At 49.9% G+C, this 71,728-nt stretch overlaps 2 long non-coding RNA genes across 2 annotated transcripts; one reads left to right on the forward strand and one right to left on the reverse strand.

The window, feature by feature from the left end:
* The first annotated feature begins 30,018 nt into the window (after nucleotides 1-30,018).
* LOC133239568 (uncharacterized) lies at nucleotides 30,019-36,941 on the forward strand. Its single transcript, XR_009733888.1, has 3 exons — nucleotides 30,019-30,959; nucleotides 36,012-36,135; nucleotides 36,724-36,941. It is a non-coding gene; the product is annotated as an uncharacterized LOC133239568 (long non-coding RNA).
* Nucleotides 36,942-58,046: 21,105 nt separating this feature from the next.
* On the reverse strand, nucleotides 58,047-63,553 carry LOC133239569 (uncharacterized). The gene is made up of 3 exons (XR_009733889.1): nucleotides 63,404-63,553; nucleotides 60,708-60,821; nucleotides 58,047-58,538 (listed from the first exon to the last, which is right to left on the reverse strand). It is a non-coding gene; the product is annotated as an uncharacterized LOC133239569 (long non-coding RNA).
* Between the last annotated feature and the right edge of the window lie 8,175 nt (nucleotides 63,554-71,728).

A 71,728-nucleotide genomic window follows, 5' to 3' on the forward strand; every position in this document is an offset into this window, starting at 1 on the left:
CTGCAAAATGCGAAACCCCAGACTCAGAGCCTCTGCCTCTTCGTGACACTCTGGTTGGGAAAGCTGAGCCTGCCCAGGGCACCTGGTGTTTCCCCACCTCCCCTGGGCTACAGGGAGGCTGTACTTGTGTCCGGCTCTGTCTTCTGCTGAGAAGGAGATTGGCAGGGTCAAAGACTTCAGTCACGTGGTAGGAGGTGCATTTTTGTTTCTTAGAGCATGACACCCTACATTTTCTTTTTCTGAACACAGGACACTTGCTTATGAGAAAAGTCTAGATCTTCAAGACCTATAGCCTGACCTTCAAATATTAGCTGTACTACATGTTGTATGCGAGGCCTCGACTGGTACAGAGCAAACATTCTAAGAGATGTTTCCATTCTTCCATCTCGAAAAAAGGGGAGACACCTTTTTTCAAAGGTATGATAATTAAATCCACCCCAAGTTGTGGTCAGGTTTTCTGACTTTTATTGGAATTACAAATGCATGCTCAATATTAGTAAGAAATTATTCAGTTAGCTAGACAGATACTTCTATCAACAATGAAACACACAAGTCAGACGGGGGACATTTTCCCTGAACACATAAGGTAAATAATACAAAGTTCTGTCACTTCTGGACTTCAAGTCTGTCTCAGCTTGGTAGACAACCATTTAACAACCCCAAAATTACACAGTAGTTTGCTTAATTAATATTTGCTTGAAATGAATATACATTAACTTGGGCATATTTAAGTTTGCTCGCCATGAACATAATAATATCTATTATCAAATGAATGGATTCATGTTCCTTCACATACTAGCCATTCTTCTGTTTGTTTTCTTTCTATAGAATCTGATTACACCAAGTCTCTGCAGAGGGTCGAATGCAAGGATGGTGCAGGAAGGCTCTGGCAAAACAGGGTTTCAGTTGGTGCTGACTTGCATCACTGGCTCCAGTTGCTCAGCTGCCCTGTATCTTTGACTTGAGGTTCAACGGGGTGACCCCCAGCCAGCCCTTGGGTGTGGAGGACATAGTGAATGGTTGATGTTTGAAGCCCTAGCAAGGAGAGTGTGCACTAGAGGCTTCCCCCCAACCCCGATCTGGGCTTGGCAGGAGGTGAAAGGACCGGCACCCACAGAAGCACTGGGTCTGGTGATGCTGGGCTTCCTTCTCCGTTGACTCCCTGCCCACCTCCTGGGACCCGCGGAGCCCCCCAGCCTGGGGTGGCCCCGACTTGTGTCAAACCACACATCAGTCTGGGGCAGTACTTTTCTTCTTCAAGATCCTGCTTCTCTCAACCAGCACGTTCTTCTGTATAAGGGAAGGGGGGAGGTGGGAACACAAATTATTTATATATCAATTCTACTTTTTCATTTAAAAATATCATCTCCATTGTTCTGAAAGTGCAAAAATTGAAGGTCTGGGACTTTGCCAGAGAAATGCAGGAAGGAGTCAGGAAGGGGAAACACCCCGACTGCCCTGCAACCGCATTACTGTAGGAGAGAGGCTTCTCCTACAGGCCTCTGGACCCCTCCCTTGGTTTCCAGGAAGTTGAGATGCAGAGTTTACCTAATCCAGAGGCTCCGACCGAGACCAGACAGAGACCAGAGGGCAGGCACTCCACACACACTCAATTCTTTTGCCTTCAGGGTTTTCCATGTGAATAGGTCTCCGTGTTTATGAACTCACTGAGTTTGCACAGAAATGGCCTGACCTGCAGGGTTTGGTTTGGCTTGTGCTTCACTTAGTGGTTCTTTCCCCTGGGGCCAGCAACCTGCAGCGGAGAAGCCACAGCCCTTGCGTGGAGCCTGACCCCTGACCCCCTCTCCCGCTTCAGCCATTTCCCTCAGGCTTTCTTCTTCCTCCCCATGTTCCTTTTTACTTCTGATCGAATCCTGTCTCCTGACACACTGGCTCTGCAAGGCAGGCCCCTCCTCTGGTCTCTGTTCCCACCAGGCCTGCACCCATTCCCGCCTCCAGCACCCTGGAGAGCGCTCCAGTTACCTCCTTTAAGGCCACCTCCGGGGGCATCTGCGCCTCGCTAGCATGTCATGCGATGGTGAAGCACCGGGTGCGGGACCACCGGAGGCAGGGGCCCACACTGAGGGGGCCGGGGCGCAGGACCACTCACGCGCAAGGGCTGTCCACCCAACCCCTAGTGTGGGCGTGTTTGCTCTTGCACACAAGACCTCTGAACCCGTGGAGTCAGCCGCTGCCGTAGACAAAGCCTGGGGTGGCAGGAGCAGTAGATTCTGATTTGAGCAGGATGGTGGTAAATCTGAAATTTAACTTTGGGGAATTAATGATCACTTGTCTGTGTTGGATGATGAGGGCATTTGTGACTTCAAGACTAGGTTGTGAGGATTTCGCCAGTCAGATGGCACTCCAACTCTTGACCATGGTCAGACTGTGCAGATGTAGGAGGAACGGGGGGAGCCCCTGGGGGCCATGGTCTGACATGGGGGTGAAGAATAATAAAGAACTGCCCAATTTTCCCTCCCACGTGGGTACCAAGACAAGATATACAAAAACAAGACCCAAATTGTCAAGATACCTCAAGTGTTTCTTTTCCATTTGTTATTTTTACACCATTCTTTCCACTTTTTTCCCAAACGAATTATTGCCAATTTGTCCCAGAATTTTTGCTTATCTAAGGAAGACATCGACCCCAACTGCAATTTGTCATATTTCTGTGAGTGTTTCTTATTATTTTTCTCTGACTTCACATAAAGAAATTATTTATTTAAACATAAGGGATGTGATCTTTTCCTGAAGAAGGAAAGTGTTAGAAGAACTAAAGCAGTCGGGAGACGCTTGACAGGCAAACGTCAGGAAGTCTGCAGAGGCTCACCTTTGTCACAGCTGTGGTCCCAGCGGGATTCTTCCTCTGAGCCACTCACGTGGGTCTCACCCAGCAGCCGCCTCCTGCGTGGGGGGTCCTTCCCCACGATGCATTCAACAGGCATCAGCTAAACACAGTAAGAGCCCAGAAAGCTGCTAAAAGGAGACCATTAAATGATATTTTCAAATTTGAAATAAAATCACAGGTGGACACCAAACCTCCAAGCTGGAAACAAAGCGCTTGTCTGGTGATATCACAGCACATACGGACACATGGACACACACACACAGCAGCACACACAGCTACACCCACAACACACACACTCACACACGGGCACATGGGCACCCAGACGTGGACACACACGCACAGCAGCACACACAGCTACACCCACGGACACACACGTTCACACATGTTTAAACATAATTGAGGTGACATTATACAACAGTTCCAAGCTCCAAATGTCCTGCTACCTGTTGCTGTTCTCACGTGTGTCCTGGACGGCCCGCCTGCCCCTCTGCAGACTCCCGAGTCTCCCAGGCTTTTCCTGCGGTCCTTCTTTGATTGGTCATCTGCATTTCTTGATAAATATGTCCCCAAACACTTGCTATTGTTCTCAGTTTCTCACTTGTGTCTGAATCTTCGCAACCCCAGGGAGTGTAGCTCACCAGGCTCTTCTGTCCATAGAATTTTCCAGACAAGAATCCTAGAACGGGCAGCTATTCCCTTCTCCAGGGGATCTCCCCCACCCAGGAATCAAACCTGGGTCTCCTGAATTATAGGCAGATTCTTTACTGTCTGAGTCACCAGGGAAGCCCCATAACCATTTGTTATTACCATTATAAATAAATTTCAATATATTTGAAATGTTTTCAAATACATTTGTTATTGGCATTTAGACAATTTTTGTAAATTTGTTTTTAACCAGCCAGCGATCAGACTTCCTTAGCCATCCAAGTAATGTTTATTTTAGTAGCTTGGATTTCTGAATAGACTGCTCAAAAGATGTTGTGATATTTTGTCTCTTCTCATACCAGGACATCTTACTCTTTGTGATTTAATTATAACTTAGAATGACAATACTAATATCGAATAATTGTGGCAGGAACCATACTCCTCTGTTTCAAACTTTCACAAAACCCTGCGATCCTTACTGTGACTGCTCATATTGCCTGGAAGCATTGATATGAATTCTTTTTCTTGTTAAAAAAAAAAAATTCTTCCTAAGAATCAATATAGTGAAAGTGAGTATACTACCCAAAGCAATTTATAGATTCAATGCAATCCCTATCAAGCTACCAACAGTATTCTTCACAGAGCTAGAACAAATAATTTCACAATTTGTATGGAAATACAAAAAACCTCGAATAGCCAAAGCGATCTTGAGAAAGAAGAATGGAACTGGAGGAATCAACCTACCTGACTTCAGGCTCTATTACAAAGCCACAGTTATCAAGACAGTATGGTACTGGCACAAAGACAGAAATATTGATCAATGGAACAAAATAGAAAGCCCAGAGATAAATCCACGCACATATGGACACCTTATCTTTGACAAAGGAGGCAAGAATATACAATGGATTAAAGACAATCTCTTTAACAAGTGGTGCTGGGAAAACTGGTCAACCACTTGTAAAAGAATGAAACTAGAACACTTTCTAACACCTTACACAAAAATAAACTCAAAATGGATTAAAGATCTAAACATAAGACCAGAAACTATAAAACTCCTAGAGGAGAACACAGGCAAAACACTCTCTGACATACATCACAGCAGGATCCTGTATGACCCACCTCCCAGAATATTGGAAATAAAAGCAAAAATAAACAAATGGGACCTAATTAAACTTAAAAGCTTCTGCACAACAAAGGAAACTATTAGCAAGGTGAAAAGACAGCCTTCAGAATGGGAGAAAATAATAGCAAATGAGGCAACTGACAAACAACTAATCTCAAAAATATACAAGCAACACCTACAGCTCAACTCCAGAAAAATAAATGACCCAATCAAAAAATGGGCCAAAGAACTAAATAGACATTTCTCCAAAGAAGACATACAGATGGCTAACAAATACATGAAAAGATGCTCAACATCACTCATTATCAGAAAAATGCAAATCAAAACCACTATGAGGTACCATTTCACGCCAGTCAGAATGGCTGCGATCCAAAAGTCTACAAGCAATAAATGCTGGAGAGGGTGTGGACAAAAGGGAACCCTCTTACACTGTTGGTGGGAATGCAAACTAGTACAGCCACTATGGAGAACAGTGTGGAGATTCCTTAAAAAACTGGAAATAGAACTGCCTTATGATCCAGCAATCCCACTGCTGGGCATACACACTGAGGAAACCAGAATTGAAAAAGATACATGTACCCCAATGTTCATCACAGCACTGTTTATAATAGCCAGGACATGGAAGCAACCTAGATGCCCATCAGCAGATGAATGGATAAGAAAGCTGTGGTACATATACACAATGGAGTATTACTCAGCCATTAAAAAGAATACATTTGAATCAGTTCTAATGAGGTGGATGAAACTGGAACCTATTATACAGAGTGAAGTAAGCCAGAAAGAAAAACACCAATACAGTATACTAACGCATATATATGGAATTTAGAAAGATGGTAACAAAAACCCTGTGTACGAGACAGCAAAAGAGACACTGATGTATAGATCAGTCTTGTGGACTCTGTGGGAGAGGGAGAGGGTGGGGAGATTTGGGAGAATGGCATTGAAACATGTGTAATATCATGTATGAGATGAGTCACCAGTCCAGGTTCGATGCACGATGCTGGATGTTTGGGGCTGGTGCACTGGGACCGCCCAGAGGGAGGGTTTGGGGAGGGAGGAGGGAGGAGGGGTCAGGATGGGGAGCACGGGTATACCTGTGGCAGATTCATTTCGATGTTGGGCAAAACTAATACAATATTGTAAAGTTTAAAAATAAAATTAAATTAAAAAAAAAGAAAAAGAACAAAAAAATTCTTCCTAGGTTAGGAACTGAATGAATCTTTGTTAGGAGCCATACATGTCAAATTTATGAAATGTCCCTTCCGTTTTTGTTGACATCACCAAACAGTGCTTTTTCATTAACTCCAAAACCATCTGACCGTCCAGAGCACATGGAAATACTTTCTAACGTCAAAGTAAATGTGAAAGTCGCTCAGTTGTATCCGACTCTTTTCTCCAGGCCAGAACACTGGAGTGGGCAGCCTTTCCCTTCCCCAGGGGATCTTCCCAACCCAGAGATCAAACCCAGGTCTTCCACACCACAGGTGGATTCTTTGCCAGCTGAGCCACAAGGGAAGCCCCTCCTAACATCAGAGTACCCTCATATTCACTGAAAATTCTCTCACACGCATTCCAATGACTCATAATAGGATCTACCGAGTTCCCTAGTACTGGGCTCAGGATATTTGTCAGTGCTTATAATTGCCGTTGCTTTTTAGGCTTTTATGTTTATATTTGTCAAGTTTTCTGACTTTAGATTTTATGATAGTTAGTGAGAATACATATACATCATAATGTAAAAATTGATAAGATTAAACATATCCCAATGAAAAGTGCCTACATTACTCATGTGAAAAACCCAATTTTATTTATTAAATGCTGCGTACAAATAAATGCGGGCTTTCCAGGTGACTCTGGTGGTAAAGAACCTACTGCCAATGCAGGAGACAGAAGAGACGCAGATGCCATCCCTGGGTCAGGAAGAGGCAGGCGTGGCAGCCCACCCCAGCATTCTTGCCTGGAGAATCCAATGGGCATCGGAGCCTGGCAGGCGACAGTCCACGGGGTCATAGAGAGCCAGACACGACCGGAGTGACTGAGCACACAGGCACACACACATACAAAAGCTTATTCAATAAGACTTCACAAGTGCTTTCCTGATTATCAACGTCCTGCCAGGTGACAACCGTTAATAAAGTCATTGCACCAAATGCACACATGCATACCCATGTAGGCAGACGTGCAGTCATGACTTCATGCATTTCTTACTTCATCAAGTCCTTATTAAGTGGACACTGTGAGCCAAGCACTGTTCAAATGTGCTGGCAATTAAAGATTGAGAAAAGGTAAGGCAAGTTCTTCATTTACAGACAAGTGTTCACTCCATTAACGTGGAGACAAAATACCAAAGCTAAACTGAGATAAAGTATCAGGTGACATAATCAATTCCTTCAAGGTAGAGTTATTGGAGGTCTACTCCAGGCGGGCACAGAGCTTGGTGCTGAAAAATATGCCTGTGTGTATGTCTGTGTGTCTAGTTCAAATTTACATTTTGAAAACAATAGACACGTGACCGGAACTAATAGAATATCCCTGCCAGTTGAAATGGGATAGTCAGAATAATCATACACAATACGAGGGCAGCATGAATAGAAAACGAAATGCTATTAACATGTCCACTGGACTCCCTGGGCCTCTGGAGGGATGGACAGATGTTGACCAGGGACAGGAAAAGTGGCGTCAGCACCCGCTCACCCCTCCCCAGGGGCGACGCTGATCCTGGATCAACCAAAAGCTGCTTCTTGCTAACGAGCCCTAAGTGTAAAGAACTCTACCTTCACAGATGCCAGTGGAGACTTGGCCGAGTGCCCACAGCTGCCACGAGGGGAAGCCAGGCCTGTGAAGCAGGAAGGCTCTGGAAATGCAGTGTGCTCCCTATCACGGCCTGATCATCGCCTGTGTCACAGGACGTCTTGACGCTAAAGAAGAATTAACCCTACACAGAGGTAAACACCCTTCCTTTGAATCACCAGGAGTGATTTTTTTAAAAGGCAGGAGGAGAAGGGGATGACAGAGGATGAGGTGCTGGGATGGCATCTCTGGTTCGATGGACATGAATTTGAGCAAGCTCCAGGGGTTGGTGATGGACAGGGAGGCCTGACGTGTTACAGTCCATGGGGTCGCAAAGAGTCAGACATGACTGACTCAACTGAACTGAACTGAACAGACAGATTTAGAAGCTCTGTGGCATGAAGTATGTTGAAGAACTCTTGCTCTCATCAATCTGATTTTTAAAATATCCTTAACCGAATACAGAATTCAGATAATCCAAAGGAAAGAGTAAGTGGGCTATGACTTCAGCTCAACTCAAGGAGAATTTTCTGTGGTGAGCACCCAGCTTGGCTGCTTGAGAAGTTCTGGTAAAGATTAAAATCTCTGTGGTCTAAAGAGTCTGATTCATCCTTCCCCATGCAGGTCTCACTGGGCATCGACTGTGCCTAAGCCCTGTGCAAGCAACTCTAGACATTCCACTGCTGACCAGGGGCGGTGACGAACAAATGCCTAATCCCCAGGCACTGAGAGAGGGTGTAGAGGCAGGCGCCTGGGCCGGGTGGGCAGATGTACTTCAACCAGCGTGGACAGGAGAGGCCTCACTGTGCAAATGCCAGAGAGCCGAGCCCAGGAGCAGGGCGTGACCTTCCACAGAAAGACTAGGGTATACCTGAGGAAGAACGGAGGAATGCTGGGCGGCCAAAGGCTAGTTCGTTTGTTTCCATAAGACGGATCCGAAAGCACTTAGCTATGTTCAACTTCATTCGAAACAGTTTTGTTAGACTGCCTCGTGACATCTGTCATATCAGTGTGCATTTAAAAAAGAGAAACTTATCAAAATTTGTGAATTTTTGTGTAGCTATTTCAATACTGAAAATGGAAGGAAAAAGTCATTTTTGGTGTAATAAAAATTTATGATTTATTTTCAGGCAGATTAAAACACTCCTGAAACACACAAAAAAAGCAGTGGTGTATGGAAAAGGTGCTGTGACGCTGAATGCGTCAGGAGTGGCTTGTGTGTTTCATGTGCTTTGTGAAGTTTCGTGAGGGGTCCTTCTTGCTGGACAGTGTTCCATGGTCAGGTAGACCAGTTGAAGTTGATAGCGACCAAATGGAGACACTGAGAACAATCAATGTTTATCTATATGGAGAGACAGATGTACGTATATACATATGTCTAACTGATTCACTCTACTGTATCCCCAAGTGTCTGAGAACCTGTGGCTCCGATAAGGCCCGGGGCTGACCGAGCTCAGCTGCTCCCTGGATCGCACAGCCTTGGTTCCTGTTGGCCCCATGACCGCTGGGCTGAGGCCCCACAGGTGGAAGGGGAGCTGATGGTTCTTTGAGGGGAAGTGTTTCCAGGAACCAGAGCTCCATGGGTGCACGCGTTCAGAGCATCCCCGGGCCCCTCTCTGTGCCTGCATCTCCAAGGGAGGGCGTCCAGGCCAGGTTTCCTGACCAACCTACAGACAGAAAACATTGCCTGTGAGGGGGCGAGACGCTCACAGAGCAGGCGTGTTTCCTGGGGGACTTGTAAGGACTCCAAAATGCGACGATGATGGAAAGAAATGTCTCCTCTACCTGGGAAGCTGAATGCAGATGATTCAGCAGGATGAATCTATTTAGATAAAAAATCAAGGGAGTTTGGGAACTTAGTATAAAATCACTGTTTAATTCTTCAGTTTTGATCACACTGGGGAAAAAAAAAAAAAACAACTGTATTTTAAATTTCAAGGAATAAAGGGCCTGCATCTGCTGAGCAAACAGCAAATACTTTGACAATCACTTAACTCAGTGATCTTGTCAACCGTGTTGTGAAATCCAGTTTCAAGTAAGAATCTCCACCACCGCACAGGGTTTTGTTCCGAACTGTCTGACCTCTGTTTTTAATTTCGTGTGTATTACAAGGGATTTCGAGAAGATTGGTAAAAGCAGATTTTCTCGTAAGAAAAGAGACAGTGACAGGACTTGTTAGAGGCTCTTGACTATAGACTGCTTGAAGATTAGTTACTAAATGCTTCGGGGCTGGTGGAAAGTTTGGGTGGAGTGAAGCACAGACCTGAGAAGTCACTGAGGCTCCAGCATCACTGGGACCCTGGGGGGAGCCTGAGGGGCTGGGTAGACCCAGCAACCACGGAATATCACTTTTCCACATCAGTCAGCAAGATGAGAAGAAACTCAGGCAACCGGGCCCTCTCCCAGGAACGTAACAGTAAATAGGGCGACAGGGGAGGCTGTTTCTGCAGGTCTGAGGTTTCTCTTTTAATATATTAATGTATATATTTTAAGTCCACCTCTTACACAAGGTGAACAATAAATGTCCCCTAAACCCAGGAACTGTACTAAATGTAACGGGTTAGATTGCTAGCCGCTGCTGTTTTGCTTGTTTTAAAGGAAGAGACCTTCTGACAGTGTGAGAACGGCCATGGTTACTGAGTTGAACTCGGGTCTGCTCGCTTGCCCGCAGTAAAGCCAGTCTGCCGCCCAGGCTGTGGGAAAGGAAGTGCAGAGTTTATTGCAGGCCCCAGGCAAGAAGTCCAGGCAGCTTGTGCTCAGAAGACCTGAACTCCCAGAAGGCTTCAGGGGAAAGGCTTTTAAACAGAACGAGGGAGGGGGTCTGTGGGAGTGTGGTCAGCCCATAGACCCTCCTCTGATTGGCTGGTGGTGAGGTCATTGGGAGTCACCATCATCAACTTTCTGGTTCCAGCTGTTCTGGGGTCTACTGCTGGGGGGCAGCATGCAGTCAGCTTCTCCCACCTGGTGGGGGTTTCCGTATCTGAAAAGCAGCTGACAGGACATGGCTCAGAGTACTATTTATAATACCATATGATAATAGTATACTATAATACTATAGCCCTTGAAGGAGATGCAAAGGCCCTTGACTTGTTAAACGGCTAAACTCATTATTTTGTCTTGCTTGACTGTTTTCCTTTGTTTCTGCATTTTCTCATTTCTCTGATTGAACTTTCTCTTTCAGGGAAGGCCGAGGGGGCTGAAGTTTTTCTATTAACAAGAGGCAGGGAGGACGTGGGGTGGGGGGACTCTGTCCTGGGAAGGCCCCGACAGGATGCCGCTTGGTTTCTCCGTCACAGAGCAGCCTCTGTGCACACATCCTCCTGTGTGTCCTGCAGCAGCACAACAGGGAGAGAGGCTCAGATGTATTTTGAGGCCGCAGAGACTGAGAAGCCCTGATGCCAGGTGCCCACCCATCAGACTGGTGTCTCCCCACCTGCCCACACATCACTCGCTTTGGAAAAGTGCACATGGCTGGAGGAAAGAGGCTGTGGCTCCACGGGGGGGGAGGGGGGGGGGGCCTGCCCTGCCTGCAAGGTGAAGGTCCGTCGAGGCCCTGGGCTCCTCCGAAGCCTTCTCACAGGGGCCACAGACAGCCTTGGACCTGGGGCTGGAGCCCAGGAGCTGCTGATTCTGAACTCAAGCCCTGCACATTTGGAGGCTGCTAAGCACCTGTGTCTTAATCAACAATAACAAAAATGTTAGTCATGGTTTTCTTCCAGAAACTGCCTTTCTTGAAAAGGCAAGGCGTCTGCTAGTGAGGGAACAGTGCTAAAACCTCTGTTTCTAAACATAAAAAATCAAAGCAGAGGGCTCAGAGGCGGCTTCTGTGGAGGCGAAGACCCCACCCTGTGCCTGCCCGGATCCATCACAGGAGGCTAATGAATAGGGGCTTATGAATAAAAGAAGGAGCCGGCTTCCCAGGCGTGCGAGGGGGGTGCCCATGGTCTCCAGGTTCTCAGCAGCCTTTAAAGCAAAGCCACGGTCCTTAATGACTGTAATGATTTTTTCCTCCTCTGCCATGTACCATCCTTTTAGCTTTAGGAACTATCAGGGCATACTTGTTAGGGAGGGACGTCTTTGAAACCCATCCAGCTCTGCTTCACATCTGAGCCATTTATAATGGAAGACTGATTAATGTTTGAGGCAGACCCAGTGAAAAAGAGCTCGGGCTGAAATGCCTACCCAACTTTCAATTTTTAACCTGCACATCTGGCTGAGTATGCTAATTCTGAATACGTGATGAGGATGAGGAGACAGCTCTGAGGGGTAAGGGACTCAGACGTGATCCATCAGATGACACCCTCGCATTGCGCGGGAGCCCCGGGAATGTCTGTCATCTGAGGCTCCTTTCTAACTACTTGATTTATTTCCATTGTGAAGAGCAATTTCGCAGAACACTAAAATTGCCATCATTTTTAAGTTGTGGCATTACAGCTATCTCCATCAAAAAACCATTGTAAGTATTATAACACTTATACTATAAGTGATATAAATTTGGAAATTTCTCAGAGGAAGAATGACCGGGAATTGGGAGAGCTGGTGGATTCAGGGAAACAGAAAACCCGGAGCGCCCCACCACCCACCTCTACCCCAGTCCTTCACATCCTAGCTCTAGCGCCGTCTCAGCCCTGCCCACGTGGAAAATAAGAAAGAGGAAAGTGATCAGAAGCACCAACTGAGCAGCCCAGCCTCTCCCTGGACCTGCCCACGCTGGGCATCCACAGGAGGTCTCCTGGGCCTCACGTCCTGCGGGCCTGCCCGTCACCCGCTGAGACCCACAGCCTCCAGGGCCCATGAGCCTGCAGTGGACTCCGGGCACGTGGAGAGCTCCGTGGTGAAGAAGCTTCAGACCTGAGCTTTCCCTTCTCGGGTCTGTGACCGGACCATCCCAGTGCTTCCCAAGCCTGTTCCCCAAGAGAACAAAATGGTCCCCACTCTGCCCACAGCCCTCCGTGGTCCCTTGTCCTTCAGGGATGCCCAGGACGGGGGCACTTCAGAGCCACGCGGGTTGGAGCCCCTCTGCGGGGCTGGGGCCTCACTCCCCAGGCAGCCCCTCCTCTCCAGTGAAGCCTGGGAGCAGAACCTCCCCGCCTGCTAGTGAACAGGGCTCCCCCTGAATCCACCCCCAGGGATGTATTTGGGTCTTGCTTCACAGGGAAGGCGGGGGCCCGCCCGGATGTCGGGGGGCGGGGGTTGACACAGCCTGCACCTGCCCCGCCTGTCTTCCCCAGGGACCCGTCAGAGATGTGGCTGCAGTCACAGCGCCCTGCCCAGGGAGGTGGCTGGGCTCGCTGTCCGTGTTTGGACATACAGTCACCGCAGGGCATCGTCTGCAGGACATGAGGACCCTGGTTTCTCCTGCAGGGGTTTCTGGCCGCTGCCCTCCAAGCTGCAAGGAGAAGCAGAGGTCGGGGGCAGAGCCGAGATGCAGACACCCCACCCCGTCCCCTGGGCTCAGCCTGCTCCCCTTCGTCTCTCCTGCCCTCTCCCCTCTGGCTCCCTTTCGCCCCCTCCTGCCCTCCTGTCCTCCTCCGGCTCCTTCTCATTTCTGTCCTCTGTCTCTTTCTCTTTTACTTGTACTGATGCCTCTATTTACCCACGGAGTCAATCAGACTTCTATACTTTCTTTCATTCATTCTTCTACCTGTTTATTACTCGTCGAAATACTCAGCCTCCTCTGTAATATTAACAAGTCTGTGCCCGAGCAGATACTGGGGACGCCCGCTGGGCTCAGGGCCTGGTGTCCCCCCCAGTGACTCTGTACTGGACCACCGGGGGGCCACAGTGCACCTCCCAGAGCCCCGGATTCACTGGCTCCTGTGGGCAGTTTCCAGACCCACTTATCCTCCGTGACTTAGGTGTTTGGCATGGGCATTCCTACACAAACCCCTTTCCCAGCAAGGTGGTGACTCTCCTGCTTCTGGCTGGGATCTGCTGGGCTTGATGCCTTTGCAGCCTGAGCTCCCGAGCCCCCTGCCCAGGGCCAGGCTCCGCCTCCCAACGCCTCCTGCCTCTCTCCAGTCCCCACCAGGCCAGGGTGCAGCCCATCCCTTCACCTGCCTCCAGATACTTCTTGCAGCAGATTCCTCGGGTTTGGCGTGCGGCGCAGGAAAGACCAGCTTGCCAGGGAGGGCATGGACCCTCCTGGTGGGGGGACCCTGGCCCAACTGCCCTTCATTCAGCCCCCACGGGCCCTTGTGAGAACTGAAACAGACCCGGTGCACCTGCTCCCCAGGCTTGGAACTTACATTTGTACTTAACTGCAAATTCAAATGAAGGGCACTGCAATTACTTCATGTTCTAAATTAGGGTTTTATTAAGTATTTATAAAAAGCTTACAATGGCAAGGCCCCACAGCCCAGCCCCTTTTTCGCTTAATTTCAAAATACACATTTCTTTGATGGTGGACACAGTCCCCAGCCTGGGTGGCTTCCTTCTTGGGATGTCTCAGGCCTGGGTGAGGAAGCAGACAAGCTCCCAGTGGGAGGATGCCCCCTGCCGGAGCCCATATGGGGACCGGGTCTGGATACAGCAGGAGGACGCTGCCTGCTACCTGGCTGTGGTGTCCAGCGCAGTGGTCAGCGGGACCAGCTCCCTAGAACCCTCACTGGGGTGAACTCGGGCTCTACTACCATCTACCTGCACCTGCCTCCTCTCTTTATAAGCCTTAACCCCAAATTACAATGTAAAACAGCAAACATTTACAAAACTGGAAACATTTAGTCTAAGAGGAAGACCCAGATGTTCACCTCTGTCCCATGGCTGTTCAATCAGTGTCATCAGAGCAAGCCATGAACCACCAACCACCATCCTCCCAAAGGGCCAAAACCCCTCCATCCCTTTGGAATCATATCTTATTTATAAAAGTAGCAGGCAAGCGGCCCCATATTTTATGCTGTTATATAAGACACAAGCAAAGCTCCCCTCTTTTATGATCTGAGCCATTGAAGTTACCAACAGTGTTTTCTCTGGGACCTTAAAAATATGTTGCAACTCTCTTGATCTATGACTTCACCAGAGTGAAATGCTAACAAGGTATTTTTAATCAAAAATCAGCTTTAAAACGCTGTAAATTTCAAAATGGAAAAATGACAGTTCCTGTAGAATTGCTTTCAGAGAACGCTGTGGACATAACTAAGTGTGAATTACATGTAAACGTGCACGCTGCTTCACCCTAAAAATTCAGCCCTTAAAGGAGAGCTTTGCAGAACTCCGTGGTCAAGGGCATAGTGGCTCTGGAGGCTGGGTCCACACGCCCCCAGACCCAGAGGAGGGTCTCAGAGGAGCCCCTCCGGGTCAGCTACGGCTCCACACGAGAGATGCTGGCAGTGGGAGCAGGATTCCCGACTCCTGGTGCGGAATCTGCATGTGGGCGTCTGAGGAGCACCCGTCTCTTCTGAGACATAACCACGCTTCCTGGCTCATGTTCCCCTGTTTTTGGGGTGAGGAAGGGCCCAGGGTGGGCCCTGGGTTGGATCATCCCTCAGCGACCTTGCTCACTCAGTCCAAAGGCCAGCCTCAGATGAAACAAGCTACTGCTTCCGGGCATGACCGGCTTCCTGGCATGTGGCACACACAGGGAATGAGCTTGGTGCTCCAAAAGCCCACCACTGGCCTCGGGCTCTGTCACCACCATCCTAAAAGTCCTAATAGCTTTTGAACGGGGGACCTCACATTATCGTTCCGCAGTGGGCCCTCGGGTTATGTAGCTGGCTGCTCCCCTCACTGGGCCCAACCATAAGCCCTGCAACAGCCTTCTGCTGTCTCTGCAACCTGGTTCTTATGTCAGAAATACTCTTGAGTAGCCCAGAATCACCTTCTCGACCAAAGGGTCACATGTCATGGGCCCTTTCTAGTTCCTCTGTCCTGGACACACCCCATAGAGGGCCACATAAAGGCACCCTGGTCTTGAGGAAAGGAGTCAAGTCACCCTTGCTGACCCAGAGGGATGGAGGGGAGGGAGAAGGGGGAAGGAAGGGGGAGGAGCAGCAGGGAGGCGGGGGGGAGGGGGAAGGAGGGGAGAGGGGAGGCCAACTCACTGTCCCCTCACTGTCTGTCTCCTTCTGGTGCCTGCCCATGGCTGCACTCACCAAGAGGCCTCCAGAATCCACCTCGGGGGGTGAAGAGCGGTGTGGACCCCCATGTGACAGGTGGGAGGTGGGAGGCAGAGAGGGAGCCAGGAGACAACGCCCAGGCTTCTGGTTTTGTAACCAGGTGGACAGTGAGGGAGGGAGCAAGCAGAGGGAGGGGCTGGACCTCAAGGAAGCAAAAGGGGGGTCGGGTTTTGCATCTGCTAGAATCAGGCTCATGCTGGCCTCCAGGCAGAGCCACCGAGCCAACTGGAAGACTCTCCAAGAAGATCGGAGAGCCTGAAGGATTTCCTTTTGGATTTGTAATATGAAAAAAGGAAGAATGATGCTTGAAGGAATAAGCCTGGGTCACAAGGAAAGAGCTTTAACTCTGGAAAATGCACTTGCCTGGACTAGTTTACTCTTTAGCTCGGCGCAGTCTTTCATGTAATGCTCAATGAGGCCTCAACACGTGCCAGACCCTGAGCGCACTTGATATGAAGGGGCCCCCATGGTTGGGGGGCGGGACAGAGAGCCATGAAGACCCCTGGTCAGCAGGACTGCCCTGGCTGCAGCAGAGCCTGGAGCCAGGCTGGAGAGCAGGAAGAGTAGAAATATATCCCGTCCTGTGAGCTGCCTGGGTCTGCACAGACGGTTCCCTTGTGGCTTATAGAGACTGAAAGCAGAAATAGGAAACAAAATGTAAAATCGTTAAAACTTGCATTTTTAACTATAAATCCCTTCTTGCACATTTAGCTATATTTTACATTTTCAGGTTAAAATTTATTGATTCCCTGGTTTCCTTTATTCATGCATGAGTGTATGTGCCTGTGAGTGTGAAAGATATATCGATTTATGATACATATCCCCCCTCACCAACACACTGGCAGCCTGGAGTGATGGTGGAAAGGGGTCCAGGCCTGTCTTTGGGACCTGGGATTGGAAAGCATCTCAGGATGGGCCTGGCCCCTCTTTCTGAGAGTCTGCAATGGGTGCTGCTAGAGCATGGTGTTCACAAGGTCAGCTTCTCCTTGTAGGCTAGAGACGCAGCTTAGGGAGGTAGGCTAGAGACGCGGGTTAGGGACGTAGGCTAGAGACGCAGCTTAAGGACGTAGGCTAGAGACGCGGGTTAGGGACGTAGGCTAGAGACGCGGGTTAGGGACGTAGGCTAGAGACGCGGGTTAGGGACGTAGGCTAGAGACGCAGGTTGGGGACGTAGGCTAGAGACGCAGCTTAAGGATGTAGGCTAGAGACGCAGGTTAGGGACGTAGGCTAGAGACGCAGCTTAGGGACGTAGTCTAGAGACGCAGCTTAAGGACGTAGGCTAGAGACGCAGGTTAGGGACGTAGGCTAGAGACGCAGCTTAAGGACGTAGGCTAGAGACGCGGGTTAGGGACGTAGGCTAGAGACGCGGGTTAGGGATGCGGGTTAGGGACGTAGGCTAGGCACGCGGGTTAGGGACGTAGGCTAGAGACGCGGGTTAGGGACGTAGGCTAGAGACGCGGGTTAGGGACGTAGGCTAGGGACGCGGCTTAGGGACGTAGGCTAGAGACGCGGCTTAAGGATGTAGGCTAGAGACGCAGCTTAAGGACGTAGGCTAGAGACGCAGGTTAGGGACGTAGGCTAGAGACGCAGCTTAAGGACGTAGGCTAGAGACGCGGGTTAGGGACGTAGGCTAGAGACGCGGCTTAGGGACGTAGGCTAGGGACGCGGGTTAGGGACGTGGGTTAGGGACGTAGGCTAGGCACGCGGGTTAGGGACGTGGGCTAGAGACGCGGGTTAGGGACGTAGGCTAGAGACACGGCTTAGGGACGTAGGCTAGGGACGCGCGTTAGGGACGTAGGCTAGGGACGCGGGTTAGGGACGTAGGCTAGGGACGCGGGTTAGGGACGTAGGCTAGGGACGCGGGTTAGGGACGTAGGCTAGGGACGCGGGTTAGGGACGTAGGCTAGGGACGCGGGTTAGGGACGTAGGCTAGAGACGCGGGTTAGGGACGTAGGCTAGGGACGCGCGTTAAGGACGTAGGCTAGGGACGCGGGTTAGGGATGTAGGCTAGAGACGTACGCTATGGATACGAGCTCGGGATGTGGGCTAGGGGTATAGGCTACAGATGCAGGTTTGGGGTCAGGATGCGGGCTGGAGATGTAGTCTAGGCCTGTAGGCTATGGATGTGGGCTAGGGATGCAGGTCACAGATGCTGAGACATACAACAAGGGGCCCTCACATGAGAAAATGTCTTCTTCTTCTGCAACAGAGAAGCCTCTATCGTAGCTTCTCTTTCCTGAAAGTGATTGTTGGATTCCTTACATTTTAGAAACAGCTACAGTTGAGTCAAATGTGTGTCCTTCCAACCACATTCCACCTGCTTTGCAATTTTTATGTGTAATTTTTTTCCAGGATCTGCCAGTGGAGGCTGTGGCTCCCATAACTAATTATCAGAGCCTGAGCCTGATCTGCCGTTGTCAGGCTCTAATTCCTCATATTAAAAACAAATGTAGCCAGCTTTATTACTTGAAGTTCAACTTTAAATTGGAAAAAGTTTAATGGTTACAGTCAATCAGACTCAGCGCAGGAGACAAAAAAAAAAAAAAAATCATTTACAAGCTCCAGGTGCAGCCTGGGTTTGCACTAATGACACTCACCTGTAGCCCCACATGAACTAATTAAACCCTTAATTATGCTTTTTTTTTTTTTTTTTAAACACAAACTGGAAGATTTCAGCAAGTGGACTCCGTGTTGTTTGCATTTCTGAACGTAAGTCCTTGCGCCGAGACAGGGCTGGCCTATTCGGGAGGAAGCCAGCAGGGGCAGTGTGTGGTCCTCCCTGGCCCTCCTTCAGGCCTGGGGCTGGTCCTTCATCCTTCCCCCTGTAGGGCTGGGATGGCCACGACACTGCTCTAACCTTGCACATCCCACCATGCACTGTTTAACTTCTCCTTGAAGCCAGGAAGAAGAGAGTACGGGGCAGAGACCTCAGAGTCCAGATGCCCATACAATCAGCTCTGAGGGCAGCCAGGGCTCAGGGCCAGTGTGGGGTGCTCAGTGGGGTGTTGTCATCATTGACCATGTCCTGCTCCACCTGCTTCTCCTCCCCACTCCTGCTCCCCCTACCCTTTGGGAGGACCTCCACCCTTGTAAGCTGCCAGCTCCTTGTGATGTGGTCACATCTCACTGACTGGACACCTCTCACAGGTCTTTGGAATGGAGAGAGTGCTCGTGACTTCACATAGTGAATCAGAAGTGACCTTGGGGAGGTGGTGAATTTGGTCTAGGGTGTGTTTAGTTCAGTTGACATCTGCAGAGAGGAGTGGAAAGGTTGCATGGGCTCTGGGAGAGGAGCGCTGAGAGGCCTGGGGGTTGGGAGGGGGGCGGAGCTGGGGCCCAGAGACACAGGCCAAGTCCACCTGGCCGCAGACTCGAGGGTGGAGGGAGCCCTGAGGGAGGGACTCAGGGCGAGACAGGCCCGGGCTCTCGGGCTGCACACGGTGTCACAGGGTCCTGTGTGCCCCGGGTGCTGGGCTAGAGCAGGAGGAGGAACCAGGGCCACCAGCCTGCCGGCCGAGCTCAGCACTAAGGGAGCATGAACGGCTGTGTCCTTTCAACACTGACTCAGGTTTACCCCTCACTGGCCCACTGCTGGAGCCACCAGGAAGTTGGCCAGAGAGGTCTGCGGAGCCCTGTGGAACACCAGCCAGGACACTCATCACCACCTGTCCCAGTGAGTGATGGAGACCCGCACTCAGGTGAGCATGGCGGGGGGCTGTGATGGAGAGGGGCCCTCAGGCGACCACAGGGAGGGGCTGTGAGGGGGTCATGCACTCAGGTGAGCACAGGAGGAACCATCATACCTGTGTGGACCACAAGAGGGAGAGGCCAGACCATGGCACTAGAGATATTAGGATTCAAGAATTGGTGCTGGCAGAGGGAATTCGAAGCCAGGTTCCAAGGGAGACATGGACAGAGCAGAAATATGGACAGTGACTTCTATCTCTCAGTTGAGAACCTTTAGAAGTGAGAGGGGAAAGTTATCCCATAGAAGGGACAAAACAGAGCTGCCTGCATTGAAACAGAGAAGAGGTGTAGCATCTCGAGAGAGAGCCGCAGCCACTGGGAGGAAGGGTGAGGTCCAGGTTTTCCTGGTCTTCGATATGCGGGGAAACAAGCCCCTGGCCGAGGGAGGCACCCATAGTTGCTGGACTCTGAGGAAGGAGGCTCCACAGCCGGGAAGTAGGGGACACTGGAGGTTCGGAGTTGAGGCGATGTGGAAAGCCTTGTGTAACAGCCAACTAGAGTCAATGAGGAGACTGGCAGGTTTACCAGATATCTGCTTCTTTTTTGTGTGTGTTTAATTATCTATAACATCAAAGTTGCAACCAGCTATATAGTAGATATAGTAGAGTCTATATAGCTCCTACGTGATGAAAAGCAAGCTCTGACAGGAGAGGAGCCCAGGAATTAAGTCTTTAATCTATGGGGATTTCCAGAGTCCTCGAGGGCAGCAAGCAAAGTAGGCTTCTGATCTTGAAACTTGGTTATCACACACTATTCAATGCATATCAGCAAGGAGAGCAGTACTAGCTACGTCACTCAGTGAATTGCTCCAACCTGTGAGATTTGTTGTTAACACAGGTTAGGCTCAAACACCCAGGGAAACAATGTTCAGGGGTCAGGGGCGAAACCAGGCTGGAGTCTGGCAGGTCCTCTGGAGCTAGAGCTGTGGCAGGAGAAAGATGGTCCGGGAAACCGTCTGAGACGAGACAGGCCAGCCTACTCCCCGGGGCAGGACCGGGCACGTTGACAAGGTCACTCCAGGCTCCAAGGGAAGCTTCACTGGAATGACAGTCTTTACCAGCCCAGCCTCGCTCTTCCCAGGGGATTCTGGGACGGCCCCCATGGCAGCCCCAGCAAGGCAGAAATGATGAACAGACATGGTTCTCTCCCTGTGAATCACACGGCTAGATGTATGTGGCTGGGCCGCAATATGCTGGAAACTATTTTTAATAATTACCTGAGTGAAGTCCCAAGGACCTATTGGAAGCGATCTATTTAAATGTCAATGCCATTCATCTTTAATGAGAAAACAAAACCTTCCGGTATTATTAGTCTCTGGAATTATGGAACACATTGGTTGATATTCTGTCATTTTCAAAACCAAATAAGGAAAGACCATTAAAAAACTGAATTTGCTATCATCTGCCTGGCCCGGGTCTCCGAGAACGCATTGCTGCCATCTGTAACTGTGGCTGGTTAGTTAGCAGCGATGTCAGCATCGTGATGTATAGCTCAATAAAGCCGCGCCAGCTGGCAAAACACATTTTGGGGATTCAGGCCGTGTAAGTTAGATCAAAAAATTATCAAGATAGATAGCATGATAGGAAAATAGAAGAGTTTTTGATCGGATGTTGAGAATTCAAGTGTTCTGTAATGTTTTCCAAGCGCTGGGAAACAAGGAGCCAGCATGTGGGAGGCGAGGCCGCTGCTGGGCGAGAGACCCCCGCCTGTGCCTCCATGTCCTTCTGACAGGTTCCGGGTCCCTTCTGTGTCCCCCCAAACCACAGCCCCGGTTTCCTCATCTGGAACGGGAACAGGCTCATCCCCTGGACCATGGACTTTGCTGCTCCATCAGGATAACTGTTGACACAACTGGTACCTCCATCTCTTCATGCTGCTGCTGCTAAGTCACTTCAGTCGTGTCCAACTCTGTGCGACCCCATAGATGGCAGCCCACCAGGCTCCCCCGTCCCTGGGATTCTCCAGGCAAGAGTACTGGAGTGGGGTGCCATTGTCTTCTCCGCCACGCCTTCATACTTTTTTCTATTTTTTGACTACAGCACTCAGCACGTGGGATCTTAGTTCCCCATCCAGGGATTGAACCCACACTCCCTGCAGTGGAAGTGCAAAGCCTTAACCACTGGACCACCAGGGAATCCCCATTCCTTTGTCTTTTTGATGTCATAAATCGGTCACAAATAAGAAGTAACTGGATTCCAAATACAGATCCAAATACAGCTCATGTGGCTGACTGAGTATCACCAGATCTCTATGAAGGTTTGGACCAACAGGCAGCGAGTTAATGAACTTGAATCATTGTGCATAATCATAGGTGTTTTGGGTGCGATGTGTTTGTATGGAGCTGGTGACTCACTCAGAGATCGCTGAGTGTAGACAGACAGACAGACAAACAACTGTTTCAGGATGGAGACATCCATTCAATGTTCTACAAGTGGAAGGAATAATACAGACCAGGTGCTGACAGCTCACCGTAAGCGTCGGAGCCGCTGCGGCCTTTGAGTAACTTGCACGTGTCAGGCACCATTTCAGCACTGGGAATGCTGTCCTCAGTGGGGGAGAGCAAAGGAAAACAGACGCTGGGCAGAAACCACACTGCACTTTTTGTATAATTTATAGATAGACATATATAGTTATCTTATGGATAATTTTAAATGGATAATTTAAAATATAAATTTATATAATTACAACTCTAAATAATTATATTCAGTTCAGCTGCTCAGTCCCGTCTGACTCTTTGCAACCCCATGGACTGCAGCATGCCAAATGAGTAATTATATGGTATGACAAAAAATGTATATTGTATTTCCATGATTTGCTAGTGAATTTTGTTATGAGGAGAAGCTGTTTCTGGGTGTGTGTTTCTCACATCCTTAATTTTGAGGCTTCCAAGCCTGGACTCTTGTATCAAGTATGTAAGTAAGCCCCTCAACCAAGATCAGGGGGACATGTTGCACCCTTCAGTTAATATGCCTACGTGCTTTTTATGGCAAATCTAATTCACTCCTTGAGGCTGGAACACGAGCTTCAGCTTCCCTTCCAAAATTCCGAGCTGCTTGTTTTGTCACTTGGTGAAGAACACGCAACATGTCCCATAGAAATAGCACCGAGGTTTCATCGTCACTGCACGAAGTGGGAGCACAGGGCCCGGCTCTTCAACACACATTTACACTTTACCAAATACATTTTAAAACCTATATTTAAGCACTGACACTGAGTGCTGAGATCTTTGAAAGTAATGTGTTAGCTAAATGCAGCATCAAGAATTCAGCTAATTATCTTAATATTTCATTTGTTAACATGGAATATGATTATAAAGAATTACGCTCCTCATGAGCCTGGTGGGCTGCATCCATGGGGTCGCTAGGAGTCGGACACTACTGAGCGGCTTCACTTTCACTTTTCACTTTCATGCGTTGGAGAAGGAAATGGCAACCCACTCCAGTGTTCTTGCCTGGAGAATCCCAGGGATGGGGGAACCTGGTGGGCTGCCATCTGTGGGGTCGCACAGAGTCGGACACGACTGAAGTGACTTAGCAGCAGCAGCAGCAGCAGCAATGCCCCTCATAAATCAACATTCCTAAAGCCTTCAGAATTCAGTAGCTTCCTAAAAAATAAGGTGAAAGTGAGAATGACTAAAACAGCGTACAGGCATGTGTGGACACACAGACCATAACACACACTGTGGTGCCTTGTGCTGCAGTCGTGTCTGACTCTCTGTGACCCCGTGGACTCTAGCCCGCCAGGCTCCTCTGTCCATGGGATTTTCCAGGCAAGAATACTGGAGTGGGCTGCCATTTCCTTCCCCAGGGGATCTTCCCAATCCAGGGGCTGAACCCGTGTCTCTTGGGTCTCCTGCGCAGGCCAGCAGACTCCTTCTACCACTGCACCACCTCGGAGACCCTCAGCACTCCAGGCAGTTGATTAAAACGCTGTCGGTTGGGGCTCCAGTTCCCTTCTCTCCCTCCCTGAGTGAAGGAAATGCCATTCTCTGTTCTGAGATGGCCTTAAAGGCATGATAAATTCTGGGGCCCACCTTGGGTGGGACCTCATCCAGCTCTTGTGAAGTCAGTGGCAGTGGTGGAGCCGGACACCGGAAGTGGCCAGTCCTCCCCGGTTCATCCAGAGTCCTCCCGGTTCATCCAGGACCCAAGGGGCTCCACCCCAGCCTGGGCTCCCGACAGGAAGCCCGTGGGGGACTCAGCCTTCAGCCCTGAGAGCACCCTCTGCAAGTGGCCGAGCAGCCCCCTTCTCCCCACCCCAGGGCCTGGCCAGTGGACTGCGGGATGCAGGAGATTTTGCCAGAAACCAGTTTCTGCTTCCAGCCCTGGAGTCTCTCCCCAGAGGTAGAGATGATTGGCAGCCCAGAGAGCCAATCACACTCCTTACACCCTGTGAGGCAGTCCATGTACAGCCAGCCCCTCCCAATTCTTCAGCTCTAACACAGGTGTGTGCACATACATACACGCACACACACACATATTGCACACACATGCAGGCACATACTTACCCAGGCACTGGCCTGTACACACACATGCACACGCATGCACAGAGGGTCTGCGGAGGAGAGCAGCAGGTCAGGACCCCAGTGAGCACAGCTGCTGGTCTGAGAGCCCAGGGAAGCATCACCCCGAGCTAACTCCAGAACTGGGGTGCAGTCCCCAGAGAGTGAGCCGAGCTGCTGGGGACCATCCAGAGGTAGAAATGATTCTGAATCACTGCTGCTTGGGTGCCCCGAGAAGTAGGAACAGCATGGGGTGGCCCGAGGGGGTGGGCTGGGGCGACAATGACAGCAGGGAGGACCCCTTGTCAATGCCCAAGCTGCCTGAAGGCACAATCCCCCCCGGGCAGCCACTCGGCCCCGAGCTTTACTGTCCCGGAAGCCCTGCCGCACAGACCCACAGCCCTGCAGCCTGGCTTGCACCAGCCCTAGCTTGCCACCACAGTCAGTTTGTCCTGAGGAGGAGGGGCTGATGACGCCTGAAGGTCTGTACTCGCGCTTACAGGACCCGCCCCGAGGGTCCGCCAGGCTCCTGGTCCTGAGACCAGCAGACTGTCCAGCGCTGCCGCGCCCCTCTGGTCCAGGCTCTCCTGGAGCTCTCCACCAGGACCTGCTCCACACCTGCCGTGATGCAGCCTCCTGGTCCCCGCACTCAGTCCTTCTGTCCCCCTCAATCCCCTGGGTGGAGTCCTGCTGAGCCTGTCTGCCTGGGGGGTCTTAGCCCCCCGTCCCCACCACGTTCCATCCCTGCCTAGAACTCCTTCCCCTTCACAGCTGGGGCCGCCCCAGGGCATCTGGTGCCTGAGCCCCGCAGACTTGCTTTGTACTGGAGGGGGACTAAGACGGGAGAACTCAGTCCCACTGGGTGACTGCTGCTGATGGCATGTCCTGAGCTGCTTGGCTGCCTATGTCTGCAGACTTACTGGAGACTGGTGGTTGTCAAGTTCAAAGTGAGTCCCACTTGGGTTACAGTGGAGCCCCAGATCATCACAGAGTATCCAGGCAGATGTGACCACGTTCCTCAGCCCCAAGTCTCTAGGTGTGGATTGGATGACCAGCATCATTAGGTTGTTAGAGATATTAAAACATTTAAAGCATGAATTTGGGTGTCTGGCTCATAGTAAGTATTCAGAAAAGGCAGATTCCCTATCAGGGGTCTAAACCTAGGGAAAGATGCTCCCACCTGGCTCTGGAGTTCAAAGATGGAGAGGTACCCATGTGTGAAGGTGATCACCGAGCCAGACACCATGACCCTGCCTCTCCCATCGCATCACTTGTTCAGTTACTGAGACACAGCATCCAATGGTCTCCTGCTCAGCAAAGAGCAACCTTCACTCATAAGAGTCACTGAGGAGGAGAGATTGGATGCCCCTTGTCTTCTCTAATCCAAATTAGGACTTTGGGGAAACCAAGAGTGTGCATTATGGCAGAAAGTGAAGAAGAACTAAAGAGCCTCTTGATGAAAGTGAAAGAGGAGAGGGGAAAAGTTGGCTTAAAACTCAACATTCAGAAAACTAAGATCATGGCGTCCAGTCCCATCATGTCATGGCAAATAGATGGGGAAACAATGGAAACAGTGAGAGACTTTATTTTTCTTGGGCTCCAAAATCACTGCAGATGGTGACTGCAGCCATGAAATTAAAAGATGCTTACTCCTTGGAAGAAAAGCTATGATCAACCTAGACAGCATATTAAAAAGCAGAGACATTACTTTGCCAACAAAGGTCCGTCTAGTCAAGGCTATGGTTTTTCCAGTGGTCATGTATGGATGTGAGAGTTGGACCATAAGGAAAGCTGAGCACGAAGAATTGATGCTTTTGAACTGTGATGTTGGAGAAGACTCTTGAGAGTCCCTTGGACTGCAAGGAGATCCAACCAGTCCATCCTAAAGGAAACCAGTCCTGGGTGTTCACTGGAAGCACTGATGCTGAAGCTGAAACTTTAATACTTTGGCCACCTGATGGGAGGAGCTGACTCATTTGAAAAGACTCTGATGCTGGGAAAGATTGAGGGTAGGAGAAGAAGGGTTTGACAGAGGATGAGATGGTTGGATGGCATCACTGACTCGATGGACATGAGCTTGAGTAAACTCCAGGAGTTGGTGATGGACAGGGAGGCCTGGCGTGCTGCAGTCCATGGGGTCACAAAGACTCAGGCACAACTGAGTGACTGAACTGAATTGAACTGAAGACTGTGCATTAATAACCTAGACTAAACAAATTATGTTCAAATTTACAATGTTTGGATCTGGGATTAAAAAAAAAAGGTCTCTCTTCAGATTTCCTAAAAGCATCGAGCAACAGCTACCCTTTCCTCCTCCCTGCCTCCCCTCCTTCCTACTCCTCACCTACCATTTCTCTATACCATCTTCCCAAATCACGAATTTGTGCCGCCATGGTGACGGCCGTCAGCAGGGACAGACTTCAGTGACCAGTTTTTCCCCATATGCTGAAGACTCGGATCATCGACAGCTCCCCACTGTCCACCACTGCTTTTCCCACGGTCCAGATAGCGCCCAGAGTATCGCTTACTTTTATTCAAATGTGTACACTTGTTCTGGCTGCAGGAAAGATTTCTTTCTTTTATGTTCATTTCTGTGTGGTATTCTGGAGTATGAGTATGCATCCCATCATCGTAATTGTTTGGCTTTTAACATGCTTTAGCCAATGTGCAAGCTACTGATTCTAAAATCTCTAACAAACTGTCGGCGAGCCTGTGGTTGGCCATTCTCTCTAGCCGTAAATGTCCCTGTTTCGAGGAACGACAGAAAAGTGCCGGCAGCTAAACATCGTACTTTGGATCATAATTGGGTTCAATTAACTTAGGTAACATAAATTCTTGGCAGTAAAAGTTGCTTGCCTTGTGATAACATGCCTGTGAGTAGCCAGATTACTGAGACTGGGGGCAGGGCTTATGGAAATTATATAGTAGAACCAATAGTTTAATTTCACATGTCAATTGCCTACCAGGAAGCAGGTGATGATTGTCCAGGTCAGAAAAATTGGGGAGGGTCTTGGCGTGCAGATGGGGGAGGGAAGGAGCCACTGCAGCTGCAAGCTCCTGACCCTCAGCTCCAATACGTTCTTCACGCAGAGGAAATAAGCTGCTACACTGACCACAGTCCCTGAAGATTTTTATCTTGATTCATCTCATAAAACTGTCTCAGCAGCACACTCAGCCTGACAAGATCCCTCATTACCAAGCGATGTTGCAACTTCCCAGTGGCTTCCTCTTCATCTCCTCTCAAAACTCATCACAAGGGCTCCTTATCTTCTGGTGTCATTTCCGCCCTCAGTGTTGTCAACAAGGTAAAGTTCTTTTAACCAGATGCACTGTCCTTCTAGGGTTACTTCTATTGGAAGGTATCCAAATGAAATCAGTTTTTATATAAAGCAAAGCATAACTCTTCCTAATTGTGAATTTGCATCTCTCAATGTTAAACTTTATGCAATCAGGGCACGTATTTTTACATATTTAAATTTTTATTTGAAAAATTCTGATAAAAGGTACTTGGGTCATTTTTCTTAGACATGAAGAGGAGTAACTTAACCTCATTAAAGCCTCATGTTTTTAACATAAAAGCAATTAGGTCTTGCCGATGATTTAGTTGGTGGCTCAGACAATAAAGAATTTGCCTGCAATGCAGGAGAACTGGGTTCCATTCTGGGTCAGGAAGATCCCTAGGAGAAGGGAATGGCTACCCACTCCATTATCCTTGCCTGGGAAATCCACGGACAGAAGAGCCTGGTGGGCTGCAGTCCACTGGAAGGACTGATGCTGAAGTGCCAGTACTTTGGTCACTTGAAGTGAAGAGTGGACTCACTGGAAAACACCTTGATGCTGGGAAAGATTGAGGGCAAGAGGAGACGGGGGCGACAGAGGATGAGATGGTTGGATGGCATCACCGACTCAATGGACATAAGTTTTGAGCAAACGCTGGGAGATAATGAAGGACAGGGAAGCCTGACATGCTGCAGTCCATGAGGTCACAATGATTCAGACATGACTTAGCAACTGAACAACAGTTCAGTTACTTCTGTGAGACGTGGTCTCTTGGAAGAAGGAGTCAGTGTTTCAGGCAACTGGATCCACTTTGCAGCAACACCTGTGTTCTCTAACTGACGGTGGTCTTTCAGAGATGAGGCAGGAAAAAGTGTACCTCAGTGTCCTCAGGCGCTGAGACGTTAATAATCCCCCAGGGCAGGACTTTTGGGGGAGCAAACTAGTCGGTGTACCAGCAGGACCCAGAGCCTGGACAGCATCTGGAGGCTCTGTGGGGTCTCCAAGCCGCCAGTCAAATGACTCTCCATGATATGCTCAAGAAAGGATAATGAGCCAACTCAGACACACAACTGCATGGGAATGCTTCCCTGTCAAAATATCACTCTCTAGATTTAACCGAACCCTGGGCTTTGAAAAATCCGTCTCCTCCAAATCTGTATTCCACAAATGCAGCTTTTACAAAATGCATTCAATTTGAAGGGGAAAGCCAATAATTACAATGTTTGAAGATTCAATTTAAATTCTAAAAGTGGTCAAGAGCATCCCTGGGGGATCCAGGTGAGGAATTTGAGCTCTGGCGGAGTCTGAGTCTTCAGCGTATTGCTAAAAATGAAAAGCACCTTCTCCTCTCCTCTCCTACAGATTTCCATGCGCTTGGACAGCCTGCAGAGATGATTCTGGGAGAGGGGTGCTCGAGAGCCTAACTCCAGCCCTGGAAAATGACTGCTGTGTTTGACACTTTGCAACCCAAGTTCAGTTCAGTTGCTCAGTCATATGCAACTCTTTGCGACCCTGTGGACTGTAGCATGCCACGTTTCCCTGTCCATCACCAACTCCTGAAGCTTGCTCAAACTCATGTCCACTGAATCAGTGATGTCATCCAACCACCTGGTCCCCTGACATCCCTTTCTCCTCCTGCCTTCAATCTTTCCCAGCATCAGGGTCTTTTCCAGTGAGTCAGTTCTTGGCATCAGGTGGCCAAAGCATTGGAGTTTCAGCTTCACCATCAGTCCTTCCAATGAATATTCATGACTGATTTCCTTTGAGATTGACTGGTTTGATCTCTTTGCAGTCCAAGGGACTCTCAGGAGTCTTCTCCAACACCACAGTTCAAAAGCATCAATTCTTCAGTGCTCAGCTTTCCTTATGGTCCAAATCTCACATCCATACATGACTATTGGAAAAACAATAGCTTTGACTAGACGGACCTTTATTGGCAAAGTAATGTCTCTGCTTTTTAATATGCTGTCTGTGTTGGTCATAGCTTTTCTTCCAAGGAGCAAGCGTCTTTTAATTTCATGGCTGCAGTCACCATCTGCAGTGATTTTGGAGCCCAAGAAAAGAACGCCTGTCATTGTTTCCATTGTTTCCCCATCTATTTGCCATGAAGTGATGAGACTGGATACCATGATCTTTGATTTTTGAACCTTGAGTTTTAAGCCAGTTTTTTCATTCTCCTTTTTCACTTTCAAGAGGCTCTTCAGTTCCTCTTCGCTTTCTGCCATAAGGGTGATGTCATCTGCATATCTGAAGTTTTTTATATTTCTCCTAGCAATCTTGATTCCAGCTTGTGCTTCATCCAGCCCACCATTTAGCATCATGTATTCTGTATAGAAATTAATCAAGCAGGGTGACAATATACAGCCTTAATGTACTCCTTTCCCAATTTGGAACCAATCTGTTATTTCATGTCTGGTTCCAACTGTTGCTTCTTGCCCTGCATACAGATATCTCAGCAGGCAGGTAAGGTGAAAAATGGTAACAATTTGATATTCCCATCTCTTTAAGAATTTCCACAGTTTGTTGTGATCCATACAAAGGCTTTAATGTAGTCAATGAAGAAGAAATAGGTGTTTTTCTGGAACTCTCTTGCTTTTTCTGTGATCCAACAGATGCTGGCAATTTGATCTGGTTCCTCTGCCTTTTCTAAATCCAGCTTGAACATCTGAAAGTTCTTGGTTCACATACTGTTGAAGTTTTGCTTGGAGAATTTTGAGCATTACTTTGCTAGCATGTGAGATGAGTGCAGTTGTGTAGTAATTTGAACACTCTTTGGCATTGCCTTTCTTTGGGACTGGAATGAAAACTGACCTTTTCCAGTCCCGTGGCCACTGCTGAGTTTTCCAAATTTGAGAGCATATTGAGTGCAGCACTTTCACAGCATCATCTTTTAGGATTTGAAATAGCTCAACTGGAATTCCATCACCTCCACTAGCTTTGTTCATAGTGATGCTTCCTAAGGCCTACTTGACTTTCCGCTCCAGGATGTCTGGCTCTAGGTGAGTAATCAAACCATCATGGTTATCTGGGTCATGACGATCTTTTTTGTACAGTTCTTTTGTGTATTCTTGCCACATCTTCTTAATATCTTCTGCTTCTCTTAGGTCCATATCATTTCTGTCCTTTATTGAGCCCATCTTTGCATGAAATGTTCCCTTGGTGTCTCTAATTTTTTTGAGGAAATGTCAAGTCTTTCCCATTCTAGTGCTTTCCTCTATTTCTTTGCATTGGAACTGTGATGTGGAGAAGACTCTTGAGAGTCCCTTGGACAGCAAGGAGATCCAACCAGTCAATCCTAAAGGAGATCAGTCCTGAATATTCATTGGAAGGACTGATGTTGAAGCTGAAACTCCAATATTCTGGCCACCTGATGCGAAGAGCTGACTCATTGGAAAAGACCCTGATGCTGGGAAAGATTGAGGGTGGGAGGAGAAGGGAACAACTGAGGTTGATATGGTTGGATGTCATCACCGACTCAATGGACATGAGTTTGAGTAAACTCTGGGAGTTGGTGATGGACAGGGAGGCCTGGTGTGCTATAGTCCATGGGGTCACAGAGTCGGATACAACTGAGCAACTGAACTGCACTGAGCTGAACTGCTTTCTAGGTATGTTCTGGGGGGCATTGTTTGGGGGTGGGTATCAGCCACCAGGCGAACAGACCCCTTTCCCTTCTGAAATACTGAGGATTTCTCAGAGATGCTCATGGCTGGCTTTGCTGACAGGTCAGCCTCTTTTGGAATCGCTGACTCCTTGGTCTGCTCGAGGTTCCTATTTGAGATAGAATTTCAGCTGCATCTTTCTGTGACGTCATCCTGCTCACCGGGTGACTTTGTTCAAAGTCGCTCAATTGTTCAGGTCACCTGTCCTCGGGGGAGTGTAGGGCAGGATCCTGGGACTCACACAGCAGCTGTAGGCATATCTCCTTCCTGGACAGGGCAGGCTGGTGGGTCCTAGGGAACCATTGCCTCTGGCTGAGAGGGTCCTGTTTATCTGCCCCAGTGGCCTAGAAATGTATGTCCCGAGGCTTCCCTGGGGGACAATGGGAGAGGAAAGGAAGTAGATACGGAAAAGGAGATGTGATCAGAGAGGAGGGTGGACAGCAAACCAGGCAGGCAGCATCTGAGCCCTGCCCCCACAGGGGCAGGAACCTGCATCCTCAGATCAGGAGAATGTGTGGTTGGTGTCTGGGGAAAGGAGAAGTGGATGCCATCGGACGGAGGAGAGAGACCCCCAGAGGCTGCATGAGCCCCTTAGGTGGCAGAATGCTGCCCTGATGCGGGGTCACCACAGACACAGATTCCAGAGTCCCTGGAGGCCCCTGCACCCGCTTCCAGGGAGCAGGCATGAGTAGTGAGCACAGCTTTACTGCTGTGGATGCTGGACAAAGCGGCACCCGCCAGCGACAAAGCGACACCCGTCAGCGTGTGTGTGCAATGCCCTGACTTTATAGATTTATAGTCTGTGCGTCTGTCACCACACCCATCACCCCAAACGTCCCCTCGTACCCATCTCCGGTTGATCCAGGATCCCATGCCGAGTCCCAGAAACCGCTTGTCTTTTTTCCATCTCTAGAGATGTGCCTTTTCAGGAAATGTCATAGAGATGGGATCCTACAACACGGAGACATTTCTTCAGGTTTCCTTCATGTACAAAGTGATTTTTAGGTGTAGCCTACAGCAGTAACTGATTGCTTGTTACAGAAAAAACAGCATTCCATTATGCAGCTGCACCACTTTTCACTTTTCTGACCTATGTATGCCTCTGAAAGTTGTTTTCAGTTTGGGGAAATCGTGAATGATGCAGTCTACACATCGATGTTTCTGCATGGACACCTTCTCATTTCTGGGGAGGTTCCTAGCCAAGGCCTTGCTTGGTTAGACAGCAAGTGTAATGTTGGCTTTCGGAGAAATAGCCAAGAAATTTTCCAAGGCGACCGCACTGTCTTCCCTTCTGGCCAGCAGCGCCTGGGGTCACTGATTCTCCTGTCTTCTGCCCACTCACCATCCTGTCTGTGGTCTTCACCATGGCCTTGAGGGGTCCATAGCGCCATCTCAGTGTAATTTTAATATGCATGTTACTGACAACAAATGATGTTAAACTTCTTCTCAGGTGCTTTTTAGCCGTTGGCGTATTTTCTTGAGAGAAATGGCTATTCAAAGCTCTGTTCACTTTCTAAATTATTATTTCCCTACTTTTGGCTGTGCCAGGTCTTCATTGCTGTACGGGCTTCCTCTAGTTGCAGAGAACAGGGGCTGCTCTCTGGTTGAGGGGCTCTGCTTCTCATCTCGATGGCTTCTCTTGCTGCAGAGCAGAGGCTCTAGGTGCCCGGCTTCAGCGGTCGTGGCTCCCGGGCTCAAGAGCACAGGCTCAGCAATCGTGAAGCATGGATTTAGTTGCCTTGGCATGTGGGATCTTCCCAGATTAGGGACTGAACCTGTGTCTCCTGCATTGGCAGGTGGATTCTTTACCACTGAGCCACCAGGGAAGCCCTGATCTTTTTTTTTTTTTTTTTAATTGCGTTGTTTAACAGATGGAGCTGTAAGAATTTTTCACAGGCCCATTTTCCCCAAATACAATTTACGAGTATTTTCTCCAAGCCTCTGTCAAGTATTTCCATTTTCTTCATGGCATGTCTTGAAGCACAAGGTTTTAATTTTAATAAAATCAAGATTACCTTTCTTCTATGAATCATGCCTCTGTTTTTGTATCTAAGGACTCTTTGCCTAACTCAGGATCTTGAAGAATTTATCCTATATTTTATTCCACAATTTCTGCAGTTTTATGTCTTATGTTAAATTTATGATCCATTTCAAGTTAACTTTTGGGTTTGGCTGAAGATAGAAACATACAATTTTTTTGCATGGAGTTATAGAATTGTTGAAAAGATCATGTTTCCAGCTCTGAATTGCCTTTATGCCTTTGTTGAAACCCTATTGGCCACATAATTAAGGTTTTAGTTCTAGACTCTGTTCTGCTGAGTTTATCTGGATGCCTCTTTCTATGGTAAAATTACACTGTCCTATTGCCTATAGCTTTATAATGATTTTGATATAAGATAGAGTAAATCTCCCAACTTATTCCTCTTTTCCAAAATTATTTTGATTATTCTATGTCCTTTATATTTCTTTGTTCCTTTTAGGGTCACTTTGTCAGTATCTATTTTTAAAAGCTTGACAGGGATTGTATTGACTCTATAGATTACTTGAGGAAGAAAAAATCTTTTTAAAAATCTTTTTATTTTGTATTGGAGTGTAGCTGATTAACAGTGTTGTGATCGTTTCTGGGGAAGTGAAGGCACTCAGCCATATGCACACATGTATCCATTCTCCCACAAACTCCCCTCCCAGAGAAAAGCCATCTTAATGGCATTGTCTTCTGGCCCATAAACATGGGATGTCTTTGGTTTTTTAGCTCTTCTTCAGTCTTGCTCTGGGACACGCTGCAGTTTTCAGTGTCTAAGTCTTGTAAGTTTTCTGTAAAATCACTCCAAAGCCTTTTATTCTTTTGATTCTATGGCGAATGCACTAGTTTCCTAATCTCATTTTCAGATTATTCACAGCTCATATACAGAACATGCAAAACATGAAGATCACGGCATCCAATATCATGGCCATCATTTAATGGCAAATAGATGGGGGGAAGTAAAACAGTGATAGATTCTATTTTCTTTTGCTTCAAAGTCACTGCGGACAGTGACTACAACTATGGAATTAAAAGACGCTTGCTCCTTGGAAGAAAAGCTACGACAAACCTAGACAGTGTATTAAAAAGCAAAGACATCACTTTGCCAACAAAGGTCCGTCTAGTCAAAGCTCTGGTTTTTCCAGTAGCCATGTATGAATGTGAGAGTTGGACCACAAATAAGACTGAGCACTGAAGAACTGATGCTTTAGAACTGTGGTGTTGGAGAAGACTCTTGAGAGTCCCTTGGACTGCAAGGAGATCCAACCAGTCAATCCTAAAGGAGATCAGTCTTGAATATTCATTGGAAGGGCAGATGCTGAAGCTGAAACTCCAATACTTTGGCCACCTGATGTGAAGAACTGACTCAATGAAAAAACCCTGATGCTGGGAAGATAAAGGCAGGAGGAGAAGGAGGCGACAGAGGGTGAGAAGGTTGGATGGCATCACTGACTCAATGGACATGAGTTTGAGCAAGCTCTGGGAGATGGTGAAGGACAAGGAAGCCTGGTGCGCTGCAGTCCATGGGGTTGCATAGAGTAGGACACAGCTTGGCAACTGAACAACACCATAAATAAAAATGCAATTTGGTTCTTAGATGATCTTATATTATGCAACATCGCTAAGCTTGTTTTTCATGTAGTAGTTTTTTCTCTGAAACCTTCAGTGTTCTCTTCATACAAAATCAGATTTTCTTCACACACAGTTTTGCTTTTCTCTCAGTCACAGTGGCTCTGATTTTCTTGTTGCTGCTGTGCGGCTGGACCCTGTGGTTCCGAGTTGCACAGCTGTGCTGAGGTCTGATGTGCTTGCCCTGTGTGTTATCTTAGCGAAGAGAATTCTCTCTCACCACCGAGTGGGACGTGAGCTGAGAGATTTCAGTAAATGTCCTTTATCAAGCTGAGAACGTTCCCTTCTATTCCTAGTTTAATTGAATGTGTTTTGCCCCAAGTAGATGGTGGATCTGTCAAATGCTTTTTTGCATCCTTGGAGATGATCGTGTAGATTTTTGTCCCTTGTTCTATTAATATGATTGACTTCATGAAATCATTTTTAGATGTTTCACCAGCTTTATATTCTTGGAACAGATCCCACTTGGCAATTGATCTGTTTTCTGTGTTGCTAGATTCAGCTTGCTAAAATTTTGTTAAGGGTTTTTCCGTCTATATTCACGAGGGATGCTGGCCTGCAGTTTCCTTTGTTTGCGATGTCTCTGTCTGGCTTCGGTGGCAGAGCCATCCTGGATCTGTTAGGCAATAGAGTGTAGAGAATCTGGATTCCGATCCCCCCTCAGGAGGGTTGATGGTTTGGCTGCCTGTTTGTTTATGTCTTTCCTGGATGACGGTGGCATCTGTTTCCCCTGGAGCCGCAGCCGCTGACATCTTGTTTGTCTTGTTCGGGGTTTTCTGGTTGCTGTTTCTTTCTCCACCCAGCTTCCCAGCGGTCATCCCTGCATCTGCAGAGCTTATGCTCAACCAACAACCAGTCAGAATCTGCGCTCAAGCGTCCCACCTCTGCCAATGGATTTGTCTCTGGGTTCAAGAGTGCCTTCAAAATCCAAGTGATTTCAAGCCCATACCCACTTGGAGATCCACTGAGCTTTCACAGGTCTTCTCTGGACTTGAGTGCTGGGGAGACTGGGAATGGTGGAGAAGTCTCATTGTGTCTTTTCTGTATCTCTCTGGTTAATTTCTAGCTAGTCTGTGGCTTGTCACAATCAAACCAAGGACCTCAGACTAGGGGAACAGCTGGGCATGCCTGTTTACTCGGCACGGAGACCATTACTGATTTCAGACGATGCTAACTGGCAGGGCTTTACCACCCTCTGGTCCAAATCAAGAAGCTCCCTCCAGTAGTGAAGCTGCTGGTAATTCCGGGCCTGCCATGATTGCTTAGGACCACCAGATGGTCACGAGGCGGGCGGGGCGGGAGCAGGGCCACCCGGGAACCCCAGTTTCCTCCCCCGAGTCCAGCAGCTTGTCGGGACTGAGAGCATCTCAGCTTACTGGGAGAGTTGGTCAGCTTCCAGGACAGAGGAACGGCTGTTTTGATTGCGTGTCTGCTCACAGCTCCTTCTGGGGGGAGGACGGGGTGCCCCCCCAGAAGCCCCATGCCGACCCCCGTTTCCACCTCGCTTCCCATCCCGCCGGCTGCCTGCCAGGGCCTCTGGTTCCCGCCTGTGCCCTGCTCTGGGCCAGCTGTGCGGCTGCAGGCACACCACAGCGTGCTTCTGCCGGCGCGGGGGAGGAGGCCTGACAAGTGGTGTTTCCACGTCCACAGCCCGAGAGGAGGTGCTGTTACCTCCAGGAGGCAAAACGCCCAGGATCCACCCACGGAACTCCACCCTGTGAAACGCTTCAGAATCGCTCCGTTCTCGCTCATGCGCCCTTTCTTCCAGATGAAGGTTTGGATCCACATTTCTCTCTGGAGAGTCTCTGCTGGGTGCTCAGCCCCAGCTGCGTTTAGAGAGCAGTTTAACAGACGCCGAGCATCATGGCTTCCATCCAGGGCCATTAGAAAACCCATCTTTCCAGGACACCCCTCAGACTTCCAGGATCCCAGATGGGACTCGCCTGGACGTGCCTACCTTTCCCGGGCAGCTGCCCGTCTTTGCTGTGAAAGTACCACTGCGCCCAGGATGGCACGTGGGCGCCCGGTCCCCAGGGGGCTGTTCTCATTTATCCCCACGTGCAGCGCCAGCTTTAGTTCTTCCTCCAGCGCTGAGCAGTTGTGTCTCAGCCCCCCGGCCCTCGCCCCTCCCCTCTCCCTGCGCCCCTCACCACGTCTTGCCCAGGCCTTGGTCTGTTCCTTCCATTTGTCACCTGCTCCGTCCCCCCACCCACAGCAGATGAGCACTAGGCGGCGTGGCTTGGTGCTCACGCTGCAGTCACCAGGGCGCGGTTGTGATTCACAGGAAGAGCCTCAGCTCATCAGCACCCTTATCGTCACCTCTGACTGCACGTTCACGCGCCCCACTGAGCGACTGTCTCAGCTCTCCTAGGTTACGATGGGAAACCAACGACTGTTTGCATGAATAACTAGGCAATACTGGTCCCATGAAGCTCCCTGACTGCGGGCATGATCCATCGTGAGTGTTTAAAGCTGCCTCTCGGTGTTCCGTATGGTCTGTATTTCTGCATATCTATCCTTCAACCTCTGTTACTCATTATATCCTTGGTTTCACTAAAATTTTACACCTTTTGTGTTTCACATCAGGTTGATCTGCTGGAATGTATACGCATTGTGTTAAATCAACTGACATTATTTGTTAAAAATTATTAATTAGATGGATCATGGTAAATACAAGAAGTTTTAAGCTTACTATGGAAATAGAGCTATTTCTCTAAGAATTTTCTTTTTTTTTCCTGATTTTTGTCTCTTGGTGTCCTGCAATTCAAATTCCTTTAAGCATTTAATCGTGCACACCTCTGCTTCCTCTTTAGGGGCTTCCCAGGGGGTGCTAGTGGTAAAGAAGCTGCCTGCCAATGCAGGAGATGCAAGAGACATGGGTTCGATGCCTGGGTCAGGAAGATCCCCTGGAGGAGGGCATAGATACGCACTTCAATATTCTCAAGCCTGGAGAATCCCACCAACAGAGGAGCCTGGGGGGGCTATGGTCCATAGGACCACAAAGAGTTGGACACGACTGAGGTGACTAAGCATGCACTCACTGATTCTCTTAAAGGAGTCTAAGACTTTTTTTTTTTTTTTACCGAAGAGCAGTGAGTGTCGTTGCCCTGATCATAAGGCACGAGGTTTGCAGGTTGTTGCCATTTAGAGAAACTGATTAACAGACATGGATTCTTTCCATAGGATTTCTTACAGCTGATGTACTGATACACCTATAATTATCTGACAGTGAAAAGTTTAATGAAAAAACATGTTCAAGAGGTAAAATCTGCAGCCAACAAATGCTTAGGTTTTCAAATTCCTGATGCTCAGAGCATGAACAGCTGCAGAGGAGAAACCAGCTCACCCTCACCTACAGCTCTCATGGCTCAGGGCAGAGGTGGTCCCATCTCCCCACCCAGTCACCTGGAGGATCAGAGGAGCTTAAGAGGGAGGGCCGAGTTACCTTTCCATCACAGTTCAGGCTCACACGCATCCTCGGAAGGCTCTCTTCATGAGTAATACACAGTAAAAGTCAAAATAATTTTTCCACAGATGACACACATCACTCCAGGACACGGGCATGGGTTGTCCTGGAGGAGGAACAGCCTCGAGCTGGTGGATGAAGATGTTCTGAGAACCTCCAGGGTAGGCTATGGCGTGGCCAGGTGCAGAGACAGCCAGGTGCTGGGCACTTCCCGTGCATGCAGATGGTCTGTCCACTGGAGCCTTCTGAGGTGTGAGCTCCACGCATCTGCCTCTTGTAGACAGAGACCCCGTGTAAGGGGTCAGTTGGAGGACACGGCTTAGAGAGGAGGCTGAGATGAGCAGGGAGGCCATGCCCGAGGCCCAGGGGACCGGGGTTGTCTCTGGACGGGACACCAACACAGGGAGCTTTCTGCCCACCGGCGCGTCAGCAGAGGGGTGCCCTTGCATCTGTCCCAGTGACCTCACCATGCCTGTCCAGAGCGTAGAAAGACCATCCATTCTTAGAGGTGCCCTGGGCCCAGGGCTTCAGTGTGGAGGAATCCAAGCGGCACGGCTCAGCTGGCCACTGCAGGGGCTGCACCTTGTTCCCTGGGTGAGCCTGATACTGGGAGGCTCCCTGGGGACCACTGGCCTCCGCATCACCATCACTTACCTGGAGTGCAGGGAGGGAACGTGGGCTCAGGGAGGGGCAGCAGGCCGAGGGCCATGAGAGCATCACTAGGGTCTTGAGTGTGCCCCTGACAGTCCCGATGTTCTCCACATCTCTGACAAAAGGACGCAAAGAACCAAAAGCATGCGGATGGTCCTCTGGGTTCAAGGAGCCAGTCAGCAGGGCTGCACCTGACGGCCGGGCAGAGGGCGTCCACCAGCCGGGTGGGCTGTGCCAAATCCTCAGCCAATCCCAAGGGCCCCTCAGATCCCCCAAGCAACCACACACATGCGCCCCCTGCCCCAAACTCACAGTCAGCACTTCTGTTTCAAAGGCACTCTTTGAGAGCAGAGGGCTGGAACCAACGCACTGAATGTTCTCCAGCAGTAAATAAAGGGGGACACCTGAGAAATTCTGAAATGACAAATACACCCAAACGTGGTCGCGGAGGGGGCTCGTGCTCAAGAGGCCACGGCAGGGTGAAGGCCAGTCCTGGAGGACTTCAGCCTCCACGGCAGACTTCTCAGAGGCCCTCCCCAGTGTCAGAGGCGAGGGGAGACACAGGAGCCTTCCTGGGAATCCTGCCGGCTTCAGGAAAAATGAAGAATGGAGACTGCCCATGCCCATGAGAGGCACTCCATCTCCATGAGTGTTAAAACTAAGCATTCAAATTCTCTCTGCCCTTCCCTATCTGCCAGGGCTGTCCTCAGGATGGGAAGCCCTAGGTGGTGTCTGGATGCTCACATGCAGGGCTGTCCTCGGGTGTGAAGCTCCTGGTGGTGTCTGTATGATCACGTGGCAGGGGTTCTTCAGGTATAATGCCCCAGGGTGGTGTCAAGACACTCATGTGGTGACCTCGGGGTGTGAAGCCCCAGCCCTGTGTCTGTGTGCTCATGTGGTGAGTGCCGTCCTGAGGTGTGAAGCCCCCGGCGGTGTCTGGACACTCAGGTGGCAGGTCCTGCGTGGCCGCTGGGCTGCAGAGGGCAGCACCGTGAAGGTGTGGTTTCTGCTTCACTGCTGTACCTCCTGCAGACGCCGCTCCCTCCGCTCCATCGCAGCATCTGCACCGGCCAGCTGGAGAAGTTAGCAGATAATTACCCAGCATGCGTCGTGGGGAGCCAGTTATTAAGGCCCTGATTAACTGCCTTGGAGGATACACTGAGTGGGTCTGAATCCATGCCTGGTCAGGCCAGCCAGGAATCCGGAGCAGGAACCATCCTCGCACGGCTCACCCTCTGACGCAGCCCTTCTCCTGGAGCCGTGAGTGCCCCCACCCCGTCCAGGCGGTGTCAGACCAGCCCTCGGGTGGAGACGGCTGAGTGGGCGGAGCTGGCGGCCCCGGGCGGGTGGGAGCCAGCCCCACACACGGTGAGCCCGCTGCTCTTGTCCCGCTTACGGCCCCAGGACTGTACGGCCTCCTGAAACACGTGCTTTTATCCTTATTTCACGCAAACACATCTCACCCTGGTGAACTCACAGCCTCCCAACCTTGTGTTTTTCTCCCAGGAGCCACTGAGCAACTCGCAACAGTCAAGTAAGGGTGTATGTGGCCCCCGCGGAGGAGACAGGCTGTGTGACTTTGGCCGTAGTGCTCAACCTCTGCGGCCCCGGGGCCTCCCTGACAACGCCTCTCTCAGGCTCCATGCAGAGCGAAGGGGGAGACGCGTGGACGCCAGCAGCGCCGCCCCTCGGCTGGAGGCAGGGAGGGCGAGGCCGCCACCCCTCCTGCCTTCATCACCACCTGCGCCAGGACCACAGAGGTGACACGGGAACCTGCTTTCAGCATTTCAGCCCTCTCACGCCAGGCTCACTGGGCACCGGGTGGGCATCACGGGGCCTCCAGCTGCCCGCCCTGATTCCAAGCCAGCTTCCTTCACCCACGTGGGACTGGGTCAAGGTCACCTCCCACCTGCAGCCACAGGCACCGGCTCCTTCCAGAGAGGACGATCCAGGCGTCCCCAGGAACGAGGGGCTGTAGAGAAGCACCCATCTCACTGAGATTCACGTCCCGGGGCACCCTGGCCTGGTTCAGAACCCCACACCCCGGACAGCCACTGGGTGCTTAGCCTTTCAGTACCCAGCACAAGTCCAGAAAGTTTTCATCAGTAATAGAAACCTCACAACGCACTGTCTGAACAACGAGGTAAATGGAATCCCAGGACCTCACGCGGGATGTGAGTGGGGGCACGGTGTTCACTCGCTGACCTGGACCAGCCCCACACGCCCCGCCCCGAAGAGTTTCCCAAACATCCACTCAAGCTCCAGCCATTTCTGCCGCCCTCACGGGCACTTTGATGAATAACTGATGGGGATCTGATGGCCGCGTCCTCACTGGGGATGGTCCCCGGCACATCCGCCCCCCGCCACGTGCTCAACACGAACATCAGTGAGTCTGCACAGCACGTGGAGCAAGCCAAGAGGCTGCAGAGCTGAGCCTGAGCCACGCAGCCCCTGCGGCTCAGGTTCTGCTCTGGGAACAGGGTGTGGCGCTGGCCCCGTGTGTGCCGTGAGCCTCAAACCAGCGAATTCCAAAAGAAAGACGGCAGGAGCGAGTGAGGGGGTGGCATCTGTGTGCCGTCTGCTGTTACAGATAAGGGTCCGAGAGTCGGGCAGTGCTGACAGGCTGGGCCGGGGTTGGAATGGAGGTCTGTCTGGACCCAGGGTCTAGGCTTTTTGCTCAGATGACAAGACCTCCTTTTGATGACTGGCCATTTCTAAGTCCACTTCCCTTTCTGTCTGTGGGAGCTTGTGGGCAGCCAGGTGGTGCCCGGGGAAGGGCACGTGTTGCTTCTGTTTACTCCCCCGTTTGACGTCCAGCGTGACTGCAGTGTGGTCCTTACTGTGTGTGGGTGGGGGGCTGGGGGCCTTTGATGTTAACATAGTTTTTCTCATCCGCTGAGCCCTTCACAAGCCAACGTGACTCTCGCACAGCAAGTGGAGCCGATCTGAGAGGCTGAGTCGCAGACTGCCCGGAATAGCAAGAGTCTGCAGCAAAGAGAGGGAGTCCTTCAGAACCGCTCTCAGAGCAGCAGAGCCAGCCTCATTCATTATTAACTGCGCCGTGACCTAAATAAATCACGGGATCAGACTTCATCTAAACGCTGCTTGTCACACACCCTGCTCCTCCCGTCGGATAAATGGTTTCAGCACCAAGGAAAAAAGAGGGTGTCTTTTGAGAGTAATTATAACCTGGTAGCTACACCAAATTAACACAGCCCACCCTCGATCAGTGGAATGGCCCTGCTCCCCATTAACCACGAACACCACGGTACCACCAGGCAGGGAGGAATGGACCTGTGTTTAACAAGGTGATTAAAAGCGACTCCACTTAATCAACATGATTTGTTATTATTTAGTGTCCATCTGTGACTGTTGAAAATTTGTCAGGAGATTACTGTTGAACCTTTAGCAAAGAGATTTGTTTTGCCAATAGTTAAATGACAGTTAAGTGACACCAATTACAATAAATCACACTCTTGATAGGATAAATGCTGTCCTTGCTGACAAGCTTGAAACCCCTCTCTAGCCGGGAGCCTGTGTCTACTCCATGAGCTTCCCGCCTCGCTCCTTCATGCTTCCCAGCAGTCCTGGAGCTGGTGGTTGGGTTTGGAACCTGGCAAATAGGGGATCGATACCATCGATCACACTGTAAATGTTTGTATTTCTAACTTGCTCTCTGCCGCCTACTGGAGAATGGTCACAGAAGGCCAGGAACAAAGCCCGCACCTCACGCCCCTCCTCCTGGCGAACTTCCTGGCTGTTTCTCTTCCCTCCCTCCCCCACCTCTGCTGCCAGCAGCTTGTAGCAGCCACAGTGGTCTCCTGCAAAGCGAGCCCCTGATGAGGGAACTTGGGCTCCTGGGCTCAGCAAACTGTCTCTTCCCTGGCCAGCCACCCTGCGATGGGCCCTCTGCCAGCTAGTGAGTAGAGGGGAGTCCACCGTGGGGTAAAGTGTGGTGGTGCTTCTGCGGGGCCCTCTGCAGGTCTGCATCCATCATGCTAAGTGCACAGTGGTCAGTAGCGATGTTGTTGAAAAACTGAGCTGGGCTGATCCACTTCAGATGAACTGTGACCCCCACTCCCAGGTCTGAAACAAGGAACCTTATTCACACTTAGACAGAAATGTGTACGGTCCAATCTGGAAATGAGTTTGTCTGTGTGATGTGTGTGAAGAGAGGGTGGGGAGGACCAGTGAAGTGGCAGGAGATGTGTCGGTAGTTTGGAGTCCTGATCCTTTATATTCCTGATGACTATAAAGAAAGCTGAGCACTGAGGAATCGATGCTTTTGAACTGTGGTGTTGGAGAAGACTCTTGAGAGTCCCTTGGACTGCAAGGAGATCCAACCAGTCCATCCTAAAAGAGATCAGTCCTGGGTGTTCATTGGAAGGACTAATGTTAAAGCTGAAACTCCAATCCTTTGGCCACCTGATGCAAAGAACTGACTCATGTGAAAAGACCCCGATGCTGGGAAAGATTGAAGGCAGAGGAGAAGGGGACGACAGAGGATGAGATGGTTGGATGGCATCACCGACTCAATGGACATGAATCTGAGTAAACTCCAGGAGTTTATGATGGACAAGGAGGCCTAGCATGCTGCAGTCCATGGGGTCACAAGGAGTCAGACACGACTGAGCGACTGAACTGACTGAACTGAACGGATCCTTATTCAAAGTTTAATGTCATCAAAGCACCTCCAGTCGCCACACGACCTCCACCCTTGGGCTCCAGAGAACACTCTGCCTTTCCTCCCACTTCCCAGGCTGCATGCCCTGTCTGCTCTCCCAGCCCTCACCTGCCGCTCGAAGGAAACACCATTGTGGAAACATCAGTGCTCTGGGGAGGGTGTTATTTCCCTTAAATCAGGCTGATGATCCAGGCACTGTCATTCTCCTTGTTTAGGGAGGGCTCGTCTGCGTATTTCTCAAATTCCACCTAATAATGAGCTGGGTCTCGTGTGTGACCCCCTCACTTACAGGGAACAGAGCAGTAAAGCCGCCAGGGCCAGTTGCTCACTGACCAATGTGCTTCCGTGCCTGGCAGCCATGAGCCACCCCTTGGAGCTGAGGGCTCAGCGGACGTGGTCTAGGCTCTGCTGGTTGGAGCGCTGTCCAGGCAGAGGAGCGGGCTCCGGGCAGGCAAGCACACTGGTGCAGGTAAGCAGCACCTGGTGCAGGGTCTGGGGAAGAGAGGCGGGCTCTCTCCACAGTAAACACACCGCAGCTGCAGGAACCCTGAGCGCGCTGTCAGTTTCAGGCCCCACCCTCTCAGGAGGGAACAGCAGAGACGACTGAGAGCTGGACCCTGCAGCCTCCTGACCCCCGGGAGAGGGGCCGCCTCCCTCCTTAGAAGCTGAGCGCCGCGCCGGCAGGAAGGGACCCTCGGGCTCGCCCCAGCACTGGCAGGAGGACCTTTACTGCTCCTGTAGGACCGTCTAAGAGGAAGACACTACCTCAGATGCTGAAACTGGTGGAGCTGAAAGCTCAGAAAGGCAGAGGGAGAGACAGAACACATACATCACTTTTCACCTAAAAAGCTTTGCGTTAAACATGATGTAAACGGGCGAAGATAGGATAGCTCACAGAGGAGTGCGTGAGGTGGAACGGGGTCGCCCGCAGTTCAGAACTACAAGAAAATCTCTTGTTACTTTGAAGTTACTTCTTGCTCCTTGGTCTGCATTTTAAAGCCAAGATGTGACTCTGAGGTCAAGTCTGGACCACGTGGTACAGAGCACCCCTGCGGTTTCCTGGGCATCACGTGAGCCCTCAGGGGCAGGACTTCCCTTGTTAAAGGGGCAGGACTTCCCTTGTTATGGGGGCAGGGCTTCCTTCGCTAGGGACTTTGCATACCTGTGTCCTGCTCCCTGTTACTGGTATTATGAAGAAATGTCCATTAAAATGAGATTAAACTTGGATCTGTTTGTTCACGGACAAGAAATCCTTAGTATGTAATATCTGATTTTCATGGTGTCCATGACCTCATGGAGAAAACCTACCATTTAACTGTTATGAAGCCTGGCATTTTTTGAAGGCCCATTTTGGAGATAAGCATATAGGTAAAAGAACTTCCCTGGTGGCTCAGTGGTGAAGAACCCCCCTGCAATGCAGGAGACATGGGTTTGATCCCTGGGTCCAGAAGATCCCCTGGAGATGGAAATGGGAACCACTGCAGTGTTCCTGCCTGGAGAATCTCATGGACAGAGGAGCCTGGGAGACTACAGTCCATGGGGTCGCAAAAGAGTTGGACATGACTGAGCAGCTAAACAACAACAAAGATAGGTGAAAAGGGTTTAAAGTGACTAAGTTTCAGAACATGAAGGGCAGTGACTGAGGTTCAATCACAGAGGAACTGGAATCTCTATGCTTTGTCTAAGGTCAGGGCATTTTGCTGAGGTACAGGCAACAAATTAAAAAATGTACTTCTCCAAATAAAAGGAGGGTGTATGATTGAATGGGAATTTAATCCAGGGGCAGATATGCCAAGTAAATTTTAGGGACGATGATGACTAAATGAAGGAAATGTTTAATCTTGATGATTCCAGTTCTCTAGGCACATCCATAAGAGAGACATGCGTGGACGGTGCCCAAGAGACATCAGGGTGCGTGCCGCTTATGTTCCTCGGCACCCACTGCAGCAGAGAGAGGGAACAGCACCTGCCCTGGTGGGTCAAGAAGAGGCGGAAATACAGCATCACGAATGGACCCAGAGTGTCACACCGAGTGAAGTAAGTCAGACACAGGAGAAATGGCGCGTGACCTCCCTTATGTGTAGAATCTAAAAGGAAATGATACAAATAAACTTACAAGACAGAAAGAGCCTCACAGACTTAGAGAACGGGTGGACGGGATAGGAGGTCTGGGATGGACATGTGCACACGGCTATATTTAAAATGGATAACCAGCAAGGACCTCCTGTCCAGCGCAGGGAACGCTGCGCAGTGCTGTGTGGCAGCCTGGGTGGGAGGGGAGTTGGGGGAGAATGGACACACGTGTGTGCGGCTGAGTCCCTTCACCATTCACCTGAAGCCATCACCACATTGTTAATCGGCTGTACCCCCAATACAAGATAAAAAGTTTACATTAAAAAAAAAGAAGAGGTGAAATAAGGAAGCAGTAAGATAGTTAGTGCCTTTTGGTCTGAGTTAACCTGGCCAGAGTGAGGGGGAGACAAGGAGGGTGTCATAGGGAGAGGCCAGCAGACAGGACCCCTGGGGAGAGGACCAGAGAAGCAAATGCCCCCACGGCTTCTCCTTCCCTCGGGCCTCCCTTTGGCTGACACCAACAAGAGGCCGCTGATTTGGTCCATTCAGACCAGCCTCCCGGACCATGGGGCCAGAAGGCGAGGGGAGCATCATAGCAGGAGAGACACAGCAATGCATCTGATCAGGAGGACGTCCACAGCGGCATGATTTGTAACAGCCCAAAGGCAGAAGCAGCCCCAGTGCTCATCGACTACAAATAAATAGGCAAAATGTGATCTCTCCAAACAACGGGATAGTGTTCAGGCTAAGGAGGGAGGATGCGCTGATACAGGTGGGTGAACCTTGGAGACATGAGACTAAGTGAAACAACCCCGTCACAAAAGACCACGTGCTGCAGGCTCCCCTGGACACGAAACGTCCAGAAGAGGGAAATGTTACAGAGACAGAAAGACTAGCGCTTACCTAGGCTGGCGGAGGGGTGGTGGAGGGGGCGACGACCAAGGGGTGTGGGTTTCTTTTTGGAGTAAAGAAAATGATCTAAAGTTAACTATGCTAACCATGTTTGCACATACCTATGATTGTACATTTAAATTCATTGTATGGTATGAAAATTGTGTAAACAAAGCTTTTACAAAAGAAAAATGTGTGTGTAATTCTTTAAAATAAGGCAATTGTGGTGTGGAGAAAGAATGGGATAATTATATCAAAATACATCTCCACAGTTGCTAAATTTGAATATTAAATTTAGAGCTGTGTTTGTTGGCCTTGATGACTCAAAGGGGAGTCATTCCTCCTGTCTGATTCAAGGGAAAATGCCGAGTCACCAGGGAAGGATCATTTTTCCTTGTGCTCAATACTAAGCTGCAGCGTGGTTCGCATCCCAGGTGTGGTCGGTAAGGGCGGCTTTACGGAAGAGACAGTGAGCATCTCATCCAGTCACCTCTGCTTGTTGGGCAGGGACCACAGCAGGAAGCCAGCCTGACTTCATTTCTGGGTTGGGGTGGGGGCTGGACCACCTATCCAATGGCGTGGGCTTCCCCTGCTGGTCCGCACAGCCCGGCTGGTGGCTGCAGGTGAGAAGCCCTCAGTGTGGGCTGACCCTCAGCGGATGCACGCATGGGGGCTTGGGGCTCAAGACGCCAGGGGAGGCAGGGATCCTGCACCCGCAAAGACAGACCTGGGCCCGTGAGAGCGCCCGTGGGGACCGCAGCTGAGCCTCAGGTAGGGACTCGGGTCCCATGCAGCCCGGGAGATTTCACCCAGAAATCTTGGGCAAATTTCCTTCTCTTTCCAAACCCAGGGTGGAAATTGCTGACCGATTTCCAGGGGAAGACAGCGGAGGGAGGGCAGACCTTCTGAGATCTGCCTTGCATATAATGTTGCTGCTACACAGATTTTGTCTGACTTTAAAAGAAGAAGAAAAAGAATGTTGGTTCTTTTGATCCCATTTGGAAATTACAGCCAAGATGAACTGAGCGCCTGCTGGGGCTGCACTGAGCCTTCACAGACAGCTTCCTGCATTTGTCTCAACCGCCCCATAGGAGCTGAACTTGTGTCATCCAATTTACAGACCAGAAGACTGAGCCTGGATGAAGTGAAGACTGGGGACCTGGGTTTCAGGGCACGTGGATCCCCTGCTCCTCAGAGCTGGCCTGTTACTCCAGGCTTTTCTGTGTTTCTTAGAAGGCTGTCTCCAGTTCCTACAAGTCCTGATGTTTTCTCTGAATCTTGTCTGTTGCTTCCAGATTCTGAGTGCCATGTTATGTGGTCATGCTAACAATAAATTACCATCGAGATCCAAAGTTATGCTCAAGTTCTTGGAGATAAAAGCCTTCTCAGGGGCTGGTGTGATGCGAGGTATAATCATACTACTACTACTACTAAATCACTTCAGTCGTGTCCGACTCTGTGCGACCCCATAGACGGCAGCCCACCAGGCCCTGCCATCCCTGGGATTCTCCAGGCAAGAACACTGGAGTGGGTTGCCATTTCCTCCTCCAATGCATGAAAGTGAAAAGTGAAAGTGAAGTCACTCAGTCATGTCTGACTCTTAGCGATCCCATGGACTGCAGCCTACCAGGCTCCTCCGTCCATGGGATTTTCCAGGCAAGAGTACTGGAGTGGGTTGCCAATAAGGCTAAAGCAAATTCATCTCTAGAATCAGGCAGTTGGAAGCCTGGTACTTCTTTGTCTCCAATCCTGGAAGGACACCACACTCCAGTTGCTATGTTTGCTGAAGCCAGCCAGGATCGACTTCCAGCATCAAAACACACCCTGGCGAGGTGGCTGGGCTCTGGGTGCTGTGGAGACATTATAACCCAATGTTCTGGGTAACATCTCTGAAGAAACAACGTCTCCTTAAGTAAGAGAGAGGCTGAAATCATGAAACACTTGATAAAATACAAATGGGACCCAGCCCATCGGTGCTGCAGGCTGGGGTCATGATTAATGAAAATGACAGGCTTTGTGTGCCCGGTGGTGAATAGCCTTTGTGAAGGATGGTCTTTTATTATGCCCCCAGCAGTGGGCTATTAATAGTTGTTCAGCCCCAACTTGTCCTTTCCGATATTTCAGACACAAATAATAGAACATTTCCAATTATAGGGGATAATCTCCCTTCAGAAGCAAAGTAGTAAGCACAGTGGATAAATTTAGAAGCTTTGGGGGTTTAAAGATTTTTTCCTATCTCCCCATAGTTGGTGGCTTTGATTAACAATTTAAAAATAGACAATGGATACACAGAGATGTTGTGAGATGTGGTCGTTTGTCTGTGACTTTTTTTTTTTTTTATCATTACTGACTTTCTAAAATGTTGTCATTCCATAAAGCATTATTTCAATTAGTTTTTTGCAAACCCCCAAGTCATTTTCAATAAGTTTTTACTGATTTAGAAAACAGAGACTGGGCATCAGGGGAAAAAAGAAAAACACGGTTACTGAGAAAAATAGCAAATACCCTCAGGCTGTGTGAGGCTTAAAACTGTATGTGTTTATCTATCTGCCACTTAGAATGAGGCTATGTATTGATTAATTATGAGGGCAGCCCAAGTATTAGGACTATCATCTGATCCAAGCTGGACTCATGGGGGTTTATTTAATAAATATGTCTGAGGAGAGTAATTGGGTATTTACTCTAGCATTAATTCAAAATTAAGATATTTCAAATTTCTGAGCCATTAACCAAGATGATTCCTCATTTCTATCCTTCATAAAGAATTTGATAGTCCTAGACTCAATATGAGTGTAAAACTGGACTCAAAGGAAATTCTAGAAGACAGCGTTTGTATAAACAGATCTTAGTTGCATTTCCTCCAAGGCACTGGTAATTTCTGGGATGGTATCAGCTGAGAGAAAAGGGGTGTCTGGCTAACAGCAATGTGGAGAAAAGAGCCTCATTTTCTCCACAGAAATTCATTATTTGCACCCAAAGGACAGCTTGGTGTAGTACACCTCTGCAGGAATGCTTCCTACTGTGGGTTTGTTTGTTTTTTTTTTCCAGTTGTTATCGTGCTCATCGCTAAGGAAGCTGTGGTCTCCTAAATTTATAATAACAGGACATGTTCTCCCGTCCAGACCATTATTAGTTTGAATAATATTCAAGATTCTCTTGGTGATCTAAATAGGTCTTTTAACTGGTTCGGCTGGTTCCCTTGGCAATAGGTTTTGAAATGGGAGCACATCGGGGGAGGGTGTCGTGAAAGAGATGAGTGCCGAGAGGCGGTGAAATGGAGCTGCCCCCCACACAGCACGCTCCCCTTCACTAATTCTCAGCACATCCCCAAATCCCCACAGAAGCCACTGAGGCCGCGGGGCTTGTCCAGGGTTACCAGGCAAGGCAAGCGAGTGCAGAGCCAAGAGTGGACTCCTTCGGAGTTGGCACTTTGTCCAAAACAATCGCAGCTTTCATCACAGACGTGTGGGGCTCAGGTCCCAGTGCTGAGCTGTGTGCCGTGTGCCCCTTATCTCCTGCAGCCCCCCAGAGACCCTGAACCGCCTGTGCGTTCAGCACACTCACCACGTGGAGGAGCAGATGGAAGCAACGCAGCGGTGGCACCGACCAGGCAGAGAGGAGTTCAGAGTCTCAGCACGTGTGCCTGCTCCGGACTTACACCAGCCACAGGCCTGGGCCCAGAGCAGGGTTTCACCGCGGGAGGTCATCGAGGCTGCAGAATCACGACAGAGGCGCTGGGAAAGGCTGGTCCTGGGGCAGAGGCAGGCCGGGCGGGGAAGCAGGACCATGGACAGCTCCCGTGGCCCCGGAGGAAAGGCGGCATTGCCCAAAGCAGTGTTTGCTGCAGCCCTGCAGACAGCTGAGGATCATGGGGCACGTCCACACCCTCAGCACCCTGTCTGAAGACGCCCTGATCTCTGGAGCCCCATCCAGGTGACGTCACTCCCCTCGATTATCCTGGAAGAGGACTTTCAGAAGGGGCTGCCCATGCTTAGACACTGAGGCTCAGACCCAACTGGACTCTGTTTCTGTGCCTCAGACTCTCAGTTTCCAGCTGACATGAGCCATCAGGGCTTCACTTCTCGAGGAGCACACTTTGACATCTCTTCAGAATATTCTTGTGGCCCCAAAAGACAGTGTAATGTGATAGAGGCTTTTTGGGGGGCGGGGATGTTCCCACAACTTGGACGTTCTAACTGACAAGTTCAGAGAAGGGTTTTTTCCACTTCCATATGAATTGAAGCTTGTTTAAGGGAACCAGAAATCTCCACTTACAGAAAATCATTGCTTCTGCCAAGTGATGTGATGGGGGAGGAGGTGGCGATTCCTTTGGATTTTTCTGACGGAATCGTAGCCCAGGGATGGTGAGGAATTGGAGGTGTATCTGTCATGGTTTCCCGGTCTGCCGACTCTTCTGTGTTCCAGTTGTCCTGACTTCTTATGAATTTATGAGATATCCGATTTTACAGACTGAGATGTCTGGCCATTGAGATGATTTACAGACCTCACCAGGAGTCAATAAAGCATTCTTGTATTAGAACAAACAAAGGGATTCTTAAAGTGCACTTTGTCTAACTGAAGGCACGCACTAACCGGGCTCGGGGCCTGCATCCGCCTCACCTGGCTGCTGGGTCCCAGGGCTGAAGGTCAGGCCGGCCCTGGCCTGGCACTGGAAACTTGGGTGGACCTGAAGTCTAATGAGAGGAGAGCAAGGTGGTCCAAGGGGTCGTCAGGGAGGCCTTCTGAGGAGGGGCTGCTTATACCTCAACCTGCTGGATGAGAGAGTCTGCCTGAGACCCTCCGAGAATGAGAGCAGCAAAAACGCACGTACCAAGGCCAGAGCAGGAAGAGCCCCGTGAGCTCCACGAGCGGAAAGGGCACAGGCAGACAGGAGCATCTCGGGCAAGGCAGGGGCCAAGGGGGGCCGTCCCGGCCATGCCAGCGGCCTGGAGTCACGGGGAGACCAGCAGGGCACAGAATGCCTCACGTGGTTATAACTCTCCTTCTGCTTGTGGAGCCTGCATCTCTCGGGGAGCATCAGACCCCCTTCGCTCCTCTTTAAAAGCCCCGGGCTCATCTGACATCTGCTCCATCCCTCACTGAGTGGGCAGCTTTCGGAGCTCCATGCTCTTCCCAGCTGCTCTTCCCAGCTCTGCCAGGTCGGATGCGAAAGTCCCAGGACCACCTGGCCACCGTCCACACAGGACCCAGATGTGTGGGCAGTTAACACACCGTGGGGCACATGTACAAACAGTGGGAAACGTGTGACCAGGGGGCACACACACGACCAGGAGGGCACACACATGACCGGGGGGGCATACACACGACCAGGGGGCACACACATGACCGGGGGTCACACACACGACCAGGGGGGTCACACACATGACCTGGGGGCACACACACAATCAGGGGGTACATACATGACCAGGGGTCACACACATGACCGGGGGATCACACACGACCGGGGGGGGCACACACACGAACGGAGGATCTCACACGACCAGGGGGCACACACACGACCGGGGGGCACACACACGACCGGGGCACCTCCCTGTGCTGCCTCCTCCCTGCCTAAGAGATGAGTCCAAATGCAGCTTCCATGGCATCTTAGATGACGGGCTGGAGACGGAGGGCCAGTCACCCTCGGCAGGCGTCAGTTCCACAGCCCGCTCAGGGGCTCCCTCTAGCTCCGCCTCATCCCCTCGCCCTCGCCCCTCCTCTCACAACTGCACACCCAACAAAGTGGCAGTGCTCTTTCTGGGCAGAGCGGGCGGTGGAGGCGAGAAAGGAAGCAGGCGTCTGTCTGGTGGGCTGACGAGACAGGGCTGAGGATGGGCAACGGCAGTGTAGGCCAGCCCCTCTGCAGCCCCTCCCTGCCTGCCCATCCACCCAGCTCTTCCCAGTTTCAATGCTTCACACATTTCCCGCTGTCTTGCGTGTTTCCCCCACTCCCATCCCACTGGGAAACTGTGCTCATTTCAGCTGCACTGGAATCTCTCCAGGTTCATTTTCCCTAACCCTCCAAGTTGAGTTAAATGACCTCCTCCCCGTTTTTCCTTTTTCCATTCTTGCCTTCTTAGCACAGACCACGGTTTACAATTATGCACTGATGTGTGTATGCACACGTCTGAGGTCTGTCTCTCCAGCGGGCATCTCTGAGGTCTATGAGGGGCGGGGCTCTGCTGATGTCTCTCCATCACAGAGCGTACAGGTGGGCACCCAGCAATCCCGGGTGACTGGATGGAGGGCACAGACCAGTGATCAGCACGGTCCCATTCTAAGTCTGCCCATGGCCCTGTTCCAGGTCTGAGCATCGTCCAGAATGAGAGTAGTTGCATCATCCTTGGCTCATTTTTGGAGAGTTTCATATGGTATCTGATGGCCGTCATTTGTTTTCATGAACCTAGTCTTAAATCTGGTTCTAGAACAGAGCTAACCTTTCTCCTAGGAATTCAGCTCAACCAAAGGCTCATAAACATCACAGAAACTTAACTCTAAAGCTGGTGGCTGGAAGAAGCCATGGCCATTTAAGTGCTGGGTTGCTGAGTTTCTTTTTAAAGGCACCGAGCGTTGAATGCTTTATGTTCCCCCCAAGGCAGGGCTTGTATCCTTTCACAGAAAGCTGGTTTCCAGTGGAGCCAAGACCAAGGTAGGAGCTGCTTCCACAGTGTCCTTGAAAGTGAAAGTCACTCCGTCTTTGTGACCCCATGGACTGTACAGTCCATGGAATTCTCCAGGCCAGAATACTGGAGTGGGCAGCCTTTCCCTTCTCCAGGGGATCTTCCCAACCCAGGGATCCAATCCAGGTCTCCCGCACTGCAGGCGGATTCTTTACCAGCTGAGCCACAAGGGGAGCCCAAAAGGGTCCTTAGCTCTGCTTTACAGTCTCCTCCTTGGTGGAGAGGAGTGGGTCTAGTTCAGGCACACGCGAAGCCTGGGGGCTCTGTGGGCTCCCTGGGCAGCTCCTCCCACACCTGCTGGTCAGGGCACAGGTGGTGGGTGGGATTTCCTGGGTGGCTGTGCTGCACGCTGGGTCAGAGCTCGGTCTCCTTCTGGCTCCTCTGTGCCTGCTTTGCCAGCTGCATCCCTCTCCCCTGGTTTCCACACACACATCTCTGTGCGGAGGTATGGATGTTCCTACAGGCACACACGTGATCATATGTGCACGTGAGCACACAAAAACCTCCCTTCAAAATGCAGCATTCTCAGCGATGTTTCAGTCCCCTTAGAACAAAAGCAAAAATGCAGGAGGACCCACGGTGCTGGCTCAACCGTCTTTGCCCCTCTCTCCCTTGGCTGCTGTCTCCTCTTCCGCTTCTTTCCCCCTTACACCCTAAACGCACTTTCAGCTCTTCCAGCACCAGTGATATCATGATGCTGTCCCAGAGGGAGCATCTCACAGACTGTGCTCCCAGCCTTTCAAAGCATCTGCAAATTGAAAGCCCTCAACTTTTGATTACAAATCTGTTGCTAAAAGGAAATAGATCACCGACGCGAACTCAGGTAATTGCCTGAAATAGAAGTTCAGAGAGGAAGGCAAGGAATTTCTCACCCCCTGTTGAGTCTGCCTACATTGTGAACCAAAAAAGCAATTGAGTTCAAATTCAGGGTAAGATTTTAAAACAGTTCAATTATCTCTTTAATTATCTTTCATTTAAGGTACATATCCACCCATCAGTCCTTGTCAGGCTTGGAAATACAGAAATAACACCCTATAAGCCAATTTAATGGCCCGTAATTCCGCTAGAAGCAGGCACCAACTCTTACACAAATGTCTGTCCCTGTGAGCCGTCACACATCGGCCTTAGGGAAGGAGATGCGGTTTGAAATTTCACCTTGCAAAGTCTGAGATTCTGATTCTTAGAGTTTCCACAAGTTTCATGAGCCTGTGTGTGTTTGCTTGTGTGTGTCTGTGTGTGTAATCCCTGTATCCCAGAGGGAGCCAGGTGCTTGAAGGCAGCTCTTATTTAAGCCAGGCAGAGGAACATGTGTGTCTGGGCATCAGTGGTTCCTTAGTGCTTTGGCCCCGAAAGCCTGAGTCCCAGGAAGGTGTAACTGCTAGAACATTCAGGAAGAAGACGAAGGTCTGAAGCAGGTCAGCACCAGAGAAGGAGACGAGCCGGGAGGACTGGGATGATCCTAGTGAGAGAGAGTGGTTGTCTGGACTAGGGCAGTGGCAGGAAGGGATGCAAGCGTGGACGGAGCTGACAGGGGTCTACGAGCAGAATGCTCAGGACTGTGAAACCGATTGGGTACAGTGGGGATCAGGGGGGTGGGATGAGTGAAAAATAGCTCCTGCAGTTTCAACTTAGGCGCTCGGATGACTTAACGGCAATGTTCCCAGAAACGGCGAAAAGGCTATTATATCATGTGCTTCCCCCGCTATCAATTTTATGGGATAATTAATACGCTTTTTATTAGCAACTCTGCGTAAGAGGCTGTGCCGTTGTCTCATGTGAAGTGTGCCGGGGTTAAGTCTTCTCAGAGCTGCTCCAGGACCACCTCTTCTGGGAAGCCTCCCCTGCCCTCCGTCCACCACCCCGCCTCCCGAAATGTCCTTCCTGCTCCGCAGTGCAGTGATCTTCCGAGCACCCCTCTGCCCTGGGAGTTTCCTTCTCTGCGCTTTTCGGGCCTGTGTCTGTTTCCCACCTCTGCATCCTCAGGGCGTGGCACGTGACAGGGGCCCAGTGAAGGCATGAATGAAAATGCCTGAAGCTCACTGCTTTCCACAAGACTCGGGTCAGCCTCAGCATCGCTGGGAGCAAGGACTGCAATCTGCTTGGAACGTGGTTATTTGAGACCTCACTCCCTGTGCGTAGCGAACCTGGGATGGCAGAGCCTTGACTGCCATCCCCCCAGGGCCAGCCGGCACACAAGGCAAGACCCAGGGGATGTGGGTGAGGGAGTCCTCCAAGGTGGGGGTATCCGTGAATATGCCTGTGTGGTGACTGAAGAGAACTCTCTTTCTGCTGATGAACTACACCTGGTTACCTCATATTCCCACCTGCAAAGAAGGTCCAGGCCCAAAGAGGACGCTCCCAGGACACAGGTGAAGAAGACACCTAGCCAGTCCCTGCACCATACAACGCTCAGAGGCTGAGGAGACCCAGGACCACCCTGGGGTCACCAGCCTGCCTGCTACCGGCACCCCCAGCCCAGGAGGCTGCTGAGTTTCTTCCCGCTGCCCCAAACTTCCTGGAGATGCTTTCCTCTGGCCCTGTCTCGCGGGAGGGTGTGAGGAGGGGGTCTGTGGGCCCCCAATCCCCCACCTTTTCTGTACATGGCAGCTCCTGGCAGCGAATCTGGGGAGCTGTCTATCGGACAAGGAAGTGGGTGAGGGATTGCTTCTTCCCCTTGAGTCTCAGCATCCTCTAAGTCAGTCACACACACACAAAATTCAGAAAACGAGCCTGTGGTCTTGGCTGAGCAGAGGAGGGAGGACTTCTGCAGATTCATAAATACAGAAGAGACTGTGATCAATTCGTCAGTTAGCATTTTCTTCAGTTGTCTGGGTGCCGAAGTCCTCCTCAGAGAATCCAAAGCAGATCTTTCTCTTCTGAACACTGTGAACTTTTTTTTTTTTTTTTTAAATAACTAAGGCCCATCTCAGAGAGCAGTCCTCATGTCCTGCAAATTTCTAAGGAAGCCTGGCTCCATGGCAACCTCCAGTGAAAAGTCATGTCCATGCTGTCCAGACGTGCATCTGGGGTGCACCTGCGGAGACCCCACTCTTTCCTTAAACCAGCTGCTCTCAGGGCAATGGTGCAGACCTCAGAGAACTAGTCAGGCAGTGTTTCTACAAGTATTTGTAGGCTCAAATACTGTATCTTAAGAGCAAACAACCAATTGGAACTTAGTTGAGTGCAAGTGCCATGTGAATCCCTGTGATATGTGTGCCTGCTCCTCAAGTTCTAGGCCTCATCTGCAGAAATAGCACTAGAAGCAGGGGTTTCTAAATAAATGTGTTCTTTCTCAGCACTCGGTCCAAGAACTGTGCCTGAAGAGGAGCACAGCCTCCTAATTCGCGAAGCTCAGGACTGAATATTCCAGGTGTAGAAGCATCTGGAAGAATCAAAGAGGTTTGGGGGACTTCCTGGGTGGGCCAGAGCCCAAGTCTGAGCTGCCAGTGCAGGAGGCCCGGGTTCGAGCCCTGGTCAGGGAACCAGATTCCACGTGCCCACATCTAAGAGTTCAAATGCTGCAAGTAGAGATTCCACAGGCCGAAACGAAGACGGAAGGCCTGTGAGCCACAGCCAAGACACAGCGTGGCCAGAATAAACAAGTGGCTTTTGAAAAGAGGTTTGGGTGGGCGAGGAGAAATCTCAGCGTAGGCAGCATCGGCTCTCGAGCTGTCATGTCAGATAGTGACCCTGCCTGGTGCCCAGGCCAGAAACATGACCCGCAGGTGCCTGCCTGTGTCAGCTCTGCTCTCTCTCTGAGGTCGATGCCACTGCTTTCTCTGCCCATCCAGCTGGCAAACCTGCCAGAGCCAGGAAAGACTTTCATCGGCGAAATGTGTTCTCAGTGACCTCAGGTGTGTTCCCATGATGACTGTTCCTTTCCCTAGCAGTGTACAAAGCAGCTCTTGATTAATACCTCCTCAAATCTTCTCCACAATTGCATCAGGCTCACAGATGTGCAGCAAGCCGTCTCTCTCTCCCGCATCTTCTGGGCAGCTGGAGCGACTCATTGTTTTATCAGCTCCCTGGCACTGGGCTTGACCCCCATCAGCTTCCCAGAATCACCAACCCTGGTTCAGGGAGCTCATTTGCCAGTTCTCCCGAGTGGTCATCTGGGCCCCTGACCAACCACCTCTCCTTTTCTGAACAATCTACTCCATGTTCACCGAGGACAAGGTGCCCTTTTGTCTAAAGACTGCTCCTTTGAGTGAAGATAGGAATTGGGCCTCTTTGTACGACAATATCTCATCAGCAGCCCAAGCGGGAGCCCTGAGCATCCCTGAGACATCCTCCAGGCTGGAGGTCATGACTGAGATGTTCTTCCTGAGTACTCTACCAACCCCCAGCTCATCAAGTTGCTCATCTCCTGGCATATTCACAGAATCTCAAAGCCTCGTAACACCTGCTCCGAGCCTTCTTCTCTAAGGGTCAGGACCGTCTCTCCAGATCCTGGGTCCTCTTCCAAGTGGACCTCAATGAAGACAGTCTGACGTTTTAGTTGCGTTTTTTTTCTCATTAGATTAATTTGTGATGACCCAATTGAGTTGCATTTTGTCATGGTTGTCCAATCCCCCTGGGCTTCCTTCACTTCCTCAGTTTCAGGCAATGGAATCAGGCCTCCTTTCTCCCCTCTGAATGTGTGTGTGTGAAATGTGTGTGAAATCTGCTTTATTAGCACCCTAGCTGATGTCTCCAATTCCCCCACCAGCTATAACAAGTTCACACTGAGAAGACAGCTCCTCCAAATTCTTAGGTCATGTCTATTTCTACTACAAATTCCCTTTTGTCCTGTGAAGTATTCTTTTCATATCTTCTGTTCCTTGGGAGACGAAATTATCAGAAGGGAAATCTGAGACCATGATTGGATAGGACAATTCAGGAATCTAGTAAAAAGCCTCATCATTAGCTCTTGCAGAATGGAAGATTCTGTGATTCTGTGGGCCAAGGATTATTTCCTTACGTATGAAGATGTATTAATATAATGTAAGCAATCTCAGGATTAATTTTAATTGGTATGCTGCTGCTGCTGCTAAGTCACTTCAGTCGTTTCTGACTCTGTGTGACCCCACAGACGGCAGCCCACCAGGCTCCCCCATCCCTGGGATTCTCCAGGCGAGAGCACTGGAGTGGCTGCCATTGAGCATGATATTAGGTTTTAGTGCGCCACGTAATGATTAGACATTTGTATATGTTGCAAAATGACCGTCACAACAAAAACACTTAACATTCATCACCCCACATACTTACAAATGTGTTTTCTTGTGATGAGAACTTTTAAGACATACTCTTTCAGCAACTTTCAAGCACGCAACTCAGTGTTATGAGCTGCAGCCGCCGCGCTGTACAATACATCCGAATGGCTTATTTAGTTTATAACTGGGTGTTTGTGCCTGTAATTATTTCTAAACTTTGCAACTCTCATCCGTTCTCTCTTCAAATGACTACAGACGTGGAGCTGAATGTTGGGTCCTGAAGTTCTTTGTGGTTAAACAAATAGCAACCGTGTCCCGTCTCTTCCAAGCGTAACTTGGCACCAGCTTCCCTAATGTACTGTGAGATATTCAGCTTCGAGTTAAATACATACAAGTTGTTTCATGTGGTTTAGCTTTGTTCTCATGTCTCTACAAAGATTAATCTCCAGACACAGGAACCATCCAGTCCAGTTAGCAGTAAAGATCAAATGACCTTAATTTCGTCGAGTTGGGATCGTAACTCCATGCTTTGATGCATCCCTTTTGGCCCAAAAACAGAGCAGTAATAGAGGAAACATAAAAAGAAGAAAATAGACATTTCAGTGCTCACAAGTGAGATAAATCTTGTTTTGTGAACCAGAAACAGCAGCACTGTGGAGCAGCGAGCAGGGCTGAAACCCTGGGTCTGCAGGCGGCAGGCTTGCAGGAAGGCAGCTGCCAGGAGTTTGGCTTGTGTAGAGCCAGCCTGCTCAGTGGCTCAGTCTTGTCCAATTCTTTGTGACCCTGTGGACCACAGCCCGCCAGGCTCCTCTTTTCATGGAATTCTCCCAGCAAGAAATATGGAGTGGGTAGCCATTCCCGTCTCCAGGGATCTTCCCCACCCAGGAATAGAACCCAGGTCTCCTGCATTGCAGGGAGCTCTTTTACCATCTGAGCCACCAGGGAAGCCAGAGTCAGGCTAAATGGTAAAGCTGGGCATGGAACAGGGTCCTCCCACCTGTGCAAGTGTAATAACATTACTAAATGCTGCCCGAGGCCACAGTCAGGGGCCAGCAGACATACAGACACAGAGCATCCCCATTAGCAGGATCTAAGCAGAAATGCTCCCCAGCACCGGGACCGGAGCTCTTGCGGTCTCCACATCTTCCCATGACTGAGACTCTGAACCACTTTTTAAAGATTTAGCTCTTAATTGAGGACCCAGAGGCACCGGCAATACAGCTAGGAGAGAGAAATAGCAAAACTACAAACATAACAACAGTCAAACAAAAAGATTCTCTCCAAAACCAAAACCCAGACAATGTTAGATATATTAAGGCTTAGAAATATAGCCCCCCACCAAAGTCAATATTTGCCACAATGATTTACTCTAGATGAAAAATTCTTCTATAAAAAGACTAAAAGTACTTAAGAATAACTGTATTTAGTGTGCTCAGAAAGATATTGCTGCTTAGTTGCTAAGTCACGTCTGCATCTCTGTGACCACATGGACTGTAGCCCACCAGGCTCCTCTGTCCATGGGATTTCCTAGGCAAGAATACTGGAGTGGGGTGCCATTTCCTTCTCCAAGGGATTTTCCTACCCAGGGATTGAACCCATGTATCCTGGATTGGCAAGTGGGTTCTTTACTTCTGAGCCACCAAAGAAGCCCATTTATCAAAAAAATAAATGAAAATATATAATTTTCATTAAAAATTTAAAAATTTGATTTTTAAAATATAAAAAGAAAGAAACAGTAATAAATAAGTATAAAAATGAACCAATAACTAATCTTAGAAATGAATAATATAATCAATAAAATTGAAATTTTAATAGATTAATCAATCCTATATTAGATGCAGTCAAGAAGAAATACATGACTGAACTTTGGAATTCCAAGGAAATTCAAGAAAGATATACAATTAAGGTTCAACTCTTAAAAGGAATTCCAGAAAGAATGGTGTGGCAACAGTGTATAAAATACTAATAACTGTTAATAATAACAACTGTTACTAGTATTTTATACACTGAGCAGGGAAAAAACCCATATTTAAAGTACTCATAGTGGAAATGCAGATCAGGAATAAAGACGGTACCTTTAACACCACAAAAGAAAGAAAAATTAACTGAAACATCATTAGATTGAGAATGAAATTCTCATCAACAAGAAATGTTAGAAGACAATGGATGATAGTTTCAAAATGCTGCAGTGATAAAGCGAATGTCAACCTCGGATTTTATACTCGGCTAAAGATCATTCACCCCCCTCCAGTACTCTTGCCTGGAGAATCCCAGGGATGGAGGAGCCTGGTGGGCTGCAGTCCATGGGATCACTAAGAGTCGGACACGACTGAGCAACTTCACTTTCACTTTTCACTTTCATGCATTGGAGAAGGAAATGGCAACCCACTCCGGTATTCTTGCCTGGAGAATCCCAGGGATGGGGGAGCCTGGTGGGCGGCCGTCTATGGGGTCGCACAGAGTCGGACACGACTGACGCGACTTAGTAGTAGTAGTAGTAAAGGTCATTCAAAGTGTGAGTCTGTTTGTTTAAATTTTTCTTTCCCTCCACTTCTCACCATGACTCGACTTTGGGTAAACCGTACCTCCCCATCCACTGACGGCAGGCCTGGACAGACGATTTTCTGCAGCCAGTGGAAACTGGGAGAGTGTGAGATCCACAGTTCTGAGCCAAACCTGTAAGAAACACGGTGTGTCTCTCTGGATCACCTGCATCCATCATGAGATGAGCGTGAGGCCACTACCTTCCGTCCAGAGTAACAGCGAGGAAACGGTCACGTCCTGGAAGGAGCCAGCCGGGACGAGCTTGCAGGACTGTCGTATCTGCAGGAATTCTGAAATCACTTGTCAAATATAACCATCATAAAGAAAATAAAGTATATAACTTACTGTTAAACCATATTAAAAACAAAGACAGCAAGTATTCAAAACTTAACAGTTTCCAATTATTTTTCCACTTCTTACCACTCTCTCTGCTCTGGGTTCTGTGCAACCCGGGCACCCAGGTGGTGGGCATGCTCTCTAACCCAGTGCTTCTGAGACTCTCTCTCAAGCCTGTTTGGTCTGGCAAGTTGGTAGCTTCAGAGCAGGAGTAAGTCACAGTGGGAGCATTTACACTACAGAAATTGGCAAGCACTAAAACTCAGGGCTTTAGTTATTGCTGCTTTGCTGATTTCTGTGACAAGAGAGTGAGGGATAAAAATGTTAACAATACAGATTAGACAAAAAGATGTTTTATCTGTAGTTGTTACATTTTAAACAGAACAATAATGGAAAAAATATTCTTCCAGTATCCAAAACTATTATCTAGCTCAGCAAAGAAGTTACTTACATGATAGTTTTAATTGAGAGCAAATAATATACAATTCCTGGTTTTTCTTTTTTGCCCCTTTTCACAGAAGCCAGCCTACTATGTCAAAACATTTCTAAAGTTAACTGAGAAGCACATAACATTCCCATGTAAACATTTCTGTTATTTTTGCTCTAAGACAGATTTGAAACCTGGATGACCAAGGAAGATGCTGCTCAGAGGGCTCCCTAGGACCACCCTGAGTGCTGGGCAGGTGACGGAGCTTGGCTGGGACCTGGCATCAAACTGCCATTTACATCAGAGACTCAGAGACCGTCTGAGCTGAGGGTGCCCAGGGAGGTCATCTGGTCACTTTCCCTTGGTCCTGGAGGTTCTCAGGCCTGAGCCGGGGAGGCCTTCCCCAGACACTGGTAGAACTCCAGTGTTGATGGTGTGGATAGCCGAGCGCCTGCAGCGTGTTACCTCTCAGGCCTGGGACCTCATCTCCTGAGATGCCGATGGCTTCTTGCTCAAGGAACAAACAATGAGCCAACCGAGGGTCGGGCGCCACATCCTGCCGTCTGTGCCGTAAAACCTGCTGACCCTGGACTGCAGCCCGGAATCCAAACGCTGCAGATCTCAGAGTGCAGCTGCACTCAGCCATAGTAGAGTAGATGGTTAATTAGGAAAGTGAGACTCTGAGAACCAGGCAGGGCCGCCTTCAGAGGAGGCGACAGAAAAGGAGGGCAGAGAGCCTTAAAATGAATGGCTTGCTCTTCAGGAAGAGTCTGCAGTCAGCAGTCCCTGGAGAGCAGGGAGGTGCAGTGGGAACACAGCCAGGGGGCCCAGGACTCCTGCAGAGGGGGCCCACGGTCGGCGTGGGCCGGGCCTGCCCACCTGGGCTCCCTGCCATGAGAATCACGTGCAGACAGGAGAGGCGACTTCTGTGAGGAGACTGTCACCACACTGTCCCTCTGCCGAGCCCGGGGCCCTGCCACACACCCTTCACTCGTCACCGCCCAGCCGGCCAGAGGAACGCACAATGCCTCTTAGAAGCCTCCCTGCATCACAAGTCATTCAAGGCCAGGAAAGTTCTTTTCAGACCTTCCCAGACTCATTTGGAAACAAACATGTAAGCGGGCAAAATGCAAATGAGACTCCCGAAACGTCTCTCAGCAGCACTTAGTTTTGAGGTTACGAGCTCTGCAGTTTTTAGGGTTCTAGGGGGAATTAGCTGGAATGTTTCTGGCATTAATTCTATGAGGCCAAAGGGAAATCTTCCATTACTGGAGGAAGGGCAGGCGGCTGCCGGGACCCACGCTTCACAGAGCACCAGGCTGGGGAGGAGGGCGGAGGCCCCAGCAGACAGGCCAGGCCCAGGCAGCAGAAAGCGCAGAGCCAGGCTGCCTGCTCCACGCGGATGACCCGGCTCCAGGGAGCCGACTCCCTGTCGCTGGTCAAGCTCAGCTGGTCCGTGACTTGGCTCCTGGCTCCAAGGGCTTTTTAGGGCTTGATGGCCCAGAAGCGTTTCACCTCCTTCCAAGGTTGAGGCTTCGGGCGGGGAGGGTGGTCCTGCCAGGGCCCTCGGTGGCCACACCCTGAGCCATGCCCGGGCTATGGGGACCTGGGGACACAGTTCATCCTGGCCAGCTGCACTGACCCCTCCCAGGAACACAATCGGGTGGGACCTGCAAACCCAGCCCCCAGGGCAGGCCTGACCCCTATTCCCTGACGGAGCTGAGGTTTATTTTCATCTAATCCCTCAGCCCATTTTCTTTTTATGATCAGAGATTTATGTTACAGAAAAGAAAAACAATCCCAGCAGAAACAGCCAACGGGAGAGAAGGTGGCGGTGAGAGGACCCGCGAGACCCAGACAGACCCCGAGCCGACGGGAGGCTCAGGCCCTCAGGAACAGAGCGTCCGGAGGCAAAGCTCAGAGAGTCTTCGAGCAGCCCCGCTCCAGAGCTGGAGACTTGAAGACTGATACAAGAGGAGACTGAAGAGACTGAAGGCTGATACAAGCTGTCTGGAGAAAGCTCATACCATCACAGTCGCCACATCCAACTAATTTCGGTCGACCACAGCACTAGTGAATCCCAAGACTGAGTGCTTACAGAATTCATTTTTGCATTTTCTCCAACTGGGGAAGGGCTGAGCTTCAAGGTCTCTGCAGATCCGGGCACTGGGTTTGCTTAGTCCTCTGCTACTTGTCTCTCTAGGGATGCCAGGAGGCTTTACTCTCCCCTCCCCTTGCCAGGCTGACAGCCCAGAACCCAGTGCAGCAGAGTCCTTGGGCCACCCTTTGTGACAGTGGCTGCATGTGGAAATGTTTGCGTGACATTTTCTTATGACCTACTCAGAGGGACGGGGCGGGGACAGCGGGGAGATAGAGGCCCAGGACGGGGCTGGGACAGCGGGGAGACAGAGGCCCGGCTCTGACAGCCTGCCTCTTCTAGGTGGGTTCAGCACTTAGCAACGTGGGCATCTTGGCATCTAAGGCAAGACAGTGCTGACGGCCAAATGGCAGATCTTGTAACGTCTCTCATCTGTTTCCTTGTAAAGAGCAGTAATCACAGAAGTTTCATCATGGGGTCACGGGGATGGCCACATAAAGTAACCCGGGTGGAACATCGCCTAGGATCTGCCCTGCAGCCAGAAAACAGGCCTGGCCCTGCCATGTGCCTCCTCGGGGGACAGAGCTTCTTCCTCCCAGAATCTGACCATTTTTTGGGCTCTTTTCCCCCAAGGAAGCAGCTGTAATCCACGGCATCACATTAAACTGCATTCAAATATTCCCCAAGCTTTGATTACAGCCGACCAGCAGGCCTTTTCTCCAGATGGGACCGGGGAAGAAAAGGATGCTGGCTGAGCGACCCTAGCAGCCAGCTGTTCACGCAGATGTAAGTGATTAGATCCGTCATGTCTGTGGATTCCAGGTTTATTCAAATTCACTACTGACTCCAGTCAAAATGCATTTGGTCGGCCCAGCCCCTCGGTGGGAATTGTTCCACTCATATACATTTCGTCAGTATAACGCTGCTCTCCACTCAAGCTCAGAGAGAGTAAACACAAGTTGAAAGTCATGCCTGGAACCTCCCTTGTGGTCTGGTGGCTAAGACTCCACGCTCCCAACGCAGGGGGCCTGGATTCAACCCTCGGCGGGGAACTAGATCCCACATGCCACAACCAAAGAAAATACAAACAAGCAAACAAAAGATGCCACATAAATAAATAAACATAAAATGAAAAAGACAGACAGCAATGCCTGTTAAGGTCACTTTCATGGAGGCCATTCTACGTACTGGGCGCTGGGCTCAAGCCTTCCTGGGGATGATCTGGCTTCATCTCTACACAAATCTACCAGGTAGATGCTGGCATCAGGGGCACGCTGTGATGAATGCCTGGCTGAGGGTCATGGGGCTTGTTGGCAGGTGATGCAGTCTTGGAATATGTCGCCTGTATGAGCAGGAGACTTTAACGATGACAAAGGACATCCGGCAAGTTCCTCGTGGTGGTAAAAGGCTAGTGGTCACTGCGTGTCCAGAGAGTAGGTTATATTCTCCCCTACTTCCACTTGCCTGTTTGTGCTAAAAGTTTATGGGTGTAATAAATGCCTGGTGAAATCTCTGGCTCTGTGTATAACACATTCACAGATGAAAGATGGGCCCACAAAGTGCTACCATGAACCCCCAGGGACCTGTCTCTAAATGTTCCAGTAAAAACCCGAATTGTAAGCAGCATCTATAAAGAGCACAAAGATTTACTTCTTAAAAGAAAAATTAAAGATTATCACTTTCCCATTGCATATTCTCGGGTGACTTATCAAAATCAGTTTATTATCAGTTCAGTTCAGTTCAGTCGCTCAGTCGTATCCAACTCTTCGTGACCCCACGGACTGCAGCATGCCAGGCCTCCCTGTCCATCATCAGCTCCTGGGGTTTACTCAAACTCATGCCCATCAAGTCAGTGATGCCATCCAACCATCTCATCCTCTGTCGTCCCCTTCTCCTCCTGCCTTCAATCTTTCCCAGCATCAGGATCTTTTCCAGTGAGTCAGTTCTTTGCATCAGGTGGTCAAAATATTGGAGCTTCAGCTTCAGCATCAGTCCTCCCAATGAACACTCAGGACTGATCTCCTTTAGGATGGACTGATTCGATCTCCTTGAAGTCCAAGGGACTCTCAAGAGTCTTCTCCAACACCACAGTTCAAAAGCATCAGTTCTTCAGTGTTCAGCTTTCTTTATAGTCCAACTCTCACATCCATACATGACTGTTGCAAAAAACATAGCTTTGACTAGATGGACTTTTGTTGGCCAAGTAATGTCTCGGCTTTTCAATATGCTGTCGAGGTTGTCATAGCTTTTCTTCCAAGGAGCAAGCGTCTTTTAATTTCAAAGCTGCAGTCACCACCTGCAGTGATTTTGGAGCCCAGATGAATAAAGTCAGCCACTATCTCCATAGTTTCCCCATCTATTTGCCATGAAGCGATTCCAAACGGTATGTAAAGGCAGTTAACTGTGCGCCTGGGTTTACTTCTGGGCTCTCTCCTGTCCTGCTGGTTGGTTTGTCTGTGTTCACGTGACTCTTCTGACCTCTCCAACAAATGGTGCTGAAGACCAGAGTGCTACATACAGAAGGATGTCATTGGAGGCTTACACTGCGTCACTCGCAAAAATCACCTCAAACGGACTGAAGGCTTGAGCATAAACGGCCTGATCTGTACGACTCTCAGAAGAAAATGCAGGAGAAAAGCTTCCTGACGTTCATCTCAGCGACGACGTCACACGTGCGGCACCAAAAGCTCAGGCGACAGAAGCGAAAACAGCCGCGCGCGAGTCCAGCTGCCCGCGACGCTCCTGCCCAGCGCAGGACGCAGCCGGCAAACGGAGAGGACCCAGCTCATTCCTCAAACAACGTCAGGGGGTCTGACCCTCCGCTTTAGAGCCCGTGAGGCCCTGGCCAGCGCTGAAGGCCTCGGGAGATCCCAGCTTCTGGGCGCAGCTCAGGGTGCCCAGTCACACCATGCCCCCCAGCAGCGGTCAGGGGAGTCCGCTGCCGTGGGCAGGTCAGAGAAAAGGGGACCCGCCTGTGTCACCCGCGTGCGTCCTGCACGTTCCCGGCGTCCCGTCAGGCAGCACTCGTGACCTTCAATCCATTCCTGGGACCGGGGCGTATGATTCCTCAAGTGTGTAGCAATAAAATATACAAACATCTCAAACACAAGCAAATAACACACGTGATGAAAAGTATCCTCAGCAAGGCAGCTCCATCCCATCAGCTACTCAACCCCCAGGACCTGAACAATGTGACTGTGTGGCACATCAGAAAACAAATTTAATTCTGTGCAAAACTTGCTTAGCTGTATACTTCAAATTCTTAAAATACATAAAAAAAAATATTTGCCACCTCTTCTTTCCTCTGAAAATGCCAAAGTACCTGGATTTACATTGCTCAGGCAACCTTCCTGAAACCTCGTTCAACTTCACAGTAAGACACTGGACTCCCACAGTCTGCCGCCACTCACTGTCCTGTGGTTTTACCTGATCTGTGGGGCGGCTGTGTGTTAGAAAAGACAGCTTTTTAAGAGAAGACATTAACATAAGAGAAGACATTATCGAATTTTTTCAGCGTTCCATTAAAATCTATCTCGCAAAAATGGTGTTTAGAGGGGCTTCCTGCTGGTCCAGTGGCTAAGGCTCCTCACTCCCAGTGAAGGGGCCTGAGTTCAGTCCCTGGTCGGGGAACTATATGCCACGTGCCACAGCTAAAGATTCCACATGCTGCAACTGAGACCCGGCAGAGCCAAAGGAAATAAATCAATTAATTAAAATGTTTTTATAGATAGTCTTTAGAAGATTTGGAAACAATATCCATGATACAGTCATATACTATATCTGAGTTAAATTGTACGTTTTAAATGTACAATTCCATTCAATGTGTTAGAATTTGTTCAGTTATTCACTTATTGCAATCTGGGGTGTTTTGATTGACACAGGTAATCTTTGAAATAAACTTTGTTTAGCTGACAAAAGCTTTGGACAAAACTTTGACAAAAACTTCATTCTCAAATATTTTCTCTTGACACCCATTAATTAAAAAGTAAGTGACACTAAGATGTCAAAATATGTATCCTTTTAGAGTAAAGTAGTATTACAATCAGAGGCAGGTATATAACCTCAAAGCCTTTCACTAATAAGAATAATAAATCTTTCACTACTAAATGAGACAAAATAAAAATCAGATTTTTCTACAGAGCTAGCAAAGAGGAGCAGAAACAGGAAACTTATGACCAGAATTTCTGAGATTTTGGAGCTCTCTGTAGGAAGTGATAGAACTGAGGCGGCTTCCACACCTGGCGAAGGTGTCCAGGTGGAGCAACTTGGCAGAGGTGAGGGGCATCAGTGGGCCTGAAGGATCGTGTGGGCACAGGGCTGGGCTGGAGTCTGCAAGAAAGAACCCGAGGCAAGGGCAGAGCACTCTGTCCAGTGAGCCCCTCAGCCACTTCTCCCCAAGTTTTGCCAAAAACAGCAGTGGAGGAGATGCTGGTCAGAACATTTTAGAGCTTTTTCTGTTGTCGAAGTGTCTGGATGCCATGACTCTCCTGGAGTTGTAACCAAAGCTGAGCCAAAAATACCTGTCTCCCTCTAGGTCACGTACTGACAACATCCAGAAAGTGTATGGCATTTGGGTGATCACAACTGAACCTGATCTGATTAAAGCAGTGACTCTGAGCCAGCTCAGCTAGACTCTGGGAAATCTGAAAAAATCAGCCTAGCCCCATCTGGGAAAGGAATGAAACAAAATCAAGGTATACTTAAGGCTCCACTATTCTTTCATAAACAACGTCCAGAATCAAATGAAAAACTACCAGATGCGCAAGGAAGCAAAAGATGTTACCCATGATCCAGTGAGACCCAGTGAACAGAAGCGTGTTCTCGGCTCATCCCACTGTTAGAACCGGCAAACCAGGCCTCCTAACCAACCAGTACAAATGTGACAAACACAGCCTCGAGCCAGGTGACCAAGGTTAACACGGGCCGTGATAAGTTCCGTGGAGAGCTCGGACCCCTGGTGTGCTGCGATGAGAAGGGCACTTTACCCCTGCAGTCCTCCCCCCAAAGACACTACCCAGCCCACTTGTTAGAGAAGCAGGTCTCAGTTGAGGGAACTCTGCAGAATGCCTGACCAGCACTCTGCTCAGAGTCAAGGTCCTCGAGAACCAAGAAAGTCTGAGAAACTGTTGCAGCCAAGAGGAGCCTAAGGAGACATGAGACTGAATGTGACATGATGTCCTGCTTGGGGTCCTGGGCGAGAGCCTGGGGCAGAAAAAGGACATCAGAAGTATGGAAAGAGCATGGAGTTAGTCAACATATCAACACTGGCTTACTGATATTGTCTAACCCATCAAACCACAGCAAGAAGTTAGTAACTGGAGAAACAGCACATGAGGTAATAGGGGACTGCCTCCCCCACTTCTGCAGTCACTCTACAGATCTAAACACCTTCCAAAAGTAAAAACATTGCTGGAAAAAGTGAACGTAGAATCAACAATGCTGAGGAACATTGAGAGGTCCACATTACGTGTGATTAAATTCTCGGAAGAAGAAAAGATGGAGCATGGGGCAGAGAGAAAGATCTGAAAGGTTCTGCCTGGAAATCGTCCAAATTTGATGAAAATAAAAAGGAACCCACAAGTTCAAAGAGCATAACAAATGCCAAATGTGCAAACTCTGGGAGATAGTGAAGGACAGGGAAGCCTGGCGTGCTGCAGTCCATGGGTCGCAAAGAGTCAGACATAACTTAGTGACTGAACAACAGCAGATGATAAATTCAAAGAAAAACAACTAGACACATCCTAGCCAAACTGATGAAGAGCAGATAAAGAAAAAATCTAAAAAACCAGTGAGAAATGCACATTATTTCAGGGGGACGATGGGAAGGATGACGACTTCTCCTAAGAAAACACCAGGAGGACAGCAAAGCTATACTGAAAACCCAGAGCTGAAAATAAATCCTGCCAACGTAGAACTCCATGCTCAGAGAAGAAGAAGGAGGAAGAGGAGGAGGAGGAGGAGAAACCAAAGAGAAGGAGGAGAAAGAGGAGGAGGAGCAACAGAGACGTTTCCAGTAAACGAGACGGGCGATTCTGTAGCCGACAGATTAGCAACATAAGGACAAGATGCAGAGGGAAGCTCTGAGCCTTAAAGGAGAGAGCAGCAGATGGGACCTGGGGTCTGCAGGCAGGAAGGAAGAGCATCAGAGTATAAATACGTGGTGACAATATTTTTCTCTTTTCTTAATTACTCTGAAGATAAACAACTGTTTGCAAATTGCTAATGATGACTGTCAGGTTTATAATTGAAGTAAAGTAAAGACAACAGCAGCAATCACTAAGGCTAAGTGGGAACAGAAATACGGGAGGCCTCCTGTTGTGGGATTCTCACGTTCCTCCCTTGTGACGTGTCGTAACATCAACTCACCATTGATCGCTAGTTACGGCTCCATGTTATATCCTTACAGCAACAGCGCAGATTTAAAAAGACTGGCGTAGAGTCAGAATACATAAAACGGAATAGTACAAAAATCATTGAATAATCCAAAGCAAGGCAGAGGAATGGACAAAAAGCAGACAGGCTAAATGAGAGAAGCTAACGGGCCAGCAGACCTAAAGCCAACCACGTCAAAAGCTACAGAAGGTGCAAATGCTTACAAACTCCAAATAAAAGACTGAAACAGTCAGGACGCTTTTTTTTTTTCCCCAAAAAACCACAGAATCCAGCCAAATCCTGCCAACCTGGACAGACTGTGAGGGAGAGAAAGACGGCAGGCTGAACACGCAGCCCCTCACAGCGTTTCAACGAGAGCGAGGCTGAGCTCCAGGCAGCGATCCTGGGCACCGGGGGCATTTCCTAAGTGAAGGGAGGGCAGTGCCAGGCTGGCCCTGTCCTGCCCCCAAGGCCCCCTCCCGTGGAAGTCCCTGACCAAAGCAGGTGGCCAAAGGCGGCCTCTGTGGACTGGGACGCTTCCACTGATGTTTGCTGAACAGAAAGGCGCCACCTCGCCAGCACCCCTAAGCAGCTGCTCCCCTGGGCTGCCGTGCCCCCAGAGCCGCCCCAGCTGCCCTCATCTCCCCAGAGGGCCCCTCCTTCCAGCCCAGGAGCCTGCAGCCTGGAGGCTCCCCCGGGGCCAGTGTCCCAGGCCTGGACCCCTGGGCCAGACCGAGGTCTCGGGGAATCCCAGCTAAGGAGCTGGGGTCATGGGGCCACTGTGTGCTGAGAGCCAGGGGTGGACAGCGCCCCTCCTGCTGACCATAGGGGTCCCCCCAGAGCCAGGGTGAGCCTTGGACCCGGGCCCCACCATGCCCCCTCGATAGCCGCCGAACCCTGTGACAATGTGGCTGCTGCGGAGGCCTGCTGCCAGCTGGCTCCCCACGTCCCCGCCCGGCCCCTGTTGGCCACTTTGTCTTGATCACTGGAGCCAGGGAGTCATTTAAAGACAGCGGGTGCGTTGATGGCCTTTCTCAACCAAGGGAAACGCTCCGCTATTACCGAGACTCAGCCAGGGGCAGAGTCTGCAAGTGCAGAGAAAATAGTCCACCCGCCTCCGCTCTCCGCTTGGCCCAGCCATTCCGCCAGTTATTGGAGCCAAGGCGACAATTTCACAGTAACCAGGACAAACGGGTGTCCGTCACCCGGAATCCAATCTTCTTCTTCTCCACGCTGCGGAGTGAGTGGATGGGCTTCAAACAGGGAAGAAAAAAAAAAAAAATTGCTGGGTCTTTTCTGTAAATTGTCCAAGTATAAACTTTCTTTAAGAAAAACATCTGATTCCAGCAAGCAAGCCAGCCTGGTATAAACAGAGACAAGTTCAAACCCTGAGTCTTTGAGCTGGGAGCCTTGAAGACATCCTCCCACGAGAACCCATTAGGGACGAGCGTGCTGGGCCAGAGCAGGGGCCTCGCCCCAGACACCCCAGGGGTTGCATGACTCAGGAGTGGCCCCCAGGCCCCTGCCTCCTCCCGGCCCAAACCCCAGGGTTCTGGGCGGGTGGCGCTATGCAGTCCTCCACCCCCAGTGGGCAGCGCTGTGAGACGCTGCGGTCCATGCCCCGCTTTCGCAGGAACAGCTCTGTGTTCCGGTCCTCCCCACCGCCCTCCTGTCCAGGCCCGTCCTGCTGGCACAGGGCACTCAGACGCCGGCGGGGCACCCCTGTCCTAGAGCATGCAGGCCTCACGCTGACCCCTCTAACCAGAACCTGCCCTCCTCCCACCCCAAGCCCCCAGTGGACGGCAGAGCGGACTGCCCTGGCCGTCTGCTCTTGACACCCCCACTCCACGCCCTGGGCCTGGACTCCCCATCAACAGGGCCATCCAAAGGCCTGTGAGGTCTCTCGTCTTGGAGCCGCTTGTGTCTCCAACTCAAAACGCCCAAGTGGACCTT

The sequence above is a fragment of the Bos javanicus genome, chromosome 26 (assembly GCF_032452875.1).
Source record: "Bos javanicus breed banteng chromosome 26, ARS-OSU_banteng_1.0, whole genome shotgun sequence".
Classification (NCBI taxonomy): domain Eukaryota; kingdom Metazoa; phylum Chordata; class Mammalia; order Artiodactyla; family Bovidae; genus Bos; species Bos javanicus.